The sequence below is a fragment of the Mus caroli genome, unplaced genomic scaffold (genome assembly GCF_978045245.1).
Source record: "Mus caroli unplaced genomic scaffold, Mus_caroli_1 scaffold_15, whole genome shotgun sequence".
In the NCBI taxonomy this organism is placed as follows: domain Eukaryota; kingdom Metazoa; phylum Chordata; class Mammalia; order Rodentia; family Muridae; genus Mus; species Mus caroli.
The window spans coordinates 59,982,726-60,054,814 of record NW_028227270.1 but is presented as its reverse complement, the minus strand read 5'-3'; the positions used below and the strand labels follow the sequence as shown (position 1 = coordinate 60,054,814).

Sequence of the window (72,089 nt, the reverse complement as noted above, 5' to 3'; positions counted from 1 at the left end):
TATCAGAAGGGCAGGGCTATCTTTCTTCAGGAGATAATCAGAAAACCACTCTTTAAAGTTAAACCCTAGGCCCCTTTGGAGCCACATCCAACAGGTTCAGATACCTGGCTCCAACCTCCCTGCCGTCCTGTAACCATTTCCAGCATTAGATGTAGCAGTTCTTTCCACAATAGACACATTGTGTCCAGCACTGGCTGACTTGCGAAATCCTCTCTTTTATTTTAAAGAATCTTCTGTTGCAATCTTTTGTTGTATTAAGAGCATTAGTTCCTTTACGTGAACCACTGGCTCTCCACATCTGCAGGTTTAGATTCCACAATGGATTTAAAATAGTTCTTAAAAAAATAGGCTTAAAAGACTATACAGTAGGTAAGCATACTGGCTGCTCTTGCAAAGAACCTTGGTTCAGATCCAAGCACCCACAAGGCAGTTCACACCTGTCTGTAACTCCAGTTCCAGGAGATCCAATGTCCTCTTCTGACCCCTATGCTCTTGAATATTGGTGGTGCACAGACATATACTGATGCACACACATATACACATTAAGTAAAAATAAATAAAAATATTTTTTAAAATAGTGATTAGCTGCTTGGGAAATGGTTCAGAGAGTAAAATAACTTGCTCTCCTTGCCCAAAGACATGAGTTTGAATCCCCACAAACCACTTAAAAGCTGCACAGGTGATCGCAGGACCTGTGACCCAGTGGTCTCTATGGGAAGATGTGCTTGAGACCGGAATAATCCCAGAAGCTGTGGGACAGTTAACCTGGTATATACCATGGAACAAACAAGAAACCAAATCTCAAAATAAGGTAAAGATGAGGCTGGACAGCCAAGATGGCCCTCTGACCTCTGCATTTGTATCACAACAGCAGGCACATACACACACAGAGGCTTAGGTGCATGCACACTAGTAGACACACACAAGTGCATATGCATAAGCATGCACACACATACACACGCACATGTGCATGTATGAAAACACACATACACAGCAAACACAGAGCATGTTTGTACTACAGAGCATGCTGTACTAGATATAGTCAGAACACTTCCTGTCACCATACCTTAAAACAGTTTATTGATATTTGTATAACTTACACATTATATTAGGTATTATAAACCTAGGTGCATCAGAGTACAGAGTAGGTGATGTCAACCAGGCTAGCCCAAAGAGTAAGCTCCAGACTGACCAATGAAAGACTGTGTCTCAAAAGAATCATATGGAGAGAGATCAAGAAAGATGCCTGATGTTGACCTCTGGTACGCATGCATACCTCTGGAATGTAATGCACATCACTGCGTTATGTAGCTTCTCTTGACTGGACTGACTCTGAGTCCTTCAGGCCATTTTCTCGTCTCCCTATGGAGTATGCATGGATGACAATTGTACTTCCTAGGAGTGAAAGACCTTGACCATGTTAGCCTTCTGTCTAAGCTCCACCCCACAGTTACCTGGCAACAGCCAGGTAGGCCTGACCCACTGTAAAAGGGGCTGCTTGCCCCCTCCTCCCTCTCTTGTTCTCTTGCTTGCTCTCTTGCTTCTCTCTTGCTCTTCCTCTCCCCTTCCCATCCCCTTCCCCCACCCCTCTCTCCATGTGCTCATGGCCATAGCCAGCCTCTACTTCTCTTCTCTCTCCCTCTCTCTGTCTTTCTCCACCCCTACTACCCTCTTAACTCCCCTCCTCACGCCCTGAAGAAACTCTATTCTATACTATACTGTCATGTGGCTGGTCCCTCAGGGGGAAGGGATGCCTTGGCATGGGCCTGCTGAAACACCCCCTTCCCCCTTCCCTCACCACACCCCCGTAGAATATATTCTTTCTCTCTTTACCTTTTTATAAATGCATTGTTGAGAACTAAAAAGAGGGCCCTGGGGAAGTGGGGGAGGGGAAAATAGCCCATGTCCAGCCAGAGTTCCTCCTATGCTCTGGGCAGGAGGATGCAGGAGGGCTGCCAGGCGCTTTCCACTCTGACCCAGGTGAGCATCCAAGCTTCTGACCCACTTGGAGAAGGGTGGACAAGGGGCAGCCCCCGACCTGGGGCCCCCAGTGCCACACCCTGTAACCCCGGGGTGGTCATTCCTCTATCCCACTCTTCAGGGGGTGGCCAAGGGGCAGCACTGCCTGGGGACCCCAGAGCTATTTTGCTAAAGCCCTGGGGTTTTAGGGGAGAGGGATGAGGGAAGAGGTTCCCAACACCTGTGAGAGTGCGTACAGCCTTGATGGAGCAGAGACTCTCTATGGTTTAAGAGCTTTATTATAGAAATTCAGAGAGAAAGAGACAAGGGAGAGAGAGAGAGAGAGGAGAGAGAGAGAGAGAGAGAGGAAAGGCTAGAGAGAAAGAGAGTAAGATGGAGAGAGGAGAGGAGAGCACAAAGAGAGAGAAGAGAGGAGAGAAGACAAAGAGAGAGGAGAGAGAGGGTGAGAGTGAGGGGTAAGAGGGAGACAAGAGAGTAAGCAGTAAGAGATTGAGGTGGGGCTGAACACCCCTTTTTATGGTCTTTACTATTGCTAGGTAACTGGGGAGGAGTTTAGCCTGAAGGTCAGACGCTTGAGCCATTGCCTATGTGACTACTGACCATGTGTCTCTTGTGGGAGACTGTGTGAGGGAGGTGTGGTAACTTAGGTAGGGGCCAGAGTTCCAGGAGCATGAGGGAATGCCTACCGTGTCATGTAGGTGAATTATGGCCATCGGGGTTCAGACCTCAGCTCAACTGGAGACCAGCCTGCAATTCCCTACAATGCATCAGACCAGATCATTGGAAAATTATTTATATGCATAGGAGAGTAAAAACAGATTCCTTTAAAAATATTTCCATCTTTATTTTGTGCATATGAGTCTTCTGCCTACATTCACGTCTGTGGACCATTTTTATGCCTAGTGCCTATGGAAGCCAGGGATGGATGTCAGATCCCACGGGCCTAGAGCTACCAGTGGTTGTAAGCCACCATGTAGGTGCCAGGAGTTGAACTAGGGTCCTCTGGAAGGGCAGCAGTTCTTGACTGCTGAGATGTGGGAAGCAGTTTCCGCTGTGCCTGCGTGGCCTAATTGGTAAACAAGCAATGTGCGCATGTGCGAGAGTGTTTTCACGCCAAGTCATGGCCCATCCCGGGGTGTGGTGATGAGGCCCTGGGAGAGCAGCCAATCAGGTGTGGACACACCACACTAAGGTGTATATAAGCAGCACCCTTTTAGTGCTTGGGGTCTTCCTCTTCATGTTGAAGCTGGTGTAATAAAGTTGCTGCAGAAGGATCCGGTTTCTCACGCGTGTGTTCTTGCTGGCGAGATGATAGCGCATGAGAATTGGCGCCGAAACCCGGGAAATGCCTTACCATCGCCAGCGCTGAGGAGACCCTCCGTTCGCGGGGCAGATTCAGAACTGCAGTCAGGTTGGTTTTTCAAGGTAAGCTCTGAGAGGCATGTTTGGTTCTGGTCTTTCTCTACAATTAGAAGGGGCAATGGAAGCCTTCGTAATTGTTCTTGCGGCACTTATCCTTTTCCTTATAGTGAAAGCAGGACAGGGAGTGCTGGAGGAGGTTCAAGACAGCATGTCAGAAACAGAGCGGGGGTAAAAGATTGGGAGCTCAAAGAAAAAAGGGTATACCTAAGAAACAAGGCCCTTCCAAGGATTCTGGATCCGAGGAAGAGAGAGAAAAGGGAAAGGACGCCCTGGGAGAGAAAAAGGAGAAGGGAGAGAAAAAAAGGAGGAAAGATAAAGGGGAGAAGAGAAAGAGAAGGGGAAGGAGTCCCCCGAGAGGAAGAATTTTTATCCGTTAAAAGAACTTGAGGATTTAGGACTTGATAGGTCAAGCTCAAGTGAAGAACTTAGTCCCTCAGAGGAAGAAGACTTAGAGGAAGAAGCAGCCCGCTATGAGGAAGAAAGATACCACCCTGATGAGGGTAGAAATAGAGAGCCAAGAAGGAAGTTAAAAGGAAATGGTGGCTTAAGTCAGGGCATGGTTCGGCCTCTGAGCCCTAGTGCCCCTCCACCTTATGCAGAAAATTTTTGCTCAGATTCTTTTATCCCTCGAGACGAGCGGCAAAAATTACAGCAGATGTTTCCTATCTTTGAGGCAGCAGGGATAGAGGTTTCAGCACATACAGGTTTCAGCTGTGGCTCAGGTTTCAGCTGCTGCCATTAAGGCGTGGAAAGCACTTTCAAGGAAAGGAGAGGCATGGAGTGCTTGGGGTAAACCTAAAATTCTAAAAACTGACAATGCCAGCATATGTCTCTAATAAGTTTCAACAATTTTACCATCAAATGAATGTTTCACATCTGACTGGCCTTCCTTACAATTCACAAGGACAAGGCATTGTGGAACGTGCTCATCACACTATAAAAGCTTATTTAATAAAACAAAGAAGGGGAATTGTGGAAGACGTGATATCCCCAGTACCAAGAGTTGCTGTTTCCATGGCACTCTTTACTATTAATTTTTTAAATCTTGATGAGCATGGTCACTCTGCAGCTGATCGTCATAGTTCGGAGCCCGATAGGCCAAAGGAAATGGTCAAATGGAAAAATGTCCTTGATAATAAATGGTATGGTCCAGATCCTATCTTAATCAGATCCCGGGGAGCTATTTGTGTTTTTCCACAGGGTGAAGAAAATCTTTGGGTCCCGACGCGACTGACAAGGACTGTGAAAGAGCAAGATGAACCCCAAGATGATCCTCCTGCTCCTGACGATTGAGACCAGGATAAGTATACCTTTGTGGGCCATAGTAAGATCATGGCCAGTACCTTTACCGGTACATTCCAATTCTTCTACCTTGCCTTTGTTTTTTGCAAAGGAATATTTTTTGGATGTGCCTTATGCACGACAAACTCCTCAAGAGCCATGGGTGTATAAGAAGTAGATTATCTTTAATTGGGCAGCATTACTCCCGTTAGGTATATTAATGATTCTTTTATTAGAAGTACAGACCTATCGAATCACCTGAAGGGGAACTGGTCGCAGGAGCTGGAAAGGTTGCAGACGAGGCTGCAGATACAGATCCTGAACCTTAATGGGACCAGAGTGGAACCACTGACCCTTGGAGATTTTACCTCTTGGCTTACCTCTGCAGTTTCTTATTTTAAGGAGTGGGTGGGGGTTATATTGTTTGGCTCAGCCTTATGTTGTGGGATAGTGTTTATGCTATGGTTGGTTTGCAAACTCAGATCTCAACAGAAACGTGACAAAGTCGTTATCACTCAAGCACTTGTGGCCATTGAACAAGGGGCCTCCCCTGAAATTTGGCTATCCATGCTTAAGACTTAATTGGCATCTGAGTTCTCTGCTCTTGCACCCCACGGATCTGCAGATCCATTGCACTGGGATGAGAGAGTCTCAATGATCATTGATCAGCCCTTGCACATCGCTGAGGTTTCCTCATTGCATGCAACAGGGTGATCATGATTTCTCCGCAAAAATTTTTCCTTAAAACCTGGCTGGCCTCACTCGCAGAGTTCGCCCTAGGCCATCTAGCAGTTATTGTCACACAGCACTGTGGTATCCAGAGACGGGCAACTTTCCTCATGCACAGACCAACCTAAGACATGGGGCCCGGTGGTGATAGGGTTACCCTATGACAGGTAAGGCTGTGACATTAGAGGAACGACCTAAAACAGGAGCCACAGCAGATGGACGTAACTGCAAAGGCCTAGACCAGCCTTGTTTTAATAAAACAAAAAGGGGGAGATGTGTAAAGCGGTTTCTGCTGTACCTGCGTGGCCTAATTGGTAAACAAGCAATGTGCGCATGTGCGAGAGTGTTTTCACGCCAAGTCACAGCCCGTCCCGGGGTGTGGTGATGAGGCTCTGGGAGAGCAGCCAATCAGGTGTGGACATGCCACACTAAGGTGTATATAAGCAGCACCTTTTTAGTGCTTGGGGGCTTCCTTTTTATGTTGAAGCTGGTGTAATAAAGTTGCTGCAGAAGGATCCGGTTTCTCACGCGTGTGTTCTTGCTGGTGAGAGGATAGCACGTGAGACTGAGACATCTCACTAGTCCCTATAAAACATACTCTTGATCCACTGAGATTGGTTGAAGCTATTCTGAGCAGCTCTTTCTTGACCTCTTGAAATGTGGAGTGTTACAGAGCACATGTGCTTAGACAGCCTAGATACCTTGGTTAAGAATGCTGCTTAAGTCTTATTTATAATAGCCAGAAGCTGGAAAGAACCCAGAAGCCGCTCAACAAAGGAATGGATACAGAAAATGTGGTACATTTACACAATGGAGTACTATTCAACTATTAAAAAGAATGAATTTATGAAATTCCTAGGCAAATGGATGGACCTGGAGGGCATCATCCTGAGTGAGGTAACACAATCACAAAGGAGCTCACACAATATGTACTCACTGATAAGTGGATATTAGCCCAAAACTTAGGATACCCAAGATATAAGATACAATTTGCTAAATGCATGAAACTCGAGAAGAATGAAGACCAAAGTGTGGACACTGTGCCCCTTCTTAGAATTGGGAACAAAACACCCATGGAAGGAGTTACAGAGACAAAGTTTGGAGCTTTGTCGAAAGGATGGACCATCTAGAGACTGCCATATCCAGGGATCCATCCCATATTCAGCTTCCAAACGCTGACACCATTGCATACACTAGCAAGATTTTGCTGAAAGGACCCAGATATAGCTGTCTCTTGTGAGACTATGCCGGGGCCTAGCAAACACAGAAGTGGATGATCACAGTCAGCTATTGGATGATCACAGTGCTCCCAATGGAGGAGCTAGAGAAAGTACCCAAGGAACTAAAGGGAACTGCAACCCTATAGGTGGAACAACAATATGAACTAACCAGTACCCCAGAGCTCTTGACTTTAGCTGCATATGTATCAAAAGATGGCCTAGTCGGCCATCACTGGAAAGAGAGGCCCATTGGACACACAAACTTTATATGCCCCAATATAGGGGAATGCCAGGGCCAAAAAATGGGAATGGGTGGGTAGGGAAGTGGGGGGTAAGGGTATGGGGGACTTTTGGGATAGCATTGGAAATGTAATTGAGGAAAATATGTAATAAAAAATATTTAAAAAAAGATAAAAAAAAAAGAATGCTGCTTAAGCTTGTGGGGTTTGAATAAGAGTGACCCCTGCGTGTGCATATGTCTGAGTGCTTAGTCACCAAGGAATGACACCATGTGAGAAGGATTAGAAGAAGTAGGAGGCGTGGTCTTGTTGGAGGAGGTGTGGCCTTGCTGGCAGAAGGGTTGGGGCTTTGAGGTCTCATGCTCAAACTAGGCCCAGTCCCTCTCTTTTGGCCTGAGGATCAGGATGTAGCTCAGTTATTGCCTCATTGCCATGACTGCTGCCATACTCCCACCAAGTTCCCCACCAGGATAATAAGGCACTAACCTGCTAAAACTGGAAGGAAACTCCCAAATTAATTAATTTTTCTTTTTGTCTGTGGGTTGCCTTGGTCATGGTGTCTCTTCATGTCAATAGTACAGGATTGTGGCAAAGCTTAAGAAAAGATTACAGAAAGGAAAAAAAAAGTTCTAATTACAAGAAACCCCCCACAAATATATAGAGAATAACATTTCAGTCCAAAAGCTAGCTCTTGTGCTCCACTGTGATACATAGGCTGTGTGATACTAGAGTAATTAGTGGAAATTCTTTGTAAGCACGATAATTACTGAACTTTTCAGAAAGGTGACAGAAAGGCACACATTTCAAGGTCCATCCTGGCTCCACCCTGCATATCCAGATGACTGTGTCCTACAATTTGCAGGGACAACAGCTCACCCAGCAGTCTCAGTTCCCATCGCAGAGCTGGCGCCAGCCAGCTTCAGTTTGTTAGGGAAGAAGTCCCACTTTCAATGTGTGTTTAAATAGTACAGACACATAATATTAAAAAAACAGAAGCCCCGACGATGTAATGTGATGCTAAGCCTTCACAAATAGGCAGAGATCCAAATATTTTTCTCTGCGAAAAGAGTTTAAAATAGGTTTACAGGGGGTGCCTTGGCTGGAGATTCGTGAACTAAGAAGTTTGATCTGGGGATGGCTTGTGTTCCTGAGGGACCACCACAAGGGGCTGCTAGGACTGGCTGAGATCCCGAGGGAGGGCTGGATCTGTGAGCAGATTGTCCAATTGAGACAAACTGTGTCTGGGTGAGTTGGGTACTCTTGTTGTGTATATATAGTATGGAGTGGGGAATCTTGCTTTGGAAGCTTTGAGCCAGGATTTTGGAATCCAGTAAAGTATCACTAGACACACCCAGGCTTAATTAGCTGTCCTTTCGGACTCCAGAACTCTTTGGGAGGGGAGACTTCATCTCAGGAATGCTAGCAACAGTGTGTGTGTGTGTGTGTGTGTTGGAAGTTTGTCTTATTGATGGTCCTGTGGTAGGGAGAGGGAGACCACAATCCCTAAATCTTTAAGTCAGAACAGCCACATCCTTTGGGGGCTTGAAAAGCCAGCCAGCCATAGCTGAGAGATTTTTGCATCATCTCAAGTCCTTTCTAGTTCCTCCCAACCCACTTATGCCTACCTCAATTTCCTGGTCCAGATGTCTAGGTCTGTGTGCTAACCTCTCTAGTTGACTGGTTTACTTTAGAGTTGGGAATGCCCTATGCCAGGTGAATTGGAGCTAAATGTTACCACACAGTTAACAGATTTCTCACAGTAGATCTCTGAAGACAACTTCCCCTATCTAGTTTGCTGCCCAATCCTTCTGAAATAGACTTTAGACACCTCCTTCACAGAGGAGGATAAAAAAAAATAGACTTCTCCTAAAATGTGCAGAAAGAGAACCTGCACTTGACCCCCCACTTTCAGAAACTTCAGCCAACTGGACTGACAGGGATAGGAGTCTTCTGCAGGGAGGAGATCATGGGTGCTTCTCGTTGGGAGTGGAGAGCCACTGCACTTTTGTACACAGACTGGGAACACACAATGATTCTAAAGGTTTCCAGGGTCATGCAAGTGGTGTTCTTATTTATAATCTATGACTGCAGCAGCAAATTACAACCAGCTTAGTGGAAACAGCATCCAAGTATATTAGCTCCCAACATGGTGTCCTATCATCTCTCTACAATCAGGAGGTTGGAGGAGCAGAGCCCCCTCCCTACCATATTTGAGTTGTTGGCTGTGGTGGTTTCAATGAGAACAATCCCCATAGGCTCACATGTTTAAATACTTGATCCCCAAGTTGGTGGAACTGTTTGGGAAGGATTAGAAGGATGGCCTTGTTGGGGGAAGAAGTAGACTCCTTGCTGGGGGAGTGTGTGCGCTTTGAGGTTTCAGAAGACTCCTTGTTTGTTGAGTTAACTCTGCCTTCTGGTGGGTAAAGATGTGAGATCCCAGCTGTTGCTGCAGCCACCTGCTGTCATGCATTTAAGCTGCCACCAGTGAACTCTCACCCTCTGGAACTATAAATCCAATTAAACCGTTTCCTTTAATCGGTTGCCTTGGTCATGGTGTATTATGACAGCAATAGAAAAATAACAAAGACACTGGCAAAGTTCAACTTCACATGGTCATGTTTGTAAGGTTGTGGTCCCATTTTGGTAAATTTCCAGAGCTACCCTTAATCCTCAAAGCCTCCACCATTTCTTGTCCATGGTCCCTACAGCTCAGAAATAGGGATAGTGTGATAATTCTACCAGGCAAAATCTGCCACCCTACTCTGTTCCTTAGGATCCTTTAATTACAGAGAATTCAACTTTCTAATCCACGGGAGCCTTTTTATTTCAAGAGCATATAACTATCAACTTTCATCAGATATACAAACATGTGTCTAACCCTCAGAGGTTAGGCTCAGGGGAACAAAGCTCTCCTAGCCTGTTTCCTTGTGATGTCTAGAGATGGGGGTGACAACCTCTCAAAGTACAGTTTCATTAAACACTTTCCAAACACTCAGTTATCCCCATTGTCTTATCAGTCAGAGCTCATCAGAGTAGAGGTCCTTGTTGCTGCTCTTGGCTCTCCATGTCTCTTGCAACAAGTACATCTGAGCCTCTCACTAGGTTGGATGTGGGCATGGTTCTCCTTGTGTGGTCGAGGCGCCTTCTTCTGGATGCTCTCAACTGGGAAAAGGGACACGGAGTGCCTATGTAAGGAAGGCCTGCTTCAGTCGTTCTCCACACAGGATGTGGTGATTGACACTCTGGGTTCTCTTGACTCCCAAAGTCCTGGATTGTGAGAACAGAGACAAATTCCCAAGTCCTAGACTGTTTCAGATATTTAAAACCAGTGTCACGTGGCTTTAAACTCAGAAGTCAGATATCTTTGTTCATGGATGTTCAATTAGCTTAATTGACTGACTGATACTTTTGGCAGAAGGTTGCTTTATAGACTAAGCTGGCCTGGAATTTGCTACTTAGCTTAGTTTGGTGTTGAACTCAACAATTCTCCCACCTCAGCTGAGATCTGCAGGCCTAAATCTGAATGCCCAACTGTACTTTTCTGTGCATATTTTGTGGGGTGCAGTTTGATAACTTAGACATACATATGCACTGTTTAATGATCAAACTAAGGTAATTAATGTTACCATCTCATGCATATCATTTCTCCATGTTGTGGAATTTCACACTTTTGTAATCATTTAGAAACACTATGAATTGCTAAGAGTCAAACTTCCATACTACGTAACAGACAGATCCTTCTGCATACATGTTGTTTGGCTTGAAGCTGAATCAGAGGCTACCATTCAAAGCTTGCACCCAAGCATCGGAATCAATGACTTTTCTTAAAAACATTAAGTGTCAGACTTGTGTTCTTTGGGGTATGGGACAGTGAGTGACCTTTAGACAGGACCAGTTTCCTCTGGCTGTCACTGTCTCATGACAGCTCTGCATGCTCTAGTTTTGGACTCAAGCCTACTTTGCAGTTTCTGGTATATGATGTGTGTGTGTATGTATGTAAAGGACTTTCCAGAACTGTTGTAATTCTTGGGAAGAACCGAGGGCCATTCAGCAATCTTCAACACACTATCAGATGTGATAGCAAAGAATGCCTTTATTAATTTCAGGGGTGGGATTCTTAGAGATGAAATAGTGTGACCAGGTGCCCTCGTCCTTCAAGATTCTTCTATGCAATACTAAGATGAGCTGGCTTCGGGGCCTGACAAGGAGTTTCCAGGCCTATTTAATGGCTGCAATTCAGCTGGGCCTGATCTCTACTTGCAGAGGAACTTTATCTAAATTTCACTTCGACAGATAAGCAGGGAAGCTTCAGAAGGTTTATAAATCAGGCTGGAGCTCTGCCAACATGCTAGAAACTGAGCTCCTAAAGAAAGCCAAAGCCTAAGCCATTCACAGTGTTTTCCTGGGTGGAGAGCCAGGTTGGAGAAATGTCTGTGCTCTTCCCAGATAACTATCTTGTCAGGTCTGACATCAGCCTCTCCAGGTCCCTGTGTTGCAAAACGCTCTTTGGGATCCTGATACCTTAATGGTTAGGCCCGAGTTTATTACAGGCACAGCCATTTTACTCACATTGGAATGCTGATGGTTTCGGGGGACATTTTGGGAAAAGCAAACCCTTGCATAGGTAGGTCTCTGCAGAGATGAGATGAGAGGCCGGAGATGCAGAGACAAGGGAGGAGTGTGCTCACAAAAGCAACAGTGTCCTGAGCGAGGCGGGAATGTACCTTCTCCAGCCCAGCCTGGGTGTCTCAGAGCACTGCAGTGATTCATCAGTCATAGATGGGCAGGGGGAGGGCCTCCGGGCTCCTGACACAGCCCTCTGTAGGCGTGATGGATGTGGAGAAACTCTACCCTTCCCAGGGGGTCAGGTGGCACCAGCCAGACAAAGATCGTAAACAATTCCGTCTTGAAAAAGAGCCCCCCCTTTCCCTTCCCTCCCTCCCTCCCTCTCTTTCCCCCTCCCTCTGGCTCTCTCCCCCTTTCTCTTTTTTTTCCCTCTCTCTGCCAAAAAGTTACAGTATCCAGCCGTTCCTTATTAAGTTAGAAGTCTGTGGAAAAAATAAAAGAAGAAGAAGGAGCCTGTGCATAGAAATACTCACTCCTTCGACCCGGCTATTTCTATGGTGCAAGCATGTCTGGAGAAGTAAGGAAATGGCATTCCTGTTTGCTGCTGAGTAAAAAACCAGCTGCTCTCTGGATTTCAGAGGGAGATGCTATCCTACACTGTGATCGTCCAAGGTCTTCCAAGGCTGCTCTGGAGAGGCTGTGGATGAAAACAAGAGAGAGCAAGGGGGTGGGGGTAGGGGCAGGAGTGGACAAAAGAATGCTGTGGGTACTGTGTGCTGGCTGCTGGAGACAGTTTCCATCTTTCTGTTGCTTCCGTGTCTTTTGACATCTTTGGGATTTTGACAAAAGTGGTTCTAATTGGATCTGGATCAATTTGAGCCTCTGATAAGGTGTATAACACCATCCCACCCACCCCTCCACTCCAGTGAAGTTTGAAGAGTTTCTGTATTTGCTTACTCGCCAGACACTGTGGGCAAACACATTCTCAGGCACAGTGCAGAAGTCTGAGCTGCGACTTCTGGGGGATGTGTGTGATGCTCCCTGCTGTTCAGGGCCATCCTCAATCTCTTCACTCATTTCCTCTGATAGGCTGGACCACAGAGGCCTGGAGCAGTCTGCTTCTCAGTTCCCATCTGATAGGTCGAGGTGTGCTGGCCCAGACAAGAACTTAGGGGAAGTCAAGATGACCATCCGTGCCACCACACACTGACAGTGTGCTGACTTTCCTTTACCACCAAACCCTTAGCAGGCCATGTCTTGAACAAATAAGGAGTGCAGAGGAGAGCCATCCCTCAACAGCTGACAGGCAGCATAAAGGTGCAATGATGAACTCAAGCTTCCTATCTCTGAAGCTTTACTGGTCGGCAAAATCTCATTCTTGGTCCCCATAGAAACTTGCTAGAGGGTACTTTGATGTTTGCTTTTTTAAAATGTATTCCTCCTATATCATTCCTTGGCACAGAGAATTCTCAAACAGACGTCTGCAGTAGGAAGAGTTTTGCAGGCAGTGATCAATGGGAAGATGTAATGATCAATGTGCCTCAACCCAACTTCCACCCCCACACTCAGACCACCCCTCTCTGGCCAACCGTGAAGGTTGGAAGGTGAAGGTATTCATAGAGTCTAGGTGACCTGTTCACCAGCATGTGAACAGGGTACATGCAGCTCCTGGGGCTTCAGATGTCTGGTTCAGTAGTACTTTGGAAGGTGGTAGGTTTGTGGGGAGGGACCAGACTTGACTATGAGGGGCTAGGTTAAAGCATAGCAGGAGAGTTACTCCAGCCTGAAGACACAGACCACCTCAGTGAGATGAGTGTCGGCACCTATAGCTTCACTTCTTCCCACTGCCCAGAAACTCCTCACTTGGGTTCAGACTTGGCAGTTCACTGTGTTAAATATTAATTCCAAATACCACACTGTGCACACTTACATGTAAAAAGGAGAGCAGTAACAAGCCAAGGCAATGACTATGCTGACTTACCATGACCTTCAGGTCTTACCTAATGACAGTTTGGGATGCTCTCTGTAGTCAGCTATGCTAAACCTTACACTCTGTGAAGAGCACATTGCCTTGGCTTATCAGGAAGATCTGAAACATTATCTTTTTGTCTCTTTACCTTTCCCCCCTTTCTTCTTCCTTTCTTCATCTCTCTCTCTCTCTCTCTCTCTCTCTCTCTCTCTCTCTCTCTCCCTCTCTCCCTGCCCCCCCCGGAATGCCTTGGCCTCCTACTTATAGAATCCCCTCTCCCTTTCATCCTTAAGTCATTTTTAAATCTTGCTTAGTTTTGAGGTAGTATTGAGTATGACAGCTATGTCTTGCTCCTGGACCACATGTGGAATCTCAAGGATACCACTTAACTTACAGATCTCTGATCTGTAACTTAGTGATAACACTTTTGATCTGCTCATGCTTAGCCACACTCAGCACCTTGTCTGGCAGCTACTTGATTCCTTGCTGTGACACCTGGAGCGTCTGCAGCCTTCTTCAATCTGCGAGGTGACGAGTGCAGGATGGAATCCACTGTGCTAAGGGTGGTGGGAGAGATCCTGGGAAAGAGTCTGCGTCTTGGGTGACATTGCAGAATTGCTGAGTGAGGCCATGGCTGTTGCTGACCATTTTCTTCTCTGTGAAATGATTGATGTTTAAGGTTCTAATTAATTTAAATAGCTGTAATGGAAGGCTTCACTTCTAGATGACATGCACAGAACCCAGCAAGCACTCGAAATCCAGGAAGCATCGGGAGCCTCACTTGTTCATGGAAGGGAAGAAAATAAGGGCTGTCACAAAGGCCTTTATGTGCCACACAGAGGTTTTTAAAGGTCTCCTTGCTACATCATCTTAAAGTTGTGATGCTGCTAAAAAGGTAACAGCACAAACAGGCCATTCCACGGGCACAGTTGGATCTTCTCTCTGGCTTCCAACCCCATTTTCTCCTTTTCTGACTGAGCTCATCAATTATTCTTTTTTTTGTGACTAAATTTGCTGGATTTTAGATCTGTCCATGGAAAAGGACACCAAGATAGAGCCTGTCCTTTATTCCATTGTGTCTGTGGATGAGTTGTCCAGAGAAAGACTGAAAACTTAGCTGTGGGCCAGTTGGTTCCCTCCAGATGCAGCCAACATGTAAGGCCATATGCTGCATGCCCAAAGGAAGGTCAAACAAACAGTTGCTTTGATCCTGGGGCTCAGAGAGACCGGCAGAGAGGGTGTGTGAGAAAGCATGTGCAAAAAGCAGTGTGAACAAGTGTGCAAAAAATTCCCTGCTGTCTGCCTCCCAACAGTGTGATCTGGGGAATGACTGAGCCCAAACAACGCAGGGATTCCTAACAATGACTTCCACCGACTACATTCTAGGCTCTGTCCTAAGTGGTTTAGGTATGCTGTCTCCTATTCTCTATCTCTATCTGTCTATCTATCTATCTATCTATCTATCTATCTATCTATCTATCTATTGTATCTGAGGTCTTGGAGTATCATCCAAGCTGGTTTGTGCCTCTTAGCTTCAAGGGCTCTTTCTTGCTCATCCTTTCAGGAGCTGTGCCTTCAGGTATACACTTTGGTGGTTTCTGTGATGTGTGTGTGTGTGTGTGTGTGTGTGTGTGTGTGTGATCAGCCCCATTGTCACAGCTCCTTTGGAGATAAACCCACTGAAAACTGAATGTGTGCCATTTGCTGGTGGAGCAGATCATCAGCATCAGCAGCATCATCTTCAGTATCAACATCATCTTAGCTAAAGCGCTAAAGAGATTCGAACTTGAAAAGAGGAAGCAGTGCACCCCTCACCAAAAGAAAGAAAGAAAGAAAGAAAGAAAGAAAGAAAGAAAGAAAGAAGAAGGAAGGAAGGAAGGAAGAAAGAAAGAAAGAAAGAAAGAAGAAAGGAAGGAAGGAAGGAAGGAAGGAAGGAAGAAAGAAAGAAAGAAAGAAAGAAAGAAAGAAAGAAAGAAAGAAAGAAAGAAAGAAAGGAAGGAAGGAAGGAAAAAAAAGAGATAGGGACAAAGAAGAGGAAGAAGCTTTCTGACAGGAGGTGACCCTCAGCAGAAGCCCAGCTCCATAGAGAAGTGCTTCCCGGAAGTGCATTAGAGGCATGCGTCTCTCAGCTCATCATCTGGCACGGAAAGGAAAGGAAGACAAGCAGAATGTGGCCTGAATTTTCACAGTGCACCAGAAAAGCCTCAGGCCCTCATGATAATGAAACTGGACAGACCTGGAGAAATGATTAGAATTGTTTATCCTGTTTAAGTGCTTGACAGCCCTAAATAAAAGGTTGTCTACTAGAGCAAAGCATTACAGTTGTGTACATCAGACCAGGGGACATGACATTCAGAGAGCACTAGAAAGTAGGTGGCTGTCCCAGGTCTGTCAGGCTGACAACCAAGATTCACCACTGACTGGATTAAAAGATTGGTTAGAGAACTTGGTGTGTGGAGAAGTTGCGGGCGGCAGTTAGAGCACGCAGACACTGGCCATAATGCTGAGGCTGAGTGATTGTGCATAATCAACACTAAAAAGGATGGCTATGTTCTCCTCCCTGCCCCAAAGCTACCAGAGCATCATGGGAGAGGAAGCATAATGAGTGGGGTGCTGGATGACCGGGAGAGGGCTGTGAGATGCTGTCTTATGGATATGACACGGCTATGGCTCTCCTGAGTTCATAGCGGCTGTTGTCTTGCTACGACTTGCACAAGGTCAAGCCCAACAGAACCCTAGTATAGATGGCTAGATGATTGTCAGGCCCATTTCCTACTGAGGAGCTCCTGGTTGCAGAGAGCTAGCCGCAGAGGCCGTGAGAGTCATTCTTTAAGAGTGTGACCAGCTGTGGGTTTCCCGTGCTTTAGTAGATGGTCCTACACCTGTGCATATCGTGATCAGCACTAAACCTCATGGGTTATCAAGATATAAACTAAGCTGTGGACTTAGAAAGTAGAGGAGTTCTGAAGGCAACATAGAAGGGGGGAGAGGAAATGGAGGCTAGAAATAGTCATATCTCATTGTATATACATATACAATTCTCAAAGAATGAGAAGAACAAATTTTAAAAGGAAATTAATTGAAGAACAACTATCCAGTGAGACAAAGCGCATGGGGTGGGGGCAATGAAAGGGGCAGAGGTGAGGAAAGGGAGGGTCAGGGCTATGGGTGAATATGCGCAATATATACTTGTATGAAAACTTTAAAAGTAAATGTTCAAAAATGCAAGATGAGGAACCTGACTTTGGAAGGCAATGAAGCAGTGGGTCAGATTTCAAATACTTCATTGTTCCTCTGCCATGAGAGACAGCTTGGGAAAACGTTTCGTAGACACTGAGACCATTGTCAGGAACTCTGGCCCCAGAGGTTTCCACAGGGTGAAAATGCCCACTGGAGATCAAAGCAGACTGTCCCCAGAGCGGCGTCCACAGGACCATCCTCTGAAAAGTGACCCACTGTTGGGCTGTGCTCCCTTTAGGATGCTGAATTGGAGCCAGCTGGTGTCTGGAACGTAACTCCTGGGTCACTTTCTGGTCTCCGTTTGAAGGCCAACTGCTTGTGATTAAGGGTGACAGATACAAAGCTTGTGTTAAGTCCAGGACGGAACTTGTTGAATGAATAGCAATTGAGTTGAAAATTGGATGAATGGAATGGGTTTCTTCTCTCTCTCTCTCTCTCTCTCTCTCTCTCTCATAAGCAAGACTGAATTCTCTGAGTCTGTCAAATCAATACTTATGTTTATAAGTATATTGTTGAGGGACATCATTTTAGGGTTAATTGGGATTTGAATAACATATACATGGTGGAATTAGAATACACACACACACACACACACACACAAATCACTGCATTTCTTTTGAGTGGCCAAGCAATTGAGTTTTTTTTTTTTCCTCTGCAGTTCTTGGTGGAGGTTCACTGAACAACAGCATTATCTGGAAGGACAACAACTAAAACAAACAAACTAAAAAACCAAAACCTGATGCCTCTGGTTCTGCTCAACAGGTCCTAACTCAAGTTGGCCTGGACACTGGAGCTTTCTAAAGTCTAAGGTGTAAAGTCTGAGAACCCACTGTAAGCCGCAATGAAGCCCCTTACTTGTGGGGAGGCGCCGGCTGCAAGTGTGTTCACACCAATGCTTTGCTGAGCATAAACACGCCAGAGCAAACTCTTATACCCAAGACCTCAGGGCAGGCTGTGGACAACCTTTAGAAAAATTCAAATTTGTAAACTGATAATACATGTAATTCCATTGGGTCCATATGGTTCCTGTTATCTCGAGGGGAACTATACACATTTGCCTTGCCCCGGGCAGAAAGATAAATAACAGATGTGGGTAATTTTTATCATACTTGTGCTGAAAAATAATAGAAAAATAAGAAATGGAGAGGGCAGGGAGCAGAGCAGCAGTCATGAAAATAAAGCTCAAATTATTCTAGGTTGTATCTCAGATCTTCAACAGAGGTCACAGTTCCTACGTGGGGGTACCTCTAGAGCAGAAGCAGCAGGATTAAACATTTGAGAGTAATGCAATCAACTTAATCCATTGATAAAAGCAATAGCTAAAACCAACACGCAACACTTTTCTAAGCACTACATGTGTTAAATTAATTACCTGGCTACAAGCCCTAGATTAACTCTATAGCCATGTCTTATACCTACTATCAGATGAAGAGACAGGCCAAGAGAGTGAGCGGTTTGTTCAAGGGGACGACACCACCGTACAGTGGTCTCAGACTGACTTGAAGCAGTACGACTTTAGATGACACAGTGAGATATCCCAGAGCACCAGATAGAGATCAGGGGTCCATCCCTGCACAGAGGGACAATAGGGATATCCAAGCAGGGAGTGGGGCCCAAAGAATCACTGAGAGAATGGTTGCTGATACCAGGGCCATGGAGAAGCGAGAGCCTAAGAGTCTTACCAGCTATGGATGCTGCTGGGTCCCGAGACTGGATAGTGATGAATTTGATTCCTGTTTTCTCTGCTTTACAATGGTGGCTTTGTCTAGGCACTCTCAGGGGATTTAATATATAAACTAAATATTGACTTATTTTAAATAATATAACATATTTTAGGGGTTTTGCTTTGAAATAAAGAGTATATATATATATATATATATATATATATCCATATGTGCATACATACATAGACATTATTGTACATGCTGTACATGATTAGTTACTGAACACTCATAAATACTTGGCTAGTATATTGTCTTAAGTGTCAGGAGATTCATAGGTCAAAGGTCAGTTAAGTCCCCCTGCTTGTTTTTGTAAACAACACTTGATTTTTTTGCAGCCATTGCTAGTCTTTGGATGTTGCCTGTGTCTTCTTGTTAGTATAATGGAGTTAAATATTCACAACAGAAGCCCCCAACACAATTTTCCTCTCCTATGGGAAACACGGGCAAGTCCCACCTCAGATGCACTCTCTGCCCACTCTTCCACCCTTCAGGGGCAGCACCCTGAGTTTACGACCCACCTTGCCTAGAGCAGGACTTTTGTGGATCTGCCAGCAGTATAAGACACGGAGGTTGCCAGTAAAGTCTAAAGCTGAGGCCTTTTGCTGGGTTAGTCTACCTCCCAGCTACCATTTAAACTTAGCCCAACTGTCTAGGCTATGTCCCGATACATGGCTAGCTATATACCTCTCTACTGGGCTGTGGCCCATGTCTGTTTCCCCCTGTCTGCTCTCAATTCTCTAGCTTCTGTTTTCTTCTCTCTGCTTCACTTCTTTGCCAGGAAGTTCCGCCCCATTACTTCCTGCTCCAGCTATTGGCGGGCAGCTCTTTATCACAACCAATTGGGACAACGTCCCATACACTTCTAGATTGCTTTTATGCAGGTGAGGAAGGACAGATATTTACCAAATGGAAAACCTGGTGATGGGCCATAGAAATGACAATACCAAAGTCCTGCCAGCACTTAGCTTTCTGCCTCCGGTATAGAATTAACTGTTGATAATACAGAGGCACACTCTCACACATGAGAAAAAAGGTTTCCCAACACTCGCCTTTAAAAAAATTTGCTTAGCTTCACTCTTGGGCTGTAAAGATGTGTCAGTAAACCAGGAAGATGTGTCCTGCAGTGATATCTTCCTTCCTGTTTAATGTGATGTTTTACCGTGCTTCTCCACTGGTCATGGCTGGGGCTCATGTTGTCTTCTAGTGACCTATCATTTGCCTGTTGCGTAGCTGTTGATGCACATATGTAATAATTATAGATTTGTTACTACTTTGAATAAAGCAGCAACTACAAAATTCGTAGTAAAATTCTGTTGAGAAATGCTGTCTGGGGGCGGAGAGATAGCTCCACAAGTAAAGCTTATTATCTTGCAAGCACAACAACCTGAGTTCGTTCCCCAGAACTCACATGGAAATGAGAGAACCTGCAACCTATACTTCCTCCCTCTGTGACACACTCAGTAATGATCAATTTAAAAAGTTAAAAACAAGGAAATTCTAGAATATTTAGAATCTTAGGCCAGATCCTCTGACACTGCAGTTGCAGACAATGGTGAGCCAGGACTTGAACCCAAGTTCTCTGAAAGATCAGTCTGTGCTCCTAACCCCTACACCACCTCTCAGCACCCACATTAGGCTACTATCAACATGGTTGAATCAAGCTCAAGCCCCACCTATATTACATGGGAGTTTCTCACCAATGCTTTCAGCTTTCTGGTGGTTAAGATGCTTGCTTCTGGAGTCTCACTAGCTGAGAGTCCACTGCCCTGCACCGTGAGACTAGAAAGTTCCCCGTGTGTCATTCACGTGCTCCATTCTCGGGGAAATGTCTACCTACTTATGTTACCACTTTTCTGGTTTTGCCTGTTACAGAATTCCATAAACGAACCATACACTGTGCTCATTAGACTCTTAAGGTTCCTTGTCTTCAGGCTGGAATAACGTCTTTATACTGAGAATTAGCTTTTCTTTAAATACTTGGCTGGGGTCACAGTAAAACCATTCACTTCCAGATACCTTTGAACGAATATTTTATTTAAATACTTGAATCTGTTTTTCCAAACAGTTATTCAATAAGGACATTTTATTCTATCTAGAGATTTCATTAATATCTTATAATCTGGCTGGAAATTATTTTATTATTTACATCTCGTAAGATAGGATACTAAGTTCTCTCTTTCTTCTGTTTCTCTTCCAGATAGTATTCTGTTGCTCTCAGTTTGGCTTCATTTTGTCAGAGACCACACCTGGTGTGTCTTCCATCCTTTGATTTCTGCCCATAGTAGAATCCATGTTGATTATCCTCTGCACACCTTAAAGTGTGTTTCCTGCTGTCACTGAGTAGCCTGTGTTATTTAGGCTATGTTGACAATGTTTTTTCTTCCTCTATTGGATATTTTCTTTATTTACATTTCAAATGTTATCCCCAGGTCTCCCCTTCAGAAACCCCTATCCTGTTCCCCCTCCCCACCACCCACCCACCCACTCCTGCCTTTCTGCCCTGGCCTTCCCCTACACTGGGGCATCAAGCCCCCTCAGGCCCAAGGGCCTTTCCTCCCACTTAAGTTCAACAAGGCCATCCTCTGCCACATATGCAGCTGGAGCTCTGGGTCTCTCCATGTGTATTCTTTGGTTGATGGTCCAGCTCCCGGGAGCTCTGGGGCAGGGGTTCTGGCCTATTGACACTGTTGCTCCCTCCCCCCACAGGGCTGCAAACCCCCACAGCTCCTTCAGTTCTTTCTCCAACTGCTCCCTCAGGAGCCCAGAGCTCAGTCCAATGGTTGGTGGCAAGCTATACCACTCCTGGGCATATAACCAGAAGATGTTCCAACATGAAATAAGGACATATGCTCCACTATGTTCATAGCATATGAACCTTATTTATAATAGTCAGAAGCTGAAAACAACCCAGATGTCCCTCAACAGAGGAATGGAGGGATGGATACAGAAAATGTGGTACATTTACACAATGGAGTACTACTCAGCTATTAAAAACAATGACTTCATGAAATTCACAGGCAAATGGATGGAACTTGAAAATATCATCCTGAGTGAGGTAGCACAAAAGAATACACATGGTATGCACTCACTGATAAGAGGATATTAGCCCAAGAATTCGAAATACCCAAGATACAATTCACAGACCATAGGAAGCTCAAGATGAGGGAAGACCAAAGTGTGGATGCTTCAATGCTTCTTAGAAGGGGGGACAAAATACTCACAGGAGGAAATATGGAGATAAAGTGTGGAGAAGAGACAGAAGGAAAGGTCATGCAGAGACTACCCCACCTGGGGATCCATCCCATATACATTGACAATGTTCTGTCACCATGTATTTCTATGAGTTATTGTTGGTATTTCTAATTTGACGCTCGATTTGTATGATCAGCTTGCAGATTCACTGGTGTTGGTATGGAAAACCATCTCTTCCCCGCACTTCCCCGATGTTTCTTTTTAATGAATGCATCTTTCCATTTGCCCGGCACATCAGATTATATCACATAGGAGACTGTGCTTTATGGACTTGAGCCTTCTATTCCAGCTTGAATTTTAGGATCTTGTTCTGTTTCTGTGGCTCTGGAGGTGGAAGCCAGGGTCTCATTTCCACTGAACTTCACCCTCAGCATCCCAAGGCTTTACCTTGTCATTTTACAGCACCTCCAGGGCTTACACTCAATTTCGTTATTCCTGTGGATTAAGTTTAAAATTACCACCTTGAGACTTGGTTCCTGTTGGGCTTCTTGATTATCTGTTAAAAACCAAAACCAAAACCAAAACAAAAACCAAAACTAAAACCAAAACCAAATCAAACCAAACCAAACCAAAAATCCCTCTAATATCCATTTTGTACTGAGTAAATTTTGTTCTGCTGTGTTGTTGTTGTTGTTGTTAGCAATTACCTTGAGATCTGTACTTTGTCAAGTGGTTGGTTGGTTACAGGTTTATGTTTAACTCACCCCCATGTACTTTCTGCTTACATACAATGAAAGGACTATAAAGTCCTTTCTACCCTTTGATCCTTCCATGCCTATTTTATTGCACCTTCTTGAGTGCACATACAATGCATCCTGTCCACCTGCACCCTACCCTCTCTGATCTCTCTGATCTGTCCTCTCTCTGCCTGTCCCACAGTTCCTAGTTCTCTTTCTCATATTCATGTTCTCTCGTCTGCTGTGTGATCGAAGGTTCGGAGCTATCTGCTGGAGCCTGCAGCTTCACCAGTGGGCACACAACTGAAGACCATTCCTGTCCCTCTCTCAGAAGCCACTAGGAGCTATAGTTCATCGGGAAGAAGTAATCTTGTGCAGGCAACCTCAGTTGCTTTGAGATCATGCCTGCAATGGCTGCACTGTACAGTCCTTCTTCCTATACTGTGGCTCTTAGGTTCTTTCTGTCCCTCTTCTGTGTTGTCCTCTGAGCCTTACAGAGCATGGTATAGATGTCTTCCTTAAGGCACTGAAAGGCCATCTCTTCTCATCACCTTGGGCATCCGTGAATTCTGCAATCCTCACCATCCACTGCAAAGAGAAGCTTCCGGAGCAAGGTTAAGAGTAGCATTTGTCACTGGATATAAACCTAAATATTTAGAAGGTAGTTTGGCGCCAATTCATTTTGTTATTGCATGCTATAAACCTCACATAATTTAAAAATAAGTTTTGTTTAAACAATGAGATTTAAGAATAAATTGTAGGAAAAATATATTTATCATGTGGTTATATGACTACTAACTCTCTCTCACCCTTGTGTAGATTCATAATTTCATCTGGTGTTGCTTTCCTTGTGCCTGAAGGTACCAGTGATAATAAACATATATGCATACACATACCATATACACATATAGTTTAAAATAAATTTTCCCATCTGGGTTAACAATGTTCCCCCCAATAACTATAGACTTTCTAATAAAACCCCAACAACAAGCACAGGAAGCCCTCTTTTTGAGTTCCTGGTCACCTTTGTCAAAAAGGTTCTCAAACCTTTAAAGGCCATTGCTATTGGTTTTTATTGACTTGAAAAGATCCTCAACTACTGAATTCAAACATATTGATGTGGGTACAATGCCAGAAGAATACTTCAAAAACGAACTGGAAAAAGTATCCATAGACCTGGAAGATGATATGAGAAGCAGATGAGTTCTGTCCAGGACCCGGGGAGGAGAATTAGCAACCTAGACAGAAAGGTAAGCAATACGTGTGAGACTCTGAACCACATTCATGAGCCACAGGTCGTCAGCATGGGAGAACACTTTAGAAAGGAAAGTGGGGTTCTGAGAAAAGACAAACACACAGAACTGCTACAGATGTTAGAAAACAAACAACCTGCGGCGAATCAGATAAAAAAAAAGGAAGAAAACAGTATCTGTGGGCTCTCCCAAGACCAGAGAACCAAGTTGACAGCATACACATTCGCACAGCAATAAGTAAGGGCAAAACACATGCGGCCATAGTGTCCAAGGACTCCGGGCTGAGACCAAGAGACCAAATTTAAGAACCTATGGGATAGTTGGAGCTGAGATAAATACTGAAAACACATAGACTCTGGTCAATGGAATTAAGAATTCTCCCCCCCCCCCACCCAGTGTACAGGGGGAAAGTCATGCAAACACAAGACACACAGAGACACCAAAATAAAAATTATAGGAAAAAAATTCCCCATGATATTTGTCAAGATATCAAAAACAGAGAGGAAATAAAAATATTTAAATTCATAGAACTATAGAAATCGTTCATCAGAAGGACAATCAGTAAATGGGCTAAGAAACTGAGTCACAGCTCTTAAAAGCAGAGATACTTTTGAGTGCTATTTGAGTATTCTTTTTAGCCAATAAGTACTTGAATGGATTCAACATCCTCATCCATCAGGGAATGTAAATAAAAACGGCTTTGCCATCTCGTTCCAGTCAGAACAATGCTGACCAAGAAACCGACGAGGGATACTGGTATGCATGTGGGGAAGGAAAATCTCATCCCTTAGTGATAGCGATGTAAACTTGTGTAACTTTCATAGAAATCAATGTGTAGATTCACTCAGAAACTAGGAATAGGTCTACAGCATGACCTACTCACATGCTTTGGCTGTACATGTGTTTCTCGACATACCACAGAGCTACTTGTCCATCTACGTTCATCGTGGCACTGTTCACAAAAGCCAGCAAAGGGGACCAGCCTACATGTCTATCAACAGAAAGGAAAATAAAACTATTATGTTTACAGATAAAGGAATTTTATTCATTAGGGTTTTACTGCTGTGAACAGACTCCATGTCCAAGGGAAGTCTTATAAAGGACAACGTTTAATTGGGGCTGGCTTACAGGTTCAGAAGTTCAGACAGTATTATCAAGGTGGGAACATGGCAGTATCCAGGCAAGCAAGGTACAGGACGAGCTGAAAGAGCTAGATCTTCATCTGAAGGCTGCTAGCAGAATACTGCTTCCAGGCAGCTAGGATGAGGGTCTTAAAGCCCACACCCACTCCAACAAGGCCACACCTTCGAATAATGCCACTCCCTGGGGTGAGCATATACAAACCATAACAGGGATAGAATTATAAATTATTGTGGGAAGTGCAATAAACCAGACTAGAAAAAACAGAATGCTTTGGCTCACGTGCAGAGCATAGACTTAACTTTTATGTATGTGCATATGTGTGTAGGTCAGGAAAGGGGCTGAGAGAGCAGGGAGAGATCTTAAGGTATGGAAGAGATGGGAATAGGACATGTGATCAGAAATCCTAGAGATAGATGGAAATTGACCAAGTGGGGGAAGGGACCTGGGGGGAGAAAAATGGGGTAGAGAAACAAATTATCACAGAACATAATGTCACCTATACATGTAGATGATGTAACCAAGCCAATTGTGTACATGCCTTGAAAGTAAAACAGGTCAGCTCTGAAGCTGTGGCTAAAAGAAGCAAATGTCTAACCTATTGGAAAGACAACAGTCTCCCTTACTGCATACATGTGGCACATGGGCACTGAAACATTATCTGTAGATTCTGAAAAACCTTACCGAGAGGGACATAAATACAAAGCAAAAAATGAGCTCAACAACAACAACAAAAAAATGAGCTCAACTAAATTCTTTTTGTAAATTTACTTCATTGCTTTAATAATTAAAAATATATAATTTTAAAGATCCTAATATTTTTTGTTTAAATGCAGACATGTATGCTTAAACATATATATATATATATATACACATACATATATATGTGTGTGTATATGTATATATTAAATTCTCTCTCTCTAGAAATAGCCACCCTCCTCTCCCTCTCCATTCCTCTGCCCCCGGCCCCACCTCCATATACTTAACTGCAAGGGAGATGCTTCAAGACTCCCATGGATGTCTGCAATCCTCAGTGGTACCAAACCCCTTAAACAGTTATCTCACTCTGTATACATAATCAAGTTTAGCTCACCTTATACATTAGTGATTAGTCACTGTAAGTGATTAACAGGCATATCCACTAATGAAATAGAGTAGGCTTTCTAAGACTATGTTATAACCGCAGTTGTGAGGGTATAGACCACTGGCTCTACTCACCATTTCTGTGTCACCTGCTGACAACTAAGTCCTCATAATCAGGTATATGTGTGAACACACAAGTCAGAATATGTGAATGTTTAATATATATTAATTCTAAATTCTCATTTAGGAGTGAACACAGCAGGCCTGTGTCTGTGCACATGCGTATTCTTCACAGAGTTGCCATTTAGAAGTGGCTTCTCCCGAAGGCCCACTTTTCTGTCTCCCAGCACAAGGTAAGTCCCCTCTCTCTGAGCTTATTGCTTATAGCTCTATAATAGATCTGCTCCTCCAGTGCTTTCTCAATGACAGCCTTTGTCCACACAAATCTTCCTCTCTGGTGATAACCAATGTGTCCTGGATTGTGTCTGCAGTCTCCAAGGCTTCTGGAACCCGCTGCTCAGTAGATGAAGATGGGTTTGGATCTTTCTGGTAAGTGAGAAGTGGTGTCTGCCAGTTCTTGAACTCCCTTTTCAAAGGGGTGATTTGTGAACACATCTCCATCGGTGGAGTGCTAGGATCCATGTAGAAGCGGGCACACTTATCCTTTATCTTTATGCAGTACAAATTTCAATTCATTTCCAGGCAAGTTGGTTGAACACACAACTCCCCCCTAGGGCAGGAGTCTGGGACGGGGGTATGGCATCACTGAGTCAACTCAGAGGTAAAGTCAGTCTGTTGCCCACATGCGCTGAGAATGCTGGCAGACAGCCAGAGAGCAGGTCTCAATTAAGCAGATTAGGCCAAAGAAAGCACATATGAGAGCCAGGCACCTCACCCAAATTCCAGGGCAGTTTCTCAATACACCCTGTCCCCAGCACTAAGGAGAGACTGGACTGTGCAGATCCTCCAGCCAGCTCCAGAGCCTGCTGCTCAAATCTCAGATTTCCCCTGGCACCAGGCAGGAGGCCCGGAGGAGTGCTTCGTGTGTGTGTGTGTGTGTGTGTGTGTGTGTGTGTGTGCTCGCGCACACAGAAGTACAGTCCTCTGTGCACCCGGAAAATTCTTCCCATTTAGGGCAGCAGTTACTCTGTCTTGTTAGGACCATGGCATACAATGGTTTCTTTCTAAACAAACAGACGCAGAAAGCACTCAATAAGTCACTTGGAAGATACACAGGTCACATCCAATCAGTGGCCCCCAAGTGCAGACAAGCAGCCTTCTATGCTCGCTGGCTCTGGAAGAGATATCATCTATCCCTTTGCTCAGGCCCCGTAATTGCATCTCATTCCTGAATCCTGCTGAATAATGACCTCTCCTCCACCGGCTTGCAGAACGCTGCAGAGGAAACAGATCTGAGCTCACTGGCCCAGAAATTCTAACCAGATGATGGAAAAATGTTTTGTCAATGTAAGAGTTCTTTGGAGTTTTAAGAGCCCCCCTCATAATCTAATAAATAACGTTCTCAAAGCCCAGTCCCTCAGTGGGGCCAGCAAGACTGGTCACCAGTCTGCATTTATCATTTTGCCTGCACATCCTCAGACTCACTGCTTCTTTTTCTCAGGAGGGAATACAAGACTTTCCCCTCTTGAACAAAGCAGTCAATGACACAGTTGAAAGGAAAGAAATGCCTTGCAAATATTTACACACACACACACACACACACACACACACACACAGAGAGAGAGAGAGAGAGAGAGAGAGAGAGAGAGAGAGAGAGAGAGAGAGAGAGAGATTTTAGTAGTCTGTGATGGGCAGCTCTTGTGAGGCAGAGGGAGGTGGGCTGCTCTGCTCTGAGTTCACAGTGTTTGGGAGGACAGGGGATTTTCCCTCACAGCCAGCAGTGATTGGTCTCACATTTCAGAAGGCCATGATCCTGAGGGGACAGCACCAGGTTTGGGCACAGCACTGTTTTCCCACCAGACTTTCTGGCTGTGATGTCAGATGTCCGGTGCATCATCTGTACAGTTTGCTAGGGACAAAACTCAGTGCTGTAGAGAGACTCTCTTGTGCCATGGAAGGTGAATGGAAGCATCACCTGTCAATAAAATGCTTGTTGGCCTATTAGCTGAGACAGGAAATAGGGAGGTGGGAGTTCCGGTGCAGAGAGGCTTTCTGGGATAGAATCAGGTAGGAGGAGGTTCGACCTGAACTCTGAGGAAGATGACCCTGAGGAGAGGTAACTAGCCACGTGGCACAACCTAGAATAGAATAAATGGGATAATTGAGTTATGAGCTAGCGGGAACAAGCCAAAGCTTTTGGCCGAGGCATTTATTCATGAAATATTAAGTCTCAGAGTTGTTATGTTGGGAACTTGGCATGGATGGAAAAGCCCGAGGCTACACGGTACTTCTTAGTTATTTTTGATTCATTAATAAAAGCCCTTTCTTATAGTGTACCTATGGGGAAAAGCAGTAGGCCACTCACATAACAAAGTTATTTCTCTCTTGAGAATGACTGGGACTTTCAAGACAGCTCAGCAGCTAAGAGCACTGGCAGTTCTTGCCGGGGCCCAGGGGTTCATTCCCAGCCCCACTTGTAGGTTCACAACAGTCCTTAACTCCAGGGAAATCTGGTGCCCTCTTCTGGTGTTTGCAGGCACTGCACATAGAGAGTTCACACACTTGCAGAAAGAATACCCTACATCTAAAATGAAATTTAAAAATAGTTAAGTAAGAGTGGTTAATAGTAGTGGAAGATACAACCTTTTCTCTTTGCTTATTGTATTTTGGAGCACTCCGTATTTTATATCCAGTGTCTCTGAGCACAAATTTCAGGTTTGGCTTGTGTTATTACTTGTAACCCAAAGGGATACATCTCTTTTGGTATCACTTCTAAGGACTAGGTAAAGGCCTCTCCAGGCTCTGGGATACCAATAGCCAATTCTTCAGACAGCCCTTATTCTCACATCAAGAACAAGACCAGGGGCTCATGGTCCTGGGAAGTCATGTTTGTCTAATACTTGCTTTATGTAGAGATGGAACACAGGCATCCATTATATATGAAGTTGTTTTGTACGGTAAACTAAAAAATGGTTAAGAGTCCTCTCAGTATCTGCAGAAGACTTTCCTCAGGATGTCCTACAAACATCAGAGAGTGACATCTGTCCTCCAGGAAGGCACAGTGCACCACTTCCGCACACCCTCTCTTCAGCTCCTCCCTACATTATTTATAAAGCTGAGAGTAACTAAGTAAATAGTTGTTGTGTTACATTGTTTCCAGATCAAAGACAAGGAAAAAAAAAGTCTGAACATATTTGTGACAGATGCAGTCCCTTTGCAAATATTTGTATGTGTGGTTGGTTGAGTCCACTGATGTGGGGCTCCGCTGATAGGGCTGACTGCAATCCAATCTTTGCTTTGGTCAAAGCCTGCCAGATGTTTCTACCACTTGATTCTCTCTGCATGAAGTGAATATGGGAGAAAGGGCATGAGGCCACAATCGGCACAGGAAGGAAGTTGTATGTGGAGACGGCACTGCAGAAGGTCAAGGTCATAGTAACGTGAGCCTCAGAAGGCTCTAGACAGATGACAAATGGGATAGCTCACTGTCCTGGAGGTTCATGTGGTCTCCGGGTAGAAAACTCATCTATTCCAAGTCAGGAGGTGAAATCCTGGTAGCAGTAACAGGAGAAAACCATGAAATTAGCAAAGTAGATGGGTCCAGGTACCCACCATGGACACGTCTCAGAAAAGTTCCTGAAGTTTGATGGAGTTCATGGGGTTGGGTTTCTTTTTCTTTCTCTGGGGGTTGATAAAACCCAGGACAGGTGGCCATTCTCAGTGGACCCTGATAGGGAAGGATTCAGTTCAGCTTGTGACACTGTCTTCATACATGAAGACCTGAGTTACAGGCAGAGGTACCACACAGCAAGGTCACTGACTTTTAGCTTCTGTGAGTAAAGTGTCCTCGTAGGAAGGAAGTTATTGGCAAAATTCCTTATAACTTTCCTTGATAGAAAAGAAATTGCATTCACTTTTCTGGGGAAAAAATACTGATTTGAAGAGGTGCTACCGAAAGGAGCCCTGTAAGAAGTAGATGCAGATTGAAACCCCAAGTGTTCTTGGTAATCCAGAGCAGCTGTCAGTGTGCTATAGAGAATCATCTCTTCCTGCGACTCAGCTATGACTTTCTCTCTCAGGTCACCTGGTGCTTCATTAAACATTCATGTGGGTTTCCATTCTCAAGACTGGGTCTTCCCACAATCCTTAACTCCAGTAATTCCATCTCTAAGATGTTTAGTCCACCCATTCCATTCTCCCGTCACAGGCTACCCAAAACTTTAATGTCTCTGAACAAAAACACGTCTCTATCCTTTTCCTTATGTAGATCCCTTACAGCTGAAATCTACCATTCTGCCCAGTTTTACTTGTTTGCTTGTGTATTTTATGTATCTAAACATCATATATATGTATATATAGGGATGCTTGTTTGCTTACTCATAAGCATTGGTTGCTGATTGAGTGGATAGTTCATTGTGTCTTGGGCAACAATTGTCTTCTACTTTTGAAAGGATGCTTACTTTCAGTTCCACCCTCCTTAAAAGAAAAACCTACATCCTTTAGACTGCAGTTTTTTAAAATTGTCTACATAGGAATATATTCAGAAATGCAGAGAACAAACACTAGAATTCATGTATTTGTTACATGTGCATAAAAAGAGACACCACATTTATACATATACATGCACATGTGCTGACACATGCATATCTTTATTCTATTTAGAAATAGGAACATGTGCGTACACATATATGTTTTTGTATCCTTCATATTAAAATTTTGTACATATTTTAGAACATATGTAAATATTCTTAATGATAGCATTTTATGTTGAATTAGCATATGACATGTTTGAGACATTTACAACCCTATTTTCTATAGTTTTAAGGGTTAAATATCTTAAAATCCTAAGTATTCAAAGAAAGAAAAATCTATGTTTAAATTCATGGCTATTTAGTAACAAATACATCATCATGCACACTGGTTAATTTTGAGAAACTATAAAGCAAAGAATTCATTACTCTGAAACAAATAAAAGGTAAGTTGTATTTGTATAATTACATTATACAAACTGTGGCTTCTAGTTATATTAATTGTGACATCTAGTTATTAATACACAATAATAAAACTAAAATACAATAAAACATTTTTACACTTTTTTGTTGTTGTTTTGTTTTTTTGAGACAGGGTTTCTCTGTGTAGCCCTGGCTGTCCTGGAACTCATTTTGTAGACCAGGCTGGCTCCCAACTCAGAAATCCGCCTGCCTCTGCCTCCCAAGTGCTGGGATTAAAGGCATGTGCCACCACTGCCCTGCATTTTTACACTTTTAATGAAGTAATTAAGCAAGAAAGGCCCATCCTACATGCAAAATGTTTGAGCAGTGGATGTCTACACATAACCAGATTATTTTATGACATTTCCTAGTGGAGCTTGATCAGCCTGGTCAGCCTTGTCAGCTGTGGTGGAGCAGTGCTGACAAGGATAGTCACTTAATGGCTTTTTTTCTTTGAGTCTTCAAATTGCTATCTAACTATAATTTTGTTTTTGATGTTTTTTTAATAAAGTAATTTACAATAATTCTCTTAACACAACCTGAATTGTCTCAGAGAAGAAGGAGAATATGGGATGGGTTGATGCAATATGATAAGAAACAACTCTCTAGGGGTCAGTAAAGTTTTCTAGACATTGGTGAAGTCCTCTCCCCCCCCCCACCTCCTTCCCATCTCCCATCCCCACTCTGCCCCCTACATTCCCCTTCCCTTTCGCGGCCCCATCCTCCCTTGTCCTCTCTCTCCTTTCTTTCCTCTTCTTCCTTTCCCTTTCTCTCTCTACCTCTTCCTTTCTCTACCCTTCCCACCCCCCCCCCAGGATAGTCACCCATACTGCTGTTCAGATTCTCGGCGCTTCCCAGAAGCCTCGCTGGCATTGCAGCTAATCACCGGGCACAGGCCCCTCTGCTTGCAGATAAAGCTGTGTTTTAGTACTTATCCCTTGATAGCCAGTCAAGATTGCAGTTGTACCAGGAGCAAACTACAGCAGATGTCCAGATGTCAGTCCCTCTTTGCCTAGCTACTCCAGCCCGTAGGCTTACCTCAAACAAAACTGCCTGTGTCTCCTGGGTAGTTGGGAAGAGGAATATACGGTTAAGGGGAAGCTGGGCTCCAGTTGCCAAGCCTGAGCGGCAGCCTAGCCTCGGGAGGATAATCAACCAGCCTGCCTCCTTCTTGGGCTTGAAAGCCATCTTATAGAAAAGACAAACTAGGGCCATTCCTGTTTGTGATTCAATCTGTTTCTCAAGGATTGGGCTATGTACTACCTGTTAGCTTAACTACAAATGGTTTCTGTGTTGCCTGTTCCAGGAATGGCAATCACCCCTTTGTTTCAAAACGTTGTCATGGGACACCCGCCACAGGAACTTGAGACTTCTGGTGAGTGGAACACAGCTTCTGCTCCAGTCCAATCGCGCGGGACCTGAGACTGCTTTGGTTGGGGAGGCAGAAAACCGGCCTGAGTAGGGCCACAAGCCTCTTCCGGTTTGACCAGCACAGGGGTAGCTAGGGCGCAGGGTCGGCTGACACTCGCCAGCTACCCACAACACCCGCCACAGGATCTTAAGACTTCTGGTGAGTGGAACACAGCTTCTGCTCCAATCCAATTGCACGCGGGACCTGAGACTGCATTAGTTAGGGAAGCAGAAAACCGGCCTGAGTAGGGCCACAAGCCTCTTCCGGTCTGACCAGCACCGGGGTAGCTAGGGCGCAGGGTTGGCTGACACCCGCCAGCTACCCACGACACCCGCCACAGGATCTTAAGACTTCTGGTGAGTGGAACACAGCGTCTGCTCCAATCTTTAAACAGTGACAACGATAACAACTAACCCCAGAGATTACCAGATGGCGAAAGGTAAACGTAATAATCTTACTAACAGAAACCAAGACCACTCACCATCATCAGAACCCAGCACTCCTCCCACTTCGCCCAGTCCAGGGCACCCCAACACACCAGAGAGGCTAGAACCAGATCTAAAAGCATATCTCATGATGATGGTAGAGGACATCAAGAAGGACTTTAATAACACACTTAAAGAAATACAGGAGATCACTGCTAAACAGGTAGAAGACATTAAACAGGAAGCACAAAAATCCCTTAAAGAATTGCAGGAGAACACTGCTAAACAGGTAGAAGACATTAAAGAGGAAGCACAAAAATCCCTTAAAGAATTGCAGGAAAACCAGACCAAACAGGTGATGGAATTGAATAAAACCATCCAAGACCTAAAAAGGGAAGTAGAGACAATGAAGAAAACCCAAATTGAGGCAACGCTGGAGATAGAAACCCTAGGAAAGAAATCTGGAACCATAGATGCGAGCATCAGCAACAGAATACAAGAAATGGAAGAGAGAATCTCAGGTGCAAAAGACTCCATAGAGAACATCGGCATGACAATCAAAGAAAATACAAAATCCAAAAAGATCCTAACTCAAAACATCCAGGAAATCCAGGACAAAATGAGAAGACCAAACCTACGGATAATAGGAGTAGATGAGAATGAAGATTTTTCAACTCAAAGGACCAGCAAATATCTTCAACAAAATTATAGAAGAAAACTTCCCAAACCTAAAGAAAGAGATGCCCATGAACATACAAGAAGCTTACAGAACTCCAAATAGACTGGACCAGAAAAGAAATTCCTTCCGACACATAATACTCAGAACAACAAATGCACTAAATAAAGATAGAATACTAAAAGCAGTAAGGGAAAAAGGTCAAGTAACATATAAAGGCAAGCCTATCAGGATTACACCGGATTTTTCACCAGAGACTATGAAAGTCAGAAGGGCCTGGACAGATGTTATACAGAAACTAAGAGAACACAATTTTCAGCCCAGGCTACTATACCCAGCCAAACTCTCAATTACCATAGATGGAGAAACCAAAGTATTCCACGACAAAACCAAATTCACACATTATCTTTCCACGAATCCAGCCCTTCAAAGGATAATAACAGAAAAAAACCAATACAAGGACGGAAACCACGTCCTAGAAAAAGCAAGAAGGTAATCCCTCAACAAACCTAAAAGAAGACAGCCACAAGAACAGAACACCAACTCTAACAACAAAAATAAAAGGAAGCAACAATTACTTCTCCCTAATATCTCTTAATATCAATGGACTCAACTCCCCAATAAAAAGACATAGACTAACAGACTGGCTACAGAAACAGGACCCAACATTTTGTTGCTTACAGGAAACTCATCTCAGAGAAAAAGATAGACACTACCTCAGAATGAAAGGCTGGAAAACAATTTTCCTAGCAAATGGTAGGAAGAAACAAGCTGGAGTAGCCATTATAATATCTGATAAGATTGACTTCCAACCCAAAGTCATCAAAAAAGACAAGGAAGGGCACTTCATTCTCATGAAAGGTAAAATCCTCCAAGAGGAACTATCAATTCTGAATATCTATGCTCCAAATACAAGGGCAGCCACATTCATTAAAGATACTTTAGTAAAGCTCAAAGCACACATTGCACCTCACACAATAATAGTGGGAGACTTCAACACACCACTTTCACCAATGGACAGATCATGGAAGCAGAAACTAAACAGGGACACAGTGAAACTAACAGAGGTTATGAAACAAATGGATCTGACAGATATCTACAGAACATTTTATCCTAAAACAAAAGGATATAGCTTCTTCTCAGCACCTCACGGTACCTTCTCCAAAATTGACCACATAATTGGTCACAAAACAAGCCTCAACATATACAAAAATATTGAAATTGTCCCATGCATCCTATCAGATCACCATGGACTAAGACTGATCTTCAATAACAAAATAAATAATAGAAAGCCAACACACACGTGGAAACTAAACAACACTCTTCTCAATGATACCTTGGTCAAGGAAGGAATAAAGAGAGAAATTAAGGACTTTCTGGAGTTTAATGAAAATGAAGCCACAACATACCCAAACTTATGGGACACATTGAAGGCATTTCTAAGAGGAAAACTCATAGCTCTGAGTGCCTCCAAAAAGAAACTAGAGAGAGCACACATTAGCAGCTTGACAACACACCTAAAAGCTCTAGAACGAAAGGAAGCAAATTCACCCAAGAGGAGTAGACGGCAAGAAATAATCAAACTCGGGTGAAATCAACCAAGTGGAAACAAGAAGAACAATTCAAAGAATCAACCAATCGAGGAGCTGGTTCTTTGAGAAAATCAACAAGATAGATAAACCCTTAGCCAGACTCACTAGAGGACATAGGAAAGTATTCTCATTAACAAAATCAGAAATGAAAAGGGAGATATAACAACAGACCCTGAAGAAATCCAAAACACCATCAGATACTTCTACCAAAGGCTATACTCAACAAAACTGGAGAACCTGGATGAAATGGACAAGTTTCTAGACAGATACAAGGTGCCAAAGTTAAATCAAGATCAGGTTAATGATCTAAACAGCCCCATATCCCCTAAAGAAATAGAAGCAGTCATTAATAGTCTCCCAACCAAAAAAAAGCCCAGGACCAGATGGGTTTAGTGCAGAGTTCTATCAAACCTTCAAAGAAGATCTAATCCCAGTTCTTCACAAACTATTCCACAAAATAGAATCAGAAGGTACTCTACCCAACTCATTCCATGAAGCCACAATTACTCTGATACCTAAACCACATAAAGACCCAACAAAAATAGAGAACTTCAGACCAATTTCCCTTATGAATATTGATGCAAAAATCCTCAATAAAGTTCTCGCTAACCGAATTCAAGAACACATCAAAACAATCATCCATCCTGACCAAGTAGGTTTCATCCAGGGATGCAAGGATGGTTCAATATACAAAAATCCATCAATGTAATCCATTATATAAATAAACTCAAAGACAAAAACCACATGATCATCTCGTTAGATGCTGAAAAAGCATTTGACAAAATCCAACACTCATTCATGATAAAAGTCTTGGAAAGATCAGGAATTCAAGGCCCATACCTAACCATGATAAAAGCAATATATAGCAAACCAGTAGTCAACATCAAAGTAAATGATGAGATGCTGGAAGGAATCCCACTAAAATCAGGGACTAGACAAGGATGCCCACTCTCTCCCTACCTATTCAACATTGTACTTGAAGTCCTAGCCAGAGCAATTAGACAACAAAAGGAGATCAAGGGGATACAAATCGGAAAAGAAGAAGTCAAAATATCACTTTTTGCAGATGATATGATAGTATACATAAGTGACCCTAAAAATTCCACCAGAGAACTCCTAAGCCTGATAAATAGCTTCGGTGAAGTAGCTGGATATAAAATTAACTCAAGCAAGTCAATGGCCTTTCTGTACACAAAGGATAAACAGGCAGAGAAGGAAATTAGGGAAACAACACCCTTCTCAATAGTCACAAACAATATAAAATACCTTGGCGTGACTCTAACTAAGGAAGTGAAAGATCTGTATAATAAAAACTTCAAGTACCTGAAGAAAGAAAGAAGATCTCAGAAGATGGAAAGACCTCCCATGCTCATGGATTGGCAGGATCAACATTGTAAAAATGGCTATCTTACCAAAAGCAATCTACAGATTCAATGCAATCCCCATCAAAATTCCAACTCAATTCTTCAACGAATTAGAAAGGGCAATCTGCAAATTCATCTGGAGCAACAAAAATCCTAGGATAGCAAAAACTCTTCACAAGGATAAAAGAACCTCTGGTGGAATCACCATGCCTGACCTAAAGCTGTACTACAGAGCAATTGTGATAAAAACTGCATGGTACTGGTATAACGACAGACAAGTAGACCAGTGGAACAGAATTGAAGACCCTGAGATCAACCCACATACCTATGGTCACTTGATCTTTGACAAGGGAACAAAAACCATCCAGTGGAAAAAAGACAGCATTTTCAACAAATGGTGCTGGCACAACTGGCGGTTATCATGTAGAAGAATGCGAATTGATCCATTCCTATCTCCTTTTACCAAGGTCAAATCTAAGTGGATTAAGGAACTCCATATAAAACCAGAGACACTGAAACTTATAGAGGAGAAAGTAGGGAAAAGCCTCGAAGATACGGGTATAGGGGAAAATTCCTGAATAGAACAGCAAAGGTGCTGTAAGATGGAGAATTGATAAATGGGACCTCATAAAGTTGCAAAGCTTCTGCAAGGCAAAAGACATCCGTCAATAAGACAAAAAGACCACCAACAGATTGGGAAAGGATCTTTACCTATCCTAAATCAGATAGGGGACTAATATCCAATATATATAAAGAACTCAAGAAGGTGGACTCCAGAAAATCAAATAACCCCGTTAAAAAATGTGGCTCAGAACTGAACAAAGAATTCTCACCTGAGGAATACCGAATGGCAGAGAAGCACCTGAAAAAATGTTCAACATCCTTAATCATTAGGGAAATGCAACTCAAAACAACCCTGAGATTCCACCTCACACCAGTCAGAATGGCTAAGATCAAAAATTCAGGTGACAGCAGATGCTGGCGAGGATGTGGAGAAAGAGGAACACTCCTTCATTGTTGGTGGGATTGCAAGCTGGTACAACCACTCTGGAAATCAGTTTGCCGGTTCCTCAGAAAATTGGACATAATACTACCAGAGGATCCAGCAATACCTCTCCTGGGCATATATCCAGAAGATGTTCCAACCGGTAAGAAGGACACATGGTCCACTATGTTCATAGCAGCCTTATTTATAATAGCCAGAAGCTGGAAAGAACCCAGATGCCCCTCAACAGAGGAATGGATAAAGAAAATGTGGTACATTTACACAATGGAGTACTACTCAGCTATTAAAAGGAATGAATTTATGAAATTCCTAGGCAAATGGATGGATCTGGAGGGTATCATCCTGAGTGAGGTAACATATTCACAAAGGAACTCACACAATATGTACTCACTGATAAGTGGATATTAGCCCAAAAACTTAGGATACCCAAGATATAAGATACAATTTGTTAAACGCTTGAAACTCAAGAAGAACTAAGATCAAAGTGTGGACACTGTGCCCCTTCTTGGAATTGGGAACAAAACACCCATGGAAAGAGTTACAGAGATAAAGTTTGGAGCTATGAAGAAAGGATGGGCCATCTCAAGACTGCTATATCCAGGGATCCATCCCATAATCAGCTTCCAAACGCTGACACCATTGCATACACTAGCAAGATTTTGCTGAAAGGACCCAGATATAGCTGTCTCTTGTGAGACAATGCCGGGGCCTAGCAAACACAGAAGTGGATGCTCACAGTCAGCTATTGGATGGATCACAGGGCCCCCAATGGAGGAGCTAGAGAAAGTACCCAAGGAGCTAAAGGGAACTGCAACCCCATAGGTGGAACATTATTATGAACTAACCAGTACCCCAGAGCTCTTGACTCTAGCTGCATTTGTATCAAAAGATGGCCTAGTCGGCCATCACTGGAAAGAGAGGCCCATTGGACTTGCCAACTTTATATGCCCCAGTACAGGGGAATGCCAGGGCCAAGGGGTGGGGGTGGGTGGGTGGGGGACTGGGGGGGGGAGTGTATTGGGGACTTTTTGGAAAGCATTGGAAATGTAATTGAGGAAAATACCTAATTAAAAAAAAAAAGACCTTCACTTAAAACTTGAACGCTCAGGCTCAAACCTTCAGAGCAAGGCACAGGAAGAAGCATGGTGCTAGATAAGACCTTTCTGAATAGCACACACTCCCTACATAGTTCCTAATTGCTATGCCAAAGACAGCTAGGAGGAATAAACTCTTCTCCCACAAAGAAGGGACTATTTCTCCAGAGTTAAGGGTGTACATTTAGTGTGACCATGGGTATCCGACCCACAGGTAACACGCAGAGGCTCTAACCTCTGCTCCCTGCAGGTTCTGGTCAGCACTGGCCAGGACTGTGGTAGCACCAGGCTTCACAGTACTGCAGTTAGCTGACACAGGTGTACAAAATGCCCAGGGTCCACAACATTCACATCAGACTAGATTACCTCAGGCCCAGATACCCAGAAAAGACAGCCCTCAGTCAGCAGAGAACATTCTAGAAACCCAAATACGTCCACGATATGTTTGACCCCTCATTTCCCTCTCCTCCAAACATGCTCACCCTGAAAGAACATTACCTGGAGGTTTCAGAGTTTTACAAGTCCTCGCTCAGCACATGTTAAGGGAATATTTCTTAAGTCCCTTTAGGACTCCAGTATAGGACATGGCTACTCAACTGCCTAGTGCCAAATGGTCTTTCACACACAACAGGGCCTCTGTGACTGTTGTATGTTAGCTTGGGTTCCTTTCCCTAGAATAGCCACACAGTTTGCTCTCTAAACAAACAAACAAACAAACAAAACAAAACAAAACAAAACGTTGTCATGACCACCTTGTAACTCTGTCTTTGTTCCAGTAAGTTATGACCAGCTTGTTAAGCTTCGGTATCTTCTGCTTCTGTAACCTTGCCTATTTGCCTGTCAAATCCTCCATTTGGAACACACACACACACACACACACACACACACACACTCACTCCTGAGCTATAAAAACCCTTGTCTTCCCAATGTGCAATGCTGATCTCTTGAAAAAGCTGCCTTAGGGAGAGATAGCCTGTGTGCACAAATAAAGCTTGATTTCACTAGTATGGCCATGATTTGAGTCAGTTTTCTTTCCCCCATGAATCCGTGGGATTAAGATCAACAGAGAAGGTCTCTTGCTGCAGCAACGCGAGTGGGAGCACCTGGAGCGCGAGGTCGGAACGAGAATCCACGAGTTGTAAGGAAATGGCAGACAAGCCGGACATGGGGGAAATCGCCAGCTTCGATAAGGCCAAACGGAGTCGCAGGAGAAGAACACCCTGCGGACCAAAGAGACTATTGAACAGGAAAAGAGGAGTGAAATCTCCTAAAAGCCTAGGAAGATTTCCCCACCCTACCCTGCCCTGTCATCTCCAAAACTCCCTCGTGATGGGGAGGAAGAGCCACCTGCAAGATGGACACGAGCCACAAGCTGCACTGTGAAACCCGGGCACAACGAGCCGATGCCACTGGCCCGCGGGTCTCTGAAGGGGACCTCTCCACAAATCGGACTGCCAAATTTCACCGGTTTGCCCTGGGATATTATAGAAAATTATTTGTATGATTAATGAAAATAAAAATACCTCGTGGGGAAAAAAATCAACAGAGAAGCTTTTGAACATTTCTCTAGAGACCGGCAGTGACCAATGCGGGGGGAGCAGGGCATATTTCCTAAAACGGAGACCAGAAGAACATCCCATTTGACTAGCTCCGGTCTCTTTCCATACTTCCAGGGCGTCTGTATTTTTTTTTTTTTTTGAAACTTCCCTTAGGGCAGACTTCCTTGAGAGAAAAAGCAATATCCCTCAAAGGAGATGTTTATGGTATGAAAAAGTTTTGTTAGTTTTGGTGGTGTTAAAATGCTCAGAGGTCCCCAGGCTGGCCAGGAAAACACCTGATAGTAATCTCAAGGCTCACCTAGAGTCGCTCTACAAGTACACACAGAAAAAACAAAAGAGAAGAAATACTGTCACAACGTTAACGAAGTGGTAAGAACACTGTTGGTATCATTGTTTTCTTTATACCCCCAAATGCCAATTCTCTACAATGATCCTATGTGTTTGTTATATGTATGCAAACCCTCCTAAGTGTTAGGATAAACGCTTTCACATAGATGTGCACTCAAATATAGAGACCATACGCAGATTAAGATCACTGGAATCCAAATCAAGGTGATCATTCCTGATCTCTGTTTTCAAATGTTCATAGCATGAAAAGAATGAGGTGGTGTTTGTGCATGAAGGAAGGGGCCTGCGTTCTGTGCCAGATGGTTGTCTCTATTCAACCGAGGTTACATTTCTAGAACACCCATCTCCCTGTTCTCCCTTTTTTACCCCCTTCATAATTGCAACAGCCTCTCATGATGGGTATTCCCCCATGTGCCCCGTGGCCATAGTTCTGAGATTCGCCACGTTTGGGCCAACCTGAATATTCCCAGCAGATCCTGATGCCCTCGATTGTAGGAATGAGTCCGCATTGCAGAACGCCCAGCTCTGCTCTGAGACTTAAGACAGCTGGAAAAGAGATGAGTGTAGGCTCATCTTACAGCATCAGAATCCACTGTCAGGCTGGGCTGAGTACCAGGCCACTTCCCTTTGCAAGTTATTTCCACGAGCTTAGGTGGCCACAGCAGTGACTAAATGTGGTTATGGATTCCAATGTACAACTTTAAAACAGAATTCAAAAAAAAAAAAAAAAAAAACTGCCTCTAATGGGTCAATCCATTTGCTTGGATAAACAAATACCAGAGTTCAGAGAGGGGGTCAGGAGCCGAGTGTTGCCTTTATTTCTGAAAAGTGGGGTTTTAAATTGGGCTCATTTGCCTTAGAACTGCATGAAGTCAACCCTAGAGCACAAAATTGACCTTAAATCAAGCCCCCCCACCCCTACCTTAGAGATGCTTATTTATTTATAAAGACTTATTTATCAGATCTCCATTTAATTCTCCATTAGTCCTAATCTGTGCTTCTTTCTAGACTGTCAACAAATTTGGTCTTCATTATAACGAAGCCCTTCCCCTTCTCCGTCTTCTTCTCTCACAGTTCAGGGGGGGGGGTAATTTACAAAGAGGTTTAATTGTCTATACATTTTGAAGAGTGGGGTGTCCATAAGCTTCTCAGAGGCTGTGCTGCACTCCATTCAGCTTCTGGGAGGCCCTAACACTGAGACAGCTCAATGCTTCCTCGGGTCCCTCTTTTGCTTCTGAAGTCTCCTGTGCTGTTGGGCGCTCCACTCTCAGGACCTCATCACAGCTTGGTTTGAGCCTCCACCTACAAATACCGTTGACATAGGAACTTTGAGATGGTTCCAGTATATGAATTGGGGGGGGGGCATCTTTAAATCACAGTAGGGAATCTGGTCTAGAATCCTTGAGAAAGTAGGGTGGCCAAGAAAGCTACCCTGTGATGGAGGAGTCATACATTTGAAGGTGTGAGGGTAATGCCGTGGGTCACGATGATGTCAGAGAGACCATAAGGTATCCGTTGGATGGAGCTCTGTGGGCCATAGGTGAGCTCTTGACCTTTACTGTGATGTACAGAAAGTTAGTGTGAAACTTGAGATGGCCATCTGTTGGTACCCAGCTGGCCTGTTGAGACTGGTTTCAGGCAGGTAGAGGTCGAGTGTATGAGTTCTGATTTAGATTCTTGAAGAAAAGTGGTGGTAGGGGGTGGGACCCTTGGTATGCAGTGAAGGTTGTGCTGAGGGATTGGGGGTGATAAAGGCAACACAGTCAAAGGAGTTTGGGGCTGAGCAGTAGGAAGGATGGAGGTTGTATTTTCTTCAGTTTCTCTGTTGTTTCTGGGACTCAGGAGTAAACGTCTGGAAGGCTGTAGTCGGTACCCTGAGTTGCATTAATTTCACAGAACTGAGAAATATGATAAAAGGCATGGTTAAATAGCTGAAAGTTCCCTCTGCTTGTTCATGCAACCTGCAAATTTCCATCCCGAGCTTCACGTGGGGGCTGACCTGCCATAACTAACTAGTTGCTTCCCTGGCTGAGGGCCTGGCTGCAGGCCTCAAAACATCTGCAGTTAGATGCCAACCTAGCTGGGGTGATATGTGGCTGTGGGGATGGGTTCCTTCTTACGTGTTATGGGCATTCCTATTCCAACCCCTCCAGGTCCAGGAGAGGGACAGAGGAATAGACAAGAGATGAAATGGCACCCCTGGTCTACATTTCCTGTCCTCCTGTGCTGTAAATGCTAGAGGCTCAATCTATAGGGCATGAGACAAAAATGTTTTATAGAGGCCAGGTAAAAAATATCAGTGAGCTAATGTGAGCTGAGGGATCTAAGAGGTGATCTACTATCACCAATTTGCTAAACCAGCACAATTTCTAACTGCATCTAACTACTTATCTTTATATCCACAGAGAAGTGTAGCTCTCATCCCTCATCAAAGAGACTTTTTTTTTTTTTAAAACAACAGATAAAGACCATTACAGGAACCACAACTGGTCAAAATGCAAAGAACAACTGGTTCTGGTATGCTCAGCTCTATCATCTGCCCAGCTCTATCATCTGGGATCTTCAGCTCCATTCTCTGGGATCCTCAGCCCCATCATCTGGTATGCTCAGCTCCATCATCTGGCATGCTCAGCTCCATCATCTGGCATACTCAGCTCCATCATCTGGCATGCTCAGCTCCAGCTACAACACTGCTGCACCTAAACTTTGCAGAAGATGGGCCAGAAAGATGGTAAGAGTTAGAAGACCAGGAAAGGGATCTGAGAGTGTGTCTCCTAGAAATCAAAGGGAACAACACCCATGATACTTCAACAATATGTCTGCTTAAACAAGATCCAAAGAAAGACAACACCAATGGATGTGATACCATGGGAGGAGGGCATTTCATGGATCCCCAACCACAGACAAAGAACTATAGGTAACTAAAGACTACAGAGTGGGAGAACCAGTCTTTCCCAGGGGTTGGACCCTCCCAATTGGTTATGCAACACCAATGGTCAACACTGCTCATCAGTCAATAGAACTCACTCTTATGGTAGAGATCACAGGTGTTCGCCTATAGAGATCTACTTTGCAAGGGAATTTTGGTCTAGATATCTCTGAGGCTTTGTGATAATTGTCGCATGAAGACTTTCCCCCAAAGTTTTAATGTGCTTAAATGTGTAAGAAAAATAAACCATGAGGTCAGGCTCTGGAAGCTTTTGTACTAACCCGGGTTCCATCCTTTACCTCACACATATCATTTTATGATGCTTGCAGGAACTCCTACACCCACAGGCTCAAATATATGAATACTTGGTCCCCAGCTGATGAAACTGTTTGGGAAGGTTAGGAGGTGTGTCTTGCTATATCTTACTCTCTACCTTTACTTTCATTACGAGGCAAACTCTTGAAGGAATCTCACTGCCTTAACTAGACCGTCTGGCCAATGGGTCTGAGGGGCCTGCTTCTCCCTCTACTATGCTGGGATTACAAGCCCATCCTGCCAGCCATAGCTTTTTATGTGGACGCTAGGGATCTGAACCTAGGTCCTCATGCCCACGTGGCAGGTATTTTGTCTAAGGACCCGTTCCCCAGCCCTGAGCTACTTTTGGTATCACAGAGGAAGCATATTAATTCTGTGACCTTCTTGTTGCTTCCCTATACATCCTGGAGAATTAGGGACAGAGGGGGAAAGGTATTGATATATGGCCACAGGAGGCCACCAAAGAGGTCACTCACTGGTTCCTTACCACCACATGGATTCCAAGATCACACCCAGAAGAAAGGGAAATAGTGAACTTAAAGAGAAACAGTATCATTCTTTTCAATACATGCAGAAAAATACACGTGTTAAGGGAAACACATGATAAATTTTTGAGTTGGACCCATGTTGATATTCACTGGTGTCTGATATCCTTGTTTTGAAAGCACATGAGGACCCATACAGACTTTGTATTCTCAGAAACCCTTTTATTCTGAGGTGCTATCGACATCCAAACCATACGTCCACAATTGACTTGCTTATTAAAACCTTTCAGAATTCTACTATGCTATGGTCTGGATGTGCTGCAAATGAGATGTAGGGTTCTTCTCTTGCAGGTTTGGCTCCCAGTGAGAGGCAATGAGGCTTTTAACTGCTGCAATCAAGTGGCCGGGTCACCAGAGTTCTGTTACAGGGAGTTGGTCCAATTCTGATGACAGGCTGAATTATTCTTGGGAGAGAGTTATTACAAAGGGTAGGCCCAGCCCCTCCTCAGTCCCCATGTCCCCCTGTGATCTTCACCTCCATCTATTTTTACTATGATGCTCCACCATGAGTTCCTCATCCAGCTTCATGTATTTCATTATAATCACGGAAAATGAACTAGCATATGTGGGGAAGAAATATTTCAGAGTGTGTATGTTTTCCTTTTAAGCCTCCCTAGTGAGAACTGTTCTGTCTGAGGTGACAGAGCCAGTTGTTAACGGTACACCTAAAGGCTGGCCAGGAGACGCACTGTCTTTAGTGATAAATTTATGAGCTCAAGGGGCTATCTTTAGTGACTTGTTTATGAGCCCAGACCCTTTCTTTTCAGCTACTTGTAGAGTACACGCTGGCTTTCACCCCTCCCCCTTCCCCCTTCCCCCTTCCCCTAATTCACCAGCAGAAGCCAACTAGACAACTAACAGAGCCTGAGATACAGAGACGATTTCTAGAGACTTTGCATGCGTAAAAGGCCTGGGAGTCAGGAGAGGTACTGCCATCCACAGAGCAGAGCAGCGGACACAGAGTGGAAGAGCACAGCTCCTAACCCACAGTAACCACAGAGCCTTCCACCCTTCCTCCACTCTGATGGTTGCTCCTCATTGTTAGTTTGGCCGGATTGGGAATCACCTTGGAAATACCTCCCCGTGTGGCTGTTTCCAGGCAGCTTTAGCCAAGACAGAGACCATCCTTTAAGTGAGGGGAACAATCCCTTGGGCTGGGTGAGATCCCAGCTGCGTAAAAATGAAACAGTGAACTGGGCAGCAGCTCATTTGCGCCTGCTTCCTGTGCATCACCGGATCACCTTATGCTCCCCACAGCATACCTTGCCCTCCATGATGGGTCGAGTCTTTCCTTAGCTCCCAACCCACAATAAGTGTCTTCCTCCGTCAGCTGCTTTGTCACAGCAAAGACCTTCTGTACCTACTATGCTGGCCCTTCTGTACCTACTATGCTCATTTGTTGTTAAAGGTAAATGCTTCCAATTCATTTGAAAGTTTTAAACTCAACGTTTACAAAGCCATTTTATACCCTCCACTATGCTTTGGAGCTAAGCATAATCCCTTAATTTATGTTGATATTCTTCTGGGAGAATGAGCTCAATGGGACTTTTTAGAATGAGGAGAGCTTTCATTCTTCCCTGGGGAAAAAAGAGATTTTTCTCTGCCTGCTCCCCCCACCAATTCCTGGCTGCCCCCGATATTGGTTGATTTTATAAACCTAGAGATTTCTACTTCATTCTTTGCTGTGCCTTCAAGAACCCCCAAGTACCAAGCAAACATAACTTGTCAATGTGTCTCCTGTAGGGGTCAATGGCCACATGCTCTGCACTCCTCTTGTTCTCAGACCACTGGGCCTGGAGTCCCAAAGACCCTGTTAGAGTCAATTCAAATCCCTTTAGGACAACTGACCTAGAGTAGAGACTGGTGTGTTGTGGGAGAGGAGAGGGAATGTCTCCAAAGGTTTTTGTTTTAAGCCCAAACAGTCTCTTGAAAGGCTCCTTTGGAAGGGGAGAGACTTATTAAATTTTAAGAAAATGTCTTTAGTGTCTTTCCAAGTCCTTGTTCTGTGGCCATTGCTGGATCATTAACTCCATGGCACCAAATAAGCTGGGAAGCTCCCCAGGCTCTGAGAACAAAGGGGGCTGCTTCAGGCTGATGGGGTAGGGTGTAAGCACCTGTATGGCTGCCCTGCCTTCCATTTTGACCTTTACCTACTGTTGACAATAGCCAGAGAAAAGCACCCCCCCCCCCCGAATGCCCCGCACCTCCCAGCTTCTCTGTATTCAGCAGTGGAGCCCAGCTAATTGTGAGCATATGAGTGTGCAAGCATTCAGTTGTATATTTAGTCCATGGCTCTGACAGGCCTTCCTCAGCAGTTGCTAATCACGGAGGGCTTAATTGCTCCTCCCTGGGACTCCAGCAATGTGAAGGCTGTTCTCGAAAAGCGGCTGCAAAGCTGGGAAGTCAGGGTGCCTCTTTTTGGACTGTTCCTGGGGCAGCTGTCTTCTCTCTTTGTTGGTTTTGTTTTGTTTTTTGTTGTTTTGTTTGTTTGTTTGTTGACAAGCTCCAAGAAAGGAGAGAGAGAGAGAGAGAGAGAGAGAGAGAGAGAAAGAGAGAGAGGAGGGACAGAGAGAGAGAGGGAGGGAGGGAGGGAGGGAGAGAAGGAAGAAAGAATACTGGATTAGCCTACAGAGGCCCCTTGCTGGCATCTTGCAGAAAGGCAGTTCCACGGTGTCTAGTTTCAGGGTAGCTTACTAAGATCATAATTCCAGACCACGGATGGCTCTCCCAGATGTCTTTGGTCAAGTTAATCACAGTTTGCCTGGAGGTTGAGTCTCCAGGTAATCCATCACGGTGTAATTGTACATCAAGAGCTCCTGCTTCTCGAAACTCAGGCTGCTGAGCCGCAGGACAGTTAGCACAAGGCCTCCACTCCAGCCTTTATCTTTACAGTTTTGAAACTGAAGCCAGTTAAACGGTTCTTTCAGAAAGACTGAAAAAGCCTAAGAACTTACACTCGAGTGCACAGTCAACAAGCACACAGCTTCCTGACACCATGGTGACTCCAAGTCATGGCACAGGTCCTCCATTGGCTCCAGAATTCTGTTTAAAATTATAATAATAATAATTATAATTATTAGGAGGAGGAGGGGGGAGGCTATTGGTGATGTTGATGGTGGTGTGTGCCAGTGTCTCTGTGTGTGTATTTAAGTATGTATGTTTATGTTGTTTGTGTGTGTGGTGGCGGTATGGTGTGGGAATGTGGAAGTCAGAGGTTAGCTTTGTGGAGTTGGTTCTCTCTCTTTTTTGTGGGTTCTAGGGATTGAATGCAGTTGTCAGGGATTGCACAGCCAGGGTCTTACCCACCTAGTTATCTTGTCAGCCCTGACTGAGATTTTTTAATCCTACATGGTAGACAGTTGAGATTTCATCCTGTATGACGGTGGCCAGGGGTCTGGATGCTGTATGTGTGTGGAAGAGGAGGAGTTCTTGTCATATATGTCTTCCTGCTTCCTTTGACTCTTGGTCCTAGGTCCTATAAGCCTTGGATTCGTGTTCTGTCTTTCCAGCCTGAAGTTAGTCTCTTCTCCACTCACAGGGAAGGTTTAGTTAGAAACCTGGAACCAAAGAGCTAACCTCTAATATACACCAAAGAACCCTGCTGCCTGCTGCCCAAAATGCTGTTTACATCCAACCCGGTAAAATTTAGCTACACATTTATATACATGTGATTATATATGGTACCACATACATTATTGAATCTAGACTTAGGGACAGTGGCAGTCTTTTTTTTTTTTTTTCTTTTCCTAACACATAAAATGCAAAGATGAAGAAAGACACTGTCCAGAACACTCCCAGGTTAGCACATGCACAGGCAGCCTTTGACTTCCAGTTTAGCTCTATGGAGAGAGCTCAGGCTAGTGAGACGTCCGAGGCTGGCATTTGGTATTTTCATCACCTGTCCTGAATCCTTCCTGCGGCACGCCAGCTGGAACTGCTGCCCTGGGTTTCCGTAGTCCTGCCCATACCCCATGCTCCTCAGATCTTTGGTTCATCCTAATACCAGCTAGGAGATGTTGCTCATTGCCTGCTGTAATCTGAGCTTCCTGGGGGCAACTCTCATAGTTAGGTCAACAGGGAAAAGAAGAAACTGCCTTTCCTTTCAGACCATGCATCCCAGGCAGATTCCAGGCCAGAAAGCTTCTAAGTTTGCTGGGTTTTTTTTGTTTTGGTTTGTTTTTTTTGTTTTTTTTTTGTTTGTTCGTTTGTTTGTTTGTTTGTTTGTTTTTTGAGGTCACGTCAGTCTCTGCCCAGAAGGATGTCTCAGTGCAAAAGGCCTCTGGGAGTCACAGCATCCATGAGTATCCCAGGGTGGGAAACCTCAAGACATTTCCCCTCAGATTTTATTCGGGGTTATTTGCAACTGCAGAACTCTGGTTAGATTTCAAAGTCAGCTCTCTGTCCATTACTCACTCAAGACAGGTTGCTTTATTTAACCTCTCATCTGGGTCAGAGTATTTATCTATACCATATAGGTTTTACCACGTCCCACCCCATAAGTTCCCCCCCCCCACTACAAAGTGCCTGCCTGCCTGCCTTCCTTCTTCCTCCTCCCTTCCAACCTTCCTTCCTTCTCCCTTCTTCCCTTCTTCCCTCCCCTCCCCTCCCCTCCCCTCCCCTCCCCTCCCCTCCCCTCCCCTCCCCTCCCCTCCCCTCCCCTCCCCTCCCCTCCCCTTCCTTCCCTTCCTTTTCCTTTGCTTGCTTTGCAAAACTCACAGTCACCTTTGGGAGGAGATTCATAGGAAAAAAAAAGTAAGCAGGCTGTCTGTGATCCTACCAGGCATGGTTAGTTGATTGCTGCACCGTGTCCCTGCACTCTGGCACAGCCTCATGAGGCAGCCTCTGCAATCAATCAGATGAGACTATATAGCGAGAATGATGGGGCAATAACTCAGCCAAAGCTTTTTGTTTATTTCTTTAAGGAGAGGACACATTCCACAGGGCATGTGTGGAGGTCAGAGGAAAGCTTGCAGGAGTCACCTTCTCCCAGCAAGTACCTTTACCTGCCCAGTCATCTCTGGTCCAGAGTTTTTCGTTAGTTACTAAGTGTATTTTAAAGTAACCCCTTTTCTCAGTGCGGTCTCTGCTTTGGCCAAAGTTTCTCTCTCCTTTTCCTGTGTATCTGAGGTCAGATAGAGGAACCCATTTCCAAGAATTCAGGAGAAGAGAGGAGAAGGGTCTTGCTCCACCGGGGAGAAAGAACTCCTAAGCACCTCCTGTTGGGGGAAAGCTGTCAATGACTGCCTGCTGCCAGGTGAGCTCGAGTTCAGTTCTGGTGCTGGCTACCCCAAGAGCAGCTGAGATGCAGTCTCGAATGGCCAACCTCCACTCCAGCTCCGAGCATACGGCCCTTTAGACCTTCTCCCCAGCATTTACTATCAAGTCCTATGTAGGGTTGTGGAGCTGCAAGTGGGATCAGCAAACATTTGGATAAGTAAAACAAAAGAAATAAGCAAGAAATAAATTTTAAAAAGGTGTCTGTATATGCAACAACCAAAGTCAAATCAAGTGGAAAATTACTCCAAGGTATTTTGGCAGGGCTCACCTGCGTTGAATTGCACAGCTTCACTGCAGCCTTGGTTCTAAACAGGTACCTTATTCATCTCCCACTGTGTGTGCCAGCATACTGTAGGACAGCCGTGAACTCTGCCTGGAGTTCATGAGATTCAAGATTATTGTATGTTAAGGATATAGGTGATATGAATGAAGGGGTAATGGGAAAAAATATGGGGAGGCATCTTTAATGGGGAAGGATGGAAGAAGACAAGATACCTGCAAAGTAGTGCCTGCACCTAAGGCTCAGGGAACATCATGGAAGAAGGGGCTGAAAGATGGTAAGCACAAGAGAGCAGGGAAGTTTGCTGTCAGATTGTGCCTTCCAGCTATGACAAGGAAGCTAGGCTCATGAAATCTCAACAACAAGCCTACCGTAACAGGGCCGGAACAATTCCAGCACCAGTTGACATCCCAATGCAGACGGAAGAAATCTTGCTGGGATCCCACCCTCTGATTGGTTATCTGAGCCCATTGGTTATCCAAACCCGCTAATTAGTTATATGAGCACTTTGGTTATCTGAGCCCTCTGATTGGTTATCTGAGCCATGCTCAGCCCTAAAAGTATATACATGCAGGCAGCACTGAGCTGACGTGACTCAGTAGATTGCATTTGTATGTTGACTCATTTGTATGCATGTGTAGCAATGAGTGTTAAAGAAGCAGACACCATGAATTTGGGAGGGAGGGGTAGTAGGGAGGAGAGAAGGGGGGGGAAAGAAGTATAATTATATTTTAATTAAAAAAAAAAAAGAAGATCCACCTCAACCATGTCTCCAGCCTCCCTTCCTTACAGGCTGATGATAAAGGGAGAGAGGGGACATTTGTGGTATTTTTACAAAACATCTGTGAAGTTTTTGCTTTTATAGAAATGTGAAATAGCTCAATTACAGAGAAGAAATATTTTAATATTTTTCCTGCTATTGCTCTTTAGCATGCATCAGATTAGTGTGTCTTTGGATTTACTATATTATCACATTTGATTTGAAAGTTTTCCGTTTAAGTTGCGGATTTGAACTGACGAATATTATTTAGTGAGTTTTAGCTTGGAATTAGGACAGAATCATCAATCATTTTTAGACGATCTTCCGCCATTTTTAAGTGCATATTTATGTGAAGAAGCAAATTGATGACTATAAAATCAACAGATCTGTCAACTCTGAAAAAACATTGAAGATGCCCTCCATCCCATGGTATCAAATAAGCATCAAGACTTAATTATTTATGCAAAACAGACCACACCCGTCTCATTAATATGCAGATTTGCTCCCTCTATAATAAGTGATGACATATGTGTATCAAATAATCATTTTAAAATAAATTTCTTATTTATTGTCTGAAACTGATTTGTATGTCTATTTTATAGACCTATACACGAGAGACACATGAAAACTGCTCAGGGGAAGGGATTGCATGCAGGAAGAGCTTAAGACCACTCTGCTCCAAGCTGGCTGAACAGGTCCCTCAGACTAGGCTTGTGGGCAGAAGCAGACAGGCAAGGACCTCTATAAGTTCAGCTAAACTCTCAGAGTTGAATCTTTATATAAAGATTTCACACAAAAAGTTTTCTATATGAAGTCTTTATTGCACAGTCATAATTGATTAAATTATTGACTAATTGTGATCAATTGTTAGTTTCTTCTCTTCTCTAGTAATGGGAGGGAAGGGCTTCAAGTCTCAAACTTTTAATCTCACCTTGGTCTCTCCTGAGACCAGTTCTGTCCACCCCTGGACTCCTTTGCTATGAAAAAAAAAGTATTTGACTTTGATAAAAGCAAAAAGCTTTATAGATATACTGTAAAAAATGCTACAAAATTTCCCCTACAAATCAGTAGTGTGCAACATTGCTCCAAGTATGAGAACCAAGGTTCCTCCAATCATAAAGCCACTGTGATCTGATTATTGCTAGCTCTCTTTTTGTACTTATAAATTCAGAAATGAACAGAAAGAGGCAGGAGAGGGTGGCTGTTAAGCTACCAGTCCTCCAGAGGACCCAAGTCTGGATCCCAGCACCCACTGGGTGCCTTACAATTGCCTGTGACACCAGTTCCAAGGACATCCAATGTCTCTGGCCTCCAAAGTCATTGTGCACATGTGTACATATCCATACTTAGACACACATACAGACACACACACCCCCACATGATTTACAAAAACAAAGTGCAAATCAACTTTAAAATTTCTAAATCAGGAACATTTTGCTATGTTTTCATTAAGTGTTTTAAGATACTGGGCAGTGGGGTGCGAGGGTGCTGTGGAGTTTCTGACCTTTGTCCAGAGTTAAGGGAGAATGCCTTTGGAAATGTAAACAGTTTCTTTTTCTGACCAGTCGGAAGTGAGAACAAACGTATTTCCTTTTCTGAGATACGGTGTGAGTGTGTGAGTCGTTGGCACAGTTGTGTTGGGAGCAGGCAGAGGAGACCTGCTGCCTGAACACACTTTTCTCTTCTCTCTCTGAGATACTTCTGAAGTCATTTGATGGAATAACTTGTTCTTTGCCAATTGTCCTTTGTGTGTTCTTTGCCACCACCCTCTAGAGATATGCTTGCATACAACTCTAAAATATTACCAGCTAGGGTCCACCATTTCAGGACACAAAATGAACGAGAGAAACATTAGCAGGGAGAGAAACCTCTACACTCTGCAGAACACCAGATAACATCACAATGCAGATCAAAGACGTGGGCCACTGCAGGATGAGAAATTGCTTGGCTGCTCACCCATCTTCCTTCAGCTAACTTCACTTTCAGGACCCAGGCAGGCTTTTTCCTGCAGGCTGTTGGTTAATGTGGGTCTTTGACCAGTAACCGCCATCTTCTGATCAGGTTGCATCTGGTCAAACTCCTCCGCCACCATCTTGCCTCTTGACTGACTGGCTCCCTTCCTGTGGTGAGCAGTCCGAGGCAGCCGTTGCCTGAGCAGTGACTTGCTCAGAGCAGCTCTGAGGCCTCCTGTGGCACTGGGGCTGCTTCTCACCACTGATATTGCAGTGGAACAGAAGACCAGACCCATGTCTACCCTGAGAAGGTAATAATCTTAAGGAAGAGAAGTCCCTAGGTGGTCACTAAGTTATTAGAATCAATAAATGAACTCTTCAGGGTTGCAAGTGACAGGGTGACTATTAAAATCAATTATGCTTCTCTGTATTAATAATGAAAATGAAATGATCAAAACAATTCTGCTTAGAACAATACCCCCAGAACGCAAAACCCTGGGGAAAAATTGTAATCAATGAGGTAAAATTGTAGACGACTGCTGAAAGAAATAACCTTCAGTAGCACTGGAGATGCCCCTGATCATGGCCCAGAAGACATAATTCTTTAAACTTTGTTTTATTTTTACAAACATGCACACACACACATCCTTAGAGGTCAAGAAAGTGCATCAGATCTCCCAGAGCTTGTGGGAAATCCTGGTGCACTTTTAGCCACTTACCACTCTGCAATACTGTGTGAAAAAGCATGCATTGGGTTTGTCACCTACAACCTATGATATGCACTGCGTTGGGCTGGGCTCCAGAGGATTTCCCAGGAGCTAGACATCTCTGGGGAGAAATGAGAGCATTGCTCCGTTCAAACATCCACGTTAATGAAAATCAAACCTTTGTATATAACAATCAAAATCACATTGGAGATGTACTTGGCTTTGTCTGATTTATTTGTTGGCCACCGTCAAATCTCCTGAAAGCTACTTTCTGCGTCGTAGTCTGAGTTCCGCTGTAAAGCGGTGCAGAGCTTTCTAGAAACTGGAGCCCTTTCTTGATCCGAGAGGCTCATCCTGAGAGTTAAGCAGCTTTGACTGGTCACTACACCAGGCAACTTTCGCTGACAGGGAACAGACACTCACTGCAACAGGCCGCTCTCATCCTTCCAAATATTTACAAGACAAGCGCGCTTGCGTTTTGCTTCCTCCCACAGGAGAAAGTTTGAGGAAATTAAATATAGCAGGACAGCTGATTGTTGTAAAAGGATGATTTAATCCCAGTGAGCTGGGAGGGGGGGGGGTTGTTCTGAGATTCACAGTGAACTGTGACCCAGTAGGACAAAGCTAGACAAGGAATCTGATGGCAGGGGCTAGAACAGAAGCTGCATCTCCAGCAAACTATATCAGCACAGAACATGCCAGCCCTGGGCATCTACGTAGAAACATCCCTTTGAAAGAGAAAGGCTTTAGCAGATAATCCCAACATCTGTTTACCTCATTATCCATGTATCTGTCCCCTGGATCTACCATAGTAGAACTAAGCATTGGTCCCACATTTTTGGAGTCATTGTCTGTGATGACAGTCACTCAGGTAAAACTAAAACATGACCTATATCTGACAAGGATCATAGGAAGTCCTTCTGTGCTTTGATATCCTCCCAGCATAATATCCTCAAGGTGCACACATGTCGCTGCATGCGACAGACTTGTTTTGCATGGCTGGATAGTACTCCATTCTGTTACTCAGTCTCACTCACTTGTGGACTCTGAAAAGGCAGATGTCATGGAAGGATAGAGCAGAACAGCTGTGTCCAGAACCTGGAAAGGAGGCAGTGGGTAAGAGACTGGTCATGCCAACTCCAGCATCCCGCTCAACGGTGAGAGTGACTATAGTTAACAGCATTAAAGTCATCTAGAAGGGTAGATCCTGAATGCGTTCACGATGAAGGGATGATCTGTGAGGAGCGGGTGTGGCAGCAGTCCCAAGATGGCGTCCGGGACTGCAGCCAAGTCTTATGACTTGCACGTGACTTCCTCATACACCTGAAAATAAGCCTCATCCATCATGAGAACTGCGCAGGTGCACCATGATGCAAGATCAGACCATATGACGAGTGATGATTCTGGCCAATGGACTGCTGTTACGTGGACCGGGATGATGGGGCGTGGTTGAGAGGATATATAAGGGATTGTGATTGGGGGTTGTTGTTGTTTTTTCCTGGAGAGATTGGTTTCTGGAGAGAGATTCATGCATGATATTGAAAGGTTCCTGAATAAACTGCTTTGAGAAGAACGTAGTGTTGTCGCTCTTTTCTGCTGGTCGGAATCGGAGGCGACAATGATCGATGTTGGAGGCTGTATTATTCAGAGTTCTCTAGAGTCACAGAACTTATGGAATGTCTCTCTATATTGAGGAATTTATTGTGATGACTTTCAGTCTGGAGTCCAACTAACCCAACAACGGTCAGCTGTGAATGGGGGTCAGCTGTGAATGGAAGTCCAAGGATCTAGTAGTTGCTCAGTCCCACGAGGCTAGTTGTTTCAGCTGCTCTTCTGTAGATGTAGGTTCCAACAGATGTGCTGGCAAGTAAGTGCAAGCAGGTGAAGAAAAACAAATTTTCCTTCTGATGTCTTTATGTAGGTCTCCAGCAGAAGGTGTGGCGCAGATTAAAGATGTACCACTACACCTGGATTTGGGATTCGTTTTGTCCCAGGCTGACCTTTAACTCAGAGAACTCTTGCCTCAGTCTCCTGAGATTAAAGGCATGTACTGCCTTTCCTGGGCCTAACCTTTTCATGGCCACTGTGCCTCAAGATCTCCATGCCAAGATCCAGGTCAGAAACTGTGTCTTCCGGCTTCAAGATCTGGATCACAGGTGTGCCCTCCAATTCTGGATTGTAGTTCATTCCAGATATAGTCAAGTTGATAACCAAGAATAGCCATTACAGAGGCTGAATAATACATGTTATTTTAACATACAGGTGCTTATATGTCCACTAAAAACTTTATGAGGGCTGCAGGGATGGCTCAGCATAGTGCTTCTTCAGAGCCTGGAGTTTTGTTCCCAGCATTCCTGTCTGTCAGCTTACAACCACCAGTAACTGCTGCTCCAAAGGGATCTGATGCCCTCTTCTGGCCTCTGTGGACACTGCACTCACGTACATGAGCTCAGTTCACACATAATTAAATAGCAAAAACAACCCATTAAAAGCTGTTACTAAATTTCTCAAACCACAATGACTAAAGGTTAGAATTTTGCACTTCTCTGAGATGGAAGATGGTGTGAAGACCTACATGGGAAGGTCATTGTGGTGTCTCTGGGGGAAAGGTGGCAAGTCCTCTTGTCCCCATGGTGACTCTGTACAGTGTAATGACCTGCCATCACAGGGGCTTCTAAAGATTTCAGAGCTCAGTACTCTTGAAAATTAGGAAATGTTTTAGACATCCAGAATCACTTGAAGGATAGCATAATATTGCATTGTGTGTACCATCCACATTAAGAAAGAAACATCACAAGCAAGGTGAGGCACCTCTCTTCATGCCCCACCCCCTCCAGCAGCAGTCCTGTCTCCTGAAGGTGGTCACTGAAAGGGACTTGTGTTTCAAATTAAATCTTACACAGGGCTCCTTCATATCTTTGTATGGTGTGCACGCAAACCAAATTCTATACATTTAAATAAAGATAATAGTTATATTGTAAAGGAAAGCACTTCCTGTGTGTCTTTGTGACTGCCCAATTCTTCATCTGTGGGATATCATCCATTTTCCTCACTGATGGCAGATGATTTTCCCAGAACCTTGATTTGTGAACAATGTTCAAACTGGAGAGTGTGCAATGCATATGTGTGTGTGTGTATGCATGAATAGAAGGTAGACTAATAGATAAATGATAAATAGATAGTGGATAGACAGATGATAGATGATAGATAGACAATGACAGCTAGATAATAGGAAGATGATAGATGAGTGATCGATGAGACGTGAGGAAGACAGACTAATAGATTCTAGTGAAATGTTAATTTAAAGGGAGGGTTCTTCCTGCCTATTGGCACCGAGTCAGACCACACACCTTCTTTGTTCGTGTGGTGCTGGAGCTCGGGTCACTGGAGCTCGGGTGGGTGTGGAGCCTGTGCACCAGGGACAAGCGCTTGCAACCAAGCTGCATCTGCAGAGGCCTCAACTGCTTTAAAATTTAAATAACCATTGCTGGAATTTTCTGTAAGCCATGTGCTTAGAAAACTAAGTGCCTGGTGGGGGTGCTGAGGCCAGGTGTGGCCTGATTTTCTGTTTGTTTGGAGTGAGTTTCTGTCTGAAGGTCCACGGAGGCCCTTCACAGGAGAGGAACCCTCATTTGATGCTGCCTGAGCTTGGGTACTGTTGTGTCTTATAAGAAAGGAAACCAGGGATGTGTTTGGTAGAGTGAGGGATGGTGAGGTGGAAGGGGGTGCCTCTGTGGGCCCATGCTGAGGCATCCCTTCCCCCTGAGGTACCAGCCACAAGACGATGGGTATAGCATAGAATGGAGTTTATTTAGGACATGGAGAGGGGAGTTAAGGGGGTAGCAGAGGCAGAGAGAGAGAGAGAGAGAGAGAGAGAGAACTAGCCACACAATCATGGGTATAGGATAGAATAGAGTTTATTTAGGGCACGGGAAGTAGACGCTAACCATGAACACACATGGAGAGAGGGGGGAGGGGAATGAGGAGAGAAGGGGCAGAGAGGGAAGAGAGGAAGGGAGTAAGAGAGTAAGGAAGAGGCAACCAGCCCCTGTTATAGTGAGTCAGGCATATGGCTGTTGGCAGGTAACTGTAGGGTAGAGCCTAGAAGAAATGCTAATGGTTACCATACCAAAAAACAAAAAAGCGAGGAACATAGCCCCCTTCCTGCCATCTGGGGGAGATGCAAGGCTCCGAGTTCTGCTGGTCTTCTGAGCAAGGGCCTCACTACAGCATCTTAGCATCTGCTGGTGAAAAATGGGGCAAAACAATCCTGAAGTCGAGAAGTCACAAGTAGCCCAGAATCACACACTGATTCCCAAAGTCCCTTGGCCATGCCAGTGTGAAGGATGAAAGAAGCTGTGTGGTAGGACCCAGAGCTCTCCCTGGGGAGAACTGACAGGAACTCCTAGGAAAGACTCAGTCATATAATTATAACAAAGCCAAACCTTGGACAAAATCGAAACAAATTCTTGTCCGCTGCCCTAGCCTTCTGGATTCCCTGTAAACCCTGGCCCTACCTACTCTCATGGATGTTCTCTGTAAACCATAAAGCCTAGGGTTGGGGGAGGGGGATGGAGAAATAGCCTGTTAAACTCGGCCTTGAATTCCTTCTCTGCAGTCACTATGTATGGAGCAGCCCATCCTCAACAAACTCTTAGATGGCCCCAGGAAAAGCAAATTCTAGAAGATAAAAAGGCCGGCCGGCTAGGAGGCAGCCTTTGGTGTTACTAAGCTTGTGGTAGACTCGTGGCAAGGTGGCAATGCAGAGAAAAACTTTCAAAATGCTTCTTTCTTGTGCCAGAACTTGAATGGCTTAGGTAAGATCGAGGAGGAGGAGGAGGAGGAGGAGGGGGAGGAGGAGGAAGAAGAACAAGAGGAGGAAGAGAGAGAGAGAGAGTCAGTTAAGTAAACAACTAAACATTCCAGCAGGCAAACAAACAAATCTCTGGGATAAAGACCAAGGCTGGGATGCATTCAATAAAGCCTCTTTCCATCAATCAATTAATGTCATTGTTTATTTAATCAGCCCAGCCCATGTGGCTGGCGGGAGAAATGCTCTCCTTTTCGGCTGTAGCAATGCAAAAACACAGTCTAGATCCAAGGGAACCTTGCCAGAATCTAGCCCTGGATGGCTCTTTAAAGCCCTGTTTTGCTTGTGTGCGCATGGTAACGTTTGCAGCTGTCGAACGTGGCTTCGGGCTGTCTGACTCCCTTGAGAGAATTTATGTGTTCCCACTTCCTTTCCTTATTAGGAGGCAGGAATCCGCAACACCTATTAGAAGAAGTATGCATAAAGGGTAATGACTGTGCGATTTATTAGTGGTCTGTTCTTCCTCACTGGAACCTTCGCCTCCTGCCGCCCTCCCCCAGGGCGCAGCCTCAGCTGAGCTGGCCTCTGCCTTCTTGGCAGCAGGTGGGCAAGAACAGCTTTCATCAAGGGGGAGACAAGACCGGTTCTCACACCAAGGCTCAGGAAAGAGACCGAAGTACCTGGGATTGGGTTTGATGGCAGAAGTATTAGGGGAGAAGCTGGGGAAAGAGTAAGAGGACAGAGGGAGAGCAAGGGAGAAAGAGAGAGAGGAGGGGGCAAGCAGCCCCTTTTATAGTGAGCCAGGCACACCTGGCTGTTCCCAGGTAACTGTGGGGCGGAGCCTAGACTAAATGCTAACGGTATTTGCAGACCAAGTGAATAAAATCAGAGTAAAGAGAGAACACAAGCCATAGAAGCACCAAAGGGCTTTTTGGTGCTGTTGTTAATAAAATGAAAATGACAGCCAAATGGGTTTGTTAAAAGCAACCGAGTGTTCCCTAGAAGCGATGTTGGCTTTCCCTTTCTGAGTTCTGAAGCTAGGAGCATTTTCCCACCAGGGACTGGAAGTTATGAGTAGACACCTCTCAAGCTGCCTTTCACAAAAGCCTTCAAATGAGGAGGCAGGCACGACTATGGAGGTTAATAAAATCCACGCCATCAGCCTGGAAACTGCAGGTGGTGTCCCGCCCCTTCCTGGCGTCCCGCTAAGACCCGGCGTCCAGACAGAAAGTTCAGGAGAACGAACTGTGAGGAGCCAAATGTATTTGCTGCTAAAATCCCAACTATATTCAGAAAAGTGTAATCCATGAGTTTTGAGGTCATTTGGGTTTAGTTGATCGAGTTTCAGGACCACTCTGCTGTTTGAGTTCTGGAAGGGAAGAAGATATGTAAGGCCATGGATGGTGGCTCTGATACCAGACAGTGCAGGGCTGGCTCTGGGACCCCAGGGACAAGCATGCTTCCCCTAGAAGCACCAAGACCCTGGGGTGAGCATTTCATTTGTGCAGTTTCAGGTGAGGGAGGCCATGGCTGAAGTGCTGTGGAACCTTGGAGTATGATCTGGGTTCCAAATGGGTCATTTCAATGAGTCTCACCTATGCTAAGGAAACAAATGTCTCTCTACTCTGTTCAGTGTATTTACTCCTGAAATCCCAGAGACGCCTCTCTAACATCATCTACGAAGCCCACTACAGAGGCTCACTTTCATGGCCTCTATCCCATCATCCAATACGTGATGGTAAGCTCCCAATGATGGGTGACCAGCCCAGCACTGTGTGCATGTTGACATGCTGACTGCCTACCCAGGGCCATGCACTTAGCTCAGAGATACTTACTTCAAACAGAATGGACAGGAAACAAAATGGGATTGAGGGGAAAGGCCCCTGGTAGTAGATCTGCAGGAGAAAGATGAAGCCAAGGATCAGAAGATGTGCTGATGGCTGCTTATGTCCAGTGTTCCCCCAGCTCTTCTCATTTTAAATGCAGCACCAGTTTGCAAAAGCAACGATCCTGCCTCTAGGTTCCTGCAGCGGGGTAGCAGAATGAGAACATTTCATTGGGTCCTCTTGTAGCTAGGCAGATCTCACCTCCAACTACACAACTCTCTCTCAGAGCTTGAGGCCACGATGGGTTTTGGCAGAACTGCTGGCTTCTTTGCCTTTTTTTTTTTTTTTTTTTTTTTTTTGCACCATCATTTCAACCCAGCCAGCCCAAAGCTGCTAATTAAAGAGGGAGTGATTTATTCCTAACTCTTCTCTTCCCTCAGGAAACATAACTCAACTCCAGGCTCAGCTAGATTACTCGCCCTATTCAATAAATTATGACCTCCTCGTTAATAGTTAATTAGAAAACCTGAAAGTCCAAGACAGACCCTAAGGGAGGGGAGAGGTCAGCTGACCCTGAGCCTCATTCGCAAGGTGTCTGAGCCGATTCTCCTTGGTGGCTCACGTGTCCCTGCACCAGCCTTAAACTGCAGCACTGACCCCACCCAAGCGTTGAAGAGACAGACTGTGCCCTGCACTGAATTCTAAGTGAGCTCTTCTTTGTTAGCTGAGCAGGTGGGAAACCTGTCTTTAACCTTCTTTTAGAAGACTGTGTGTGGTGTGCGTGTATGTATGTGTTTGCATGTGTGTGTTGTAAGCGTGTGTGGAGACCTGAGGACATGTGTACTCATGTTTGCATGTGTGCGTTGCATGCATGGGAGAAGGCCTGAGGTTGGCGTGGGGTGTTTTTCTCAACTTCTCTTCACTATGTGTATTGAAACATGATCTCTCATGGAACCCTGAGCTCAACAGTACCGGCCAGCCTTGAGATCCAGTATTTGACTTCAGTACTGGTATTACAGAAAGTCTACCCCATGTTCACACGTGTTTTGGGATCTGAACTCTATTCCTCACCACTGAACCATCTTTTCAGCCCTGAATATTAAGAAAAACAAAATGTGGATATCAATAGCTCTTCAAGGTATGTGCTTCTTCAGGAGATAAACACATCATGGAGGCTTCAAGAACAAGTTTTTCTTTCTCCTTTAACAAGAGAGCAAGCCGCAATGCCTGCATGTTTTTCTGGTGTAATTATTGACTAGAGGAAAGCCAGCGTCCACCAGTTCCCTTCCATTGGCTTCTGGCAGCTCTAGCCCCCTTGGTTCTCTGTAGACAGCAAATCAGCTCACAGCTGAAATGCAAGAAGCAAATGTGTAGAGAAGGGACTCAGAAGAAGTGTCTTCTCTCCGGCCTGTGGCGTCTCCACCCTTTCCAGTTCAGGAGGTTCAACTGGTGCGCTCTGCAAATTCTCTGCGGGAGTTTTGGAACTCTTGTGCAGTCAGAGGTTCTGATAAAGTCTAGAGTGGGATCCAAGAATCTCTGTTGCAAACAGTCTTCCAGCTGCTGCTGCTGATCTTCCACGGACAGTGATCTGAGCAGCAAGAGGTGGGAGGCAGGGCTTGCCCTTTGGAGGCAACACACACATATCTGAGAATGCCAGTGTGAGCTAATGGCAGCAACAAGTTGATCCTCTTGTACCAAGGACACCCTGACACCAGGTTGGCGCACTTGCTCTCTAAAGAGACGTTGTAGGTCCTCTGGTTCCTGCTGAGGCTGCTCACAGTCCTCTAGACCCACAGATCTGCTGATAGGGGACATTGTGACACGAGGTAGAGGACTGGACATTCATACTTTGATGGGCATTAAGCCTGTGAATGATGCCACTGGGGTGTGCAGATGTGAATGCAGGCATCAAGTCCTCCTGCACACCAATCCTGGACCATGCTTTTAGGTCAGGTCATGAGAGCCAATCAATGTCTTCGTCCAGTGAGCCTTCAACTCTGCTGATCATGAGAACCATCTGCACCCTCTTAAAAACAAAGATCTCTGGGCCGGGGAGATGGGTCTGGAGGTCAATACTCTGATCCAGTATGAGGACTTGACTTCACACACCCAGGCTCCTCAGAAAGATAGGTGAGGCAGCAGGTTGTCTGTAATCCTGGCCTCTTTGTGGCAAAATGAGAATCAGTGCAAGGGAGTCTGCAGACGCTCACAGGCAGCCATGACATATGCAGAAGCTCACAGGTGGCCATGACATATACAGCAACAAACAACAAGGGGCCTGTCCCAAACAAGGTGGAAGGTGAGCGAGCACCCAAGGTTGTCCTTTGACCTCCACACACCTGAACCTGTACCCATACTCTCACAGGAACACAGACACAGACACAGACACACACACACACACACACAGAGAGAGAGAGAGAGAGAGAAAGAGAGAGAGAGAGAGAGAGCATGCAAACCCCACATAGATTTCTAAGTCAATTCTTTTGAAGTCTGCTTCATTATCTGGGTCTGCAAATGCCGCAAGTGGTTCTTGGGTGATATTTGCAGTCTGGTAAACTTGGCAAATAATGGTTTAGATATGTGAAAATCTAGAAGCAGATCAGAAGCAAAGAAAAGCAACTCCCGATGGAATTCATAGAGTCTCCTGGGGTACAAGTTCCCTCTCAGAGCTGCCTTGCCTTTGCACCGCTGGCTGAGTCAAGCATTCATATAATACTGCACATAGATGGATGCTCAGAATCATTTCTTGAAATGTCAAAGAAATGAAGAAAAAGAGGTTGGGAGGAGAGAGGTAGGTGAGGCTGAGCCTCCTGTGTTGACAAAACTAGAAGAGGTTCTGAGACAACTTCCCACTCCTTTACAGCATTATAAAGCATTTTATTGATTAATAAACCACTGCCTAACTCAACATAATTAAAGAAAGAGGTTCATTTAGTTTTTGCAAATCTAGACTATTTTGCTCTGACATTCTCCCTCCCCATGAAAATATGAAATATGGATTAATTGACTTGAAGGCTTGTTCTTTTCATCATTCCCAAATACCCCTTCTTCAAGACCCCTGACCAATCTCAGACTGGTCCTTGGCAATGAGAGAACCAGTCTCAAACAAGATGTGGGAGTCACAACAGCAAAATAATAATGTGTACACTCAGCCCAGGAGGCTGGGTAATTTTCCTTCATGCTGGAAGAATGGGCAGGAGGAGGTGGGGGGTGGTGACTTTCCTCATGTGGGAACTTACGTTCTTTGTCAAAACAAAATGCTAAAGTCAACAAAATTTTGAGCATATATACCTATAGCCCATTGATTCTAAATACCATCATTTCACATTCTACTGTCTCTATAAAACACTTAGTGTCTTATGTACATGGTAGTCTAGATTTTGAAAAAAATCTCTGGAAGGCATTTGGTGATTCCCCATTAAAGAGCAGAGTGTTAGAATTATAAGTCAGCTAAAAAGATCATCCAAAGGTGACTCAGCTCAAAATATCATTTATGTGGAATAGAAATACAAAACATCTAAACAACAGCAAGAAGTACAGAGGGCTAGTTTCTTTAGTGTAGAAAGAAATGGTGAATGTTTAACGAAATAAGATAGGCATACAGCTTCCATCCAGGCTGCCTGGGTTATAGGAGTCAAGCTTTTTCCGTTAGAGAGAAAAATATGGAGCTTGTCTTGGGTCCATCTTAAGTGGGCTTTTTCTGGAGTGACATGAACAAACATCTATTTGCCTCAGATGGGATACCACCAACACACCAAAGTAATGACTCCACCCAAGTTCAGCTTGGTGATACAGTGAGTCGACTTCCATGAGCAAGGAATGCGGGTGGACCCAGAGATCACTTCAAAGACCCACCCACATGGGTGACAGCTTTCTGAAAGCTCTATAGGTCGAATCCTCTTTTCAGTGAGCCTTCTACCTCCTAGGTACCCTACCTTGTTCCCTGCCCTGTGTTCCCAGTCCAGTGCAGCTGGGCAGGACTGTGTACAGTGTGGTGGGAGGTAAGGGTTGGAATCTCAGGTAAAGTTGACACCCCTCCCCTTCATTCTTTCTTCAAGGGGATTTCAACATGTCTGACCTTGTAATGGTCTCGCATATGAGAGTCACAGTTGCTCATGTTAAGGTGGCCCTGTCATGCCTTGTGGACAGGTTTCACACTAGCCAGAAAGGTGGTCCTGCCTGTGAGAACACAGTAAACAGGAAGGAGAAGGAGTCCGGGAACCCACTCCCTATGATCCTCCTGCAAGTCTACAGTGAGATATTCACTGTCCACTTCCCAGTGGGATGACTCGGGACAGCTGTTTCAGAGGCCAGAAGTAAACACGCCGAAGTCAAAATCCCAGGCCTTAACCAGAGCTGCAGTTAGGAAAATTCTCAGGATCAGCTCACGTCCTTAGAGAGCCTGGAAACACAGACCTCATTAAGAATGTGTCCCCAGAGACAGTAAATGACATCAAGTAGGAAAGTTTCCAATTTCATATGGATGGTTATAGCATCAGCAAGTCTATCACCAAGCCTTTGATCATGTTAACTAAGCATTTTCATCTCCTCATGGTCCTATTCTTTTCTATCCTGCTGCTTGCCAAAATGCTTTTATGTGTTACCAGCTCATTTTAGCCTTGTCTGTCTTGCTTCCATTTCCATATATATTTGGGGATTGCTATGAATGTGTTCACTAAAAGTTTGTGTGCTCGAACCTTGATCTTCTGTGTAGTCATGTAGAGGTTGTAGATTGTGTGTGTGTGTGTGTGTGTACCTTCAGGTGCATGTATGTGAGCAGAAGTTCGCATGGAGGTCAAAGGTTAACTGCATGTATCAGTCCTCAGGTACACCTTCCATATCTTGTTTGAGACTGGTTCTCTCATTGCCAGGATCAGATTCAGCTTAGTTAGGGATCATGAGAAAGGGGAGTTTGGGAGCGGTAAAAAGAACAACTTCAAGTCAGTTGTGAGGTACAAGCTGACAGCCTTGTGCTCTAGAAAACTCTCCAAAGATCTCCAGACATCTTCTGTGGATAGCTCAGCTCTCTCAGACTAAAGATCAGTCTTTGATTTACATATCAATTCAATTGTCCATCCCAGGTTCTCCTTTGATTATCAGCATGTATGACTTTAGCTCCTTGATTCTTAGAAAAGACAGCAAGTATATATATTTTTAACATAGTAATGAATTTGGAGATCTGCCTACCTTTGGGAGCCCAGACAATAACCTAGGTGGGTGGGATCCAGCTGTGAGCTCATCATATCTTCCATGCCTGGGCCTAATCTAGCTATGTCCCAGGATCACCTTGAACTCAGGAATCTGCCTACCTTTGTAAGCACAAACAATAAACTTAGCTGGATGGGATCTTGACCTGTGATTACCACTCCCTAAATCTCATATCTCCTTCCTTAATATCTTTCTGACAAACTGGCTTATAGTGCAGCCTCTGTTTTTTGTTTGCTTTTTTGTTTTTTGTTTGTTTGTTTGTTTGCTTGCTTGCTTGCTTGCTTGCTTGTTTTTAGGTTCATGAAGCCCCTCATATAGTTTGTATTTCATCCTTACATTTTACATAGTTGAGAAATTCTGTTTATATATTTTTGAACTCATGTTTTTAGAGTTTTTTCCCACAGCCTTAAGGGCTGTCCTGAAGGTCACAGCACTTCCCTCCTTGCTAAGGACATTAGACTCATACTCTCCTCCCAGACTTGTGCTGTCTCTGATTATCATGGAGACATTAACCTTGGCAGAAAGGACATTCCCCTATAACCTTGGCAGGAAGAATATTTCCCAAAGGAGGAACATAAATTAAATTATGTACATTATTATACAAACAAGCCTCATACCTAACAACTGTTAACACTTGTGGAGGCCCATGCCCTGCTGGCTCTTCTCTAGGGATAAGAACCATGTCACATAGTCCCTTCCATGTGGCAGGAATTGGCATCACATAGACCTGAATCTTCTAATAGTCCTGAATCTTCTCATAGACCCAAAACTTTGCCAAGTGGGCCAGGCTAGCTGGCCTGCAAGCTCCTGGTTTTCCTGTTTCTGCTTCTACCTCACCATCATTGGGATTACCAATGGGAGTCACCACGACTGAGTATTTATTTAGGTGCTGGGGATCTGAAAGGAAATCACTTTACCCATTGGGCCATCTCCTCAGACTCAGAGATAGCAGACTCGTTTATAGATAGGGCCCAAGGGAGGTCATTAGGTCATGAAGACTCCACTTTGTGCAGGGATTAATGTAGATCCAGAAAGACATCTTGTGAAAGCAGATTGTTAAGCAACAAAGCCAGCCCAACATACCTTATGCAGTCCATGCACAGCCATGCCCATTCTCTCTGAAATATTTCTGTGGAGTTGGGGGGAGTCTTCAAGAGGCATCCTACTACTTGGACTTCCCAGCTCCAGGATCATGAACTAAATAAATCTGTTCTTTTTATACCTCAGCCAATATCCAGGGGTTTGCTACAACAACACAGAGTGGACTGAGACAGGAGTTGGAGGAGGCATTGAGGCAGAAGAAATGTGGAAGATTAGAAGAAGGAAGGTCTGAGGTGCTTGAGGCTGCATGGGAGGCGAGGAATGTCACTGAGAGCAGGGGGAGCCTCTGAGTCTCTTGGTTGTGATAAGCGGGAAAGGAAGCTGTGGTGGAGCTTGTACATACATCCTTTGCTAAAAGTAAAGAATTTGGGCAATTCACCTATGAGGATAATGAGACTTGATTCTGTCTGCCATTGTCCTGAGACTTTGCCCCATAGTTCATGGTTACACATAAGGCTGTATTGGGGCTATTATTTAGACCCAGGATTAAGGTTATAATCCTATACCTAAGCCAAGGGTGCATTCTCCCCATGGAAGGCATACTGCTGGGACAATGACATAAGGAGGGAATGGATTCAGGTCAATGCAGCTCAACTCCAGAGAGTTATGAGAATGGCTCCAAAGAGCTGCAGACAGGCTGTGACATTGGATGACGCTGTTGTAATTAGGGAAGGACACATTGGTTTGTCCATCCATACAACAACAATGTGTGCAAATCCTCTTGAAAACTGGCAAAAGCTGGCAAAGAAGACCCAAGCTGTCTCCATCATCTGACACTCGCGTTTTAAGATACCAGGTTTCCGGAGGTCGAGGAAAGGGAATGACAGAAATGCCCAGAGCCGTTGAAAGTTAGAATTCTGCTTTTTAAAGGTCATATGCTCAAAATTAAGTATATTTTGGCATCACTAGTACAAAGTATCTCCCACCATAAGCCTAAGAAATGGAGGCAGAGCCATGTTGGGCCACAGAGAATGAAGACACGGGTAGTGGGAACACTCGTGGGATTTGCACACAGGTGGCTAGGTATGGAAACAGACAGGTGTTTTGACTTACAGGAATCTGGTAGGTCTTGCCCCTGCAACCTTAAATCCTGGACTTCATTTTGTTGAGGGGAAAAGAGTTAAGAGAGTTTAGCTTCTTGTACCTGGTGACGAATGTGTCTGTGTGTGACATGCCCCTGGCTCTTCAGTTTCTTTTGGATACTGAACTGAGGGCTGCCAAGGACTTGTCTATACCAAAGTATCCATTACGCCAGTCTGCTCATAGTGAGAGTAGGTTTATAAGGGCAAATAATCTAGAGCAAGCTACTCCTTTGCTGGAACAGTCCTGAAACATCATCTCCTTGAGCTAGACAGGACCTGGAGTCTGCTGACCTCTACCTCTGAGCACTGAGGTCACAGGTGCACACCCAGCTTTTATGTCTACAACAAAAGCAGCTGATCCTTAAGTTTACAAACTAAACTTGGTGTGTTCTACAAACTGCTTCATCTGTATGTCCCCAGAAACCTCTAAGAAGAGGAGTGGCACTTTACTGATGAGGACAGGGAGGGAACCCGTGATTATCAGATTGTGGCGGTGGATGTCCGAGAACCAGGGTGCCAGCTGCTGTCTGTCTGGTTGTTTCAACATTATAAGCTTCCACAGTGCATTTCTTAAAGGCTGTGTTTACTTCCAGCTCTCCTGCCCAGATGAGAAGGAACCCATCTGCCCTGTTCTTTTCTGGAACACAAAGTGTTTGTGGTACCCACTGAGTAAGCAAATATCAGAATCCCCCCACCCCATCCTTCATTTGTCTTCTCTGTGATTGCCCCAGTTTTTCCTGTTTATCATGGTATGGATGCTTTATGTCCAAGGTACCCATGGGTAGATAAGAGCCAAAAGAAAAACAATGTGAATGAAAAATCAGGTGTTTGCTCATTTTTCCACAAGACAGAAGTAAACTGAGCTCAGTATAGCTCAGTTGGAAATATGGCTTTGGTAAGATGGGATTCAAGCCCAGGCACCACAGCTCCCTGCAGCCTGCTTGGGATGCTCCTCCCTCCTTTCCTGCCTGTATCTCCTATGAACCCTGTGATCTTGAAGGAGGAGAGCTAAACCAAAACTAAGAACTGCTTTGGATGAGAATGATAACAAACATGGGAGTAGGGCAAGAGACTCATGCTTGGAGATCTGGGCACAGCTTTAGTGCCTATGGCTGAGCCTTGTAAAACAGAGAAGTAACTTGTAGTAAGCTTGATAATGTTGAAATTTATCGTTCTCTGTAAGTTGGGTTGCTCTATTTTCTGGCATCTGGACAAGGGGACTTGATCTCTCGATGTTATCTATCTCTGTCTCTGTCTCTGTCTCTCTCTCTCTCACACACCCACACATATAGAAACACACACATAAGCACACGTCTAACACAGTTATTCAAACACTTATTCATATACATGGACACACTCTCTCTCACACACACTCACATATATATGCATACAGACTCACACACACATTCACACACACTTTCTCACACACACACACACACACTCATTCAGATACACAGACACACACATACTCACACATATACATACATGCTCTCACACAAACAGACACATTCACACATACTTGAGTGTTCACACATATACTGTCACTCATTCATACACACACACACACACACACACACACACACACACAGAGCCTGGATGGGTCAAACCAAAGGAAAACCTAGTATCAGGAGGAGGATAGTTCTTAAGGCAGCCTCAAAGAGATGTCCTTCATGAGTTGTACGTATCAAGACCACCTCATCCATGAATCCACCTCTGACATCTCAATCCAGCCTTCAGCCTTCCTTCTCACTGTCTGCCTACATATAACAAGACAGTACATGCACATACCTGCAGCAAGATAGAGCCTTGACTGAAAATTTTGCCTGCACCATCTCTCAATATCCTTCTAAGTTTTCTATTTTTATGATCTCAATGTTATTTGTGAGGAACAATGGAGATTGAATAATGTCTGCAAGTTACCTCATGAGGTGGCTCAGCCATAAGTTGGGTATGACAAACTCTGAAATCGCCTGGAAAAACCTTCATAGACACACTCAGAAATGTGTTTTTATGACAATTCTAAATCCAGTCAAGTTGACAGGGAAGATTAGCCTCCTGGGGTGTTACAGGCTCAGATCTTCAGTTAGCTGACTGATAGGTACCTGTCTAGTGTTTATAAGGTAGAAGAGGAACACGTTTTGGTTCTGGAGCAATCCATGGAAGTGTTAACTTCTACCACCAAATTCCTCCTTGAGCCTTTCTAACTTCTTACATCAACATGCCTGTCTTTTTATGTTTTCAATGAGTTATCAACTATCTGATTTCTGTGTAGTCACTAGATAGTCATTCCTATTGGATAGCTGAATTAAGAGCAGAGTCAGTTCTTAGGACTGTGATGTCACAGTTGCTCTAGGCCCTGTCATACAAAGTAGCTGCCATCTGTAAGAATAATCTTCCCCTTGGCTTTGTGGGTTTTTTTTTAATTCCATATTTTATTTGTTTACATTTCAAATGTTATCCCCTTTCCTGGTCTCTTCTCTGCAACCCCCTTTCCCATTCCCCCTTACCCTGCTTCTATGAGGATGCTCCCCCACCCACCCACCCACCCACTCACTCCCACTTCCACTTCACCTCCTTAGCATTCCTCTACACTGGGGCATCAAGCCTTCACAGGGCCAAGGGCTTCCCCTCCTACTGATGCCAGATAAGACCCTTTCAGCTCCCTCAGTCCTTCCCCTAACTCCTCCATTGGGGTTCCTGTGCTCAGTCTGATGGTTGACTGTGAGCATCTGCATCTGTTTTGGTCAGGATCTGGCAGAGCCTCTCAGGATACAGCTGTATCAGGCTCCTGTCAGCAAGCACTTCTTAGCATCAGCAATAGTGTCTGGATTTGGTGTCTGCATGGGGGAGGGATCCTCAGGTGGGGCAGTCTCTGGATGGCCTTTCCTTCAGTCTCTGCTCCACACTTTGTCCCTGTACTTCCTTTAGACAGGAGCAATTCTTGGTTAAAATTTTGGTGATGGGTGGGTGGCCCCATCCCTCCATCATGCCTAACCTCTGGATATGGTCTCAACAGTTTCTCCCTCCCCTTTGTGGGGTATTTTAGCTAATGCCATCCCCGTGAGGTCCTGGGAGGCTCTTACTTTCTTGGCCTCTGGGACTTTCTGGTTGCTACTCCCAGTTTCCCATCCCCCATTGCTACATGCCTCTGTTCAATTTCCTGACCCTCTGCCATCTCCTCCATCTCTTCCCATACCTGATTCTGCTCCTCGTTTCCCCCTCCTTCTCCTCTCTTCCTCCCAAGTCCCTCCCAACCTCTACTTCCCTTGATTAAATTGTTCCCTCTTCTAGGTAGGACTGAAGAGTCCACTCCTTGGTCTGTCTTCCTCTTGAGCTTCATGTGGTTCATGAGTTGTATCATGGGCATTCCATGCTCTTTGCCTAATATCTACTTACCAGTGAGTACATACCATGTGTGTTCTTTTGTGACTGAGTTTCCTCACTCACAAATATCACACAGGATGATATTTTCTAGATCCATCCATTTGCCTGTGAATTTTGTTTTTAATAGCTGGGTTCTTTCCAGCTTCTGGCTATTATAAATATGACTGCTATGAACATAGTGGAGCATGTGTCCTTATTATATATTGGAGCATCTTCTGGGTATATGCCCAGGAGTGGTATAGCTGGGTCATCAGGTAGTACTATGTCCAATTTTCTGAGGAACTGCCAGACTGATTTCCAGAGTGATTGTACCAACTTGCAACTTCACTTTTTGGGACAATTTAATTGGAAAATTGTTTTCCAGACTTTTACTCTGAGGTAGTGTCTGTTTTTGTCACTGAGGTGCATTTCCTGTATGCAGCAAAATCCTGGGTCCTGTTTATGTATCCAGTCTGTTAGTCTGTGTCCTTTTATTGGGGAATTGGGTCCACTGATGTTAAGAGGTATTAAGACGTAGTGATTGTTGCTTCCTGTTATTTTTGTTGTTAGAGGTGGAATTATGTTTGTGTGGCCATCTTCTTTTGGGTTTGTTGAAAGAAGATTATTTTCTTGCTCTTTCTAGGGTGTAGTTTCCCTCCTTGTATTGGAGTTTTCCATTTATTATCCTTTGTAGGGCTGCATTTGTGGAGAGATATTGTGTAAAATTGTTTTTGTCATGAAATATCTTGGTTTCTCCATCTATGAAAATTGAGAGGTTTGCTGGGTATAGCAGCCTGGGCTGGCATTTGTGTTCTCCTAGGATCTGCATGACATCTTCCCAGGATCTTCTAGTTGTCATAGTCTCTGGTGAGAAGTCTGGTGTAATTCTGATAGGTCTGCCTTTATATGTTACTTGACCTTTTTCCTTCACTGCTTTTAATATTTTGGAGTTCTGGAGGCTTCTTTTATGTTCATGGTCATCTCTTTCTTTGGGTTAGGAAAGTTTTCTTCTATGATTTTGTTGAAGATATTTACTGGCCCTTTAAGTTTGGAATCTTCACTTTCTTCTATACCTAGTATAGTTAGGTTTGGTCTTCTCATTGTGTACTGGATTTTCTGGATGTTTTGGGTTAGGAGTTTTTTTCATTTTTCATTTTCTTTGACTGTTGTGTCAATGTTTTCTATGGTATCTTCTGCACCTGAGATTCTCTCTTCTGTCTCTTGTATTCTGTTGGTGATGCTTGCATCTATGACTCCTGATCTCTTTCCTAGGATTTCTCTCTCCAGGGTTGTCTCCCTTTGTGATTTCTTTATTGCTTCTATTTCCATTTTTAGATCCTGGATGGTTTTGTTCTATTCCTTCACCTGTTTGGTTGTCTTTTCCTATAATTCTTTAAGAGATTTTTGTGTTTCCTCTTTAAGGTCTTCTAGTTATTTACCTGTGTCCTCCTATATTTCGTTAAGGGAGTTATTTATGTCCTTCTTAGAGTCTTCTATCATCACCAAGAGATGAGATTTTAAATCAGAGTCTTGCTTTTCTGGTGTGTTGGGGTATCCAGGGCTTGCTGTGGTT

At 44.4% G+C, this 72,089-nt stretch overlaps 1 pseudogene; it reads left to right on the top strand.

The window, feature by feature from the left end:
- The first annotated feature begins 39,600 nt into the window (after positions 1–39,600).
- Positions 39,601–39,725, top strand: LOC110308725 (thymosin beta-10 pseudogene; annotated as a pseudogene).
- Positions 39,726–72,089: the final 32,364 nt, after the last annotated feature.